General features: G+C 45.1%; 6 protein-coding genes across 11 annotated transcripts; 2 read left to right on the plus strand and 4 right to left on the minus strand.

Annotated features, from left to right (window-relative positions):
• Positions 1–11112: 11112 nt before the first annotated feature.
• On the minus strand, positions 11113–19604 carry AP1M1 (adaptor related protein complex 1 subunit mu 1). The gene is made up of 12 exons (XM_059831705.1): positions 19547–19604; positions 18760–18916; positions 18307–18374; positions 17597–17727; positions 17305–17452; positions 16779–16905; positions 16257–16399; positions 15324–15395; positions 14882–15040; positions 14090–14215; positions 13821–13896; positions 11113–13236 (listed from the first exon to the last, which is right to left on the minus strand). Exons 1-12 carry the CDS (start codon positions 19586–19588, stop codon positions 13214–13216), a joined length of 1272 nt encoding a protein of 423 aa, XP_059687688.1. The 5' UTR covers positions 19589–19604; the 3' UTR covers positions 11113–13213.
• Positions 19605–20478: 874 nt separating this feature from the next.
• On the minus strand, positions 20479–21330 carry FAM32A (family with sequence similarity 32 member A). The gene is made up of 4 exons (XM_059831881.1): positions 21254–21330; positions 21038–21176; positions 20845–20898; positions 20479–20665 (listed from the first exon to the last, which is right to left on the minus strand). The coding sequence occupies exons 1-4, from the start codon at positions 21328–21330 to the stop codon at positions 20597–20599; spliced, it is 339 nt and encodes a 112-aa protein (XP_059687864.1). The 3' UTR covers positions 20479–20596.
• A 1125-nt stretch (positions 21331–22455) lies between these two features.
• CIB3 (calcium and integrin binding family member 3) lies at positions 22456–26824 on the plus strand. 2 transcript variants are annotated; one of them, XM_009817641.2, is made up of 6 exons: positions 22456–22506; positions 22815–22849; positions 24553–24664; positions 25034–25181; positions 26097–26292; positions 26803–26824. In XM_009817641.2, the coding sequence occupies exons 1-6, from the start codon at positions 22456–22458 to the stop codon at positions 26822–26824; spliced, it is 564 nt and encodes a 187-aa protein (XP_009815943.1). The 2 variants fall into 2 exon arrangements, with proteins under 2 accessions (XP_009815943.1, XP_009815944.1); XM_009817642.2 differs by lacking the exons at positions 22815–22849; positions 24553–24664.
• Positions 26825–29256: 2432 nt separating this feature from the next.
• RAB8A (RAB8A, member RAS oncogene family) lies at positions 29257–36070 on the minus strand. Its single transcript, XM_059832027.1, has 8 exons — positions 35941–36070; positions 35304–35364; positions 35003–35063; positions 34518–34595; positions 33941–34030; positions 33199–33264; positions 32610–32660; positions 29257–31675 (listed from the first exon to the last, which is right to left on the minus strand). Exons 1-8 carry the CDS (start codon positions 36062–36064, stop codon positions 31583–31585), a joined length of 624 nt encoding a protein of 207 aa, XP_059688010.1. The 5' UTR covers positions 36065–36070; the 3' UTR covers positions 29257–31582.
• Positions 36071–36444: 374 nt separating this feature from the next.
• Positions 36445–46366, minus strand: TPM4 (tropomyosin 4). Of its 5 annotated transcripts, none has more exons than XM_059831785.1 (9): positions 46066–46366; positions 43436–43561; positions 40135–40268; positions 39733–39850; positions 39325–39395; positions 38995–39070; positions 38317–38379; positions 38167–38236; positions 36445–36950 (listed from the first exon to the last, which is right to left on the minus strand). In XM_059831785.1, the coding sequence occupies exons 1-9, from the start codon at positions 46177–46179 to the stop codon at positions 36868–36870; spliced, it is 855 nt and encodes a 284-aa protein (XP_059687768.1). In that variant the 5' UTR covers positions 46180–46366; the 3' UTR covers positions 36445–36867. The 5 variants fall into 5 exon arrangements, with proteins under 5 accessions (XP_059687768.1, XP_059687770.1, XP_059687771.1 ...); XM_059831784.1 differs by lacking the exon at positions 36445–36950 and adding an exon at positions 37445–37680 and having other exon boundaries at positions 46066–46363; XM_059831787.1 differs by lacking the exons at positions 43436–43561; positions 46066–46366 and adding an exon at positions 42344–42505.
• A 10253-nt stretch (positions 46367–56619) lies between these two features.
• TINCR (TINCR ubiquitin domain containing) lies at positions 56620–56883 on the plus strand. Its single transcript, XM_059831607.1, has one exon. It carries the CDS (start codon positions 56620–56622, stop codon positions 56881–56883), a length of 264 nt encoding a protein of 87 aa, XP_059687590.1.
• Positions 56884–68673: the final 11790 nt, after the last annotated feature.

Consider the following 68673-nt stretch of genomic DNA (forward strand, 5'->3'; position numbering starts at 1 on the left):
ACAACAGGAGAAGGGCTCTTGACTCTATAGACAGAGGCATCTGGGCAAAAAGAAGCTGTTTAGCCATAATGCATGTTTTTGGAATTAAACCTGCAGGAAAAAAACAGGAAAAAAAACCTGCAAACCCCCTTGTTGCATGTATAAATACATATCATGTATGTATAACTACAACAGAAAGCATCACTAGCTCAGCAACAAATGGCACAAAACAAGCATGCCCCAAGTAAACCTCCCAAGAAAGCCGGTCCAAGGCTCCAGCCTGAAAAAGGCGGAAGAACAAAGCGGAAGGCAACTGCTTGCGAGGTTACCCCACCGCTGTAAAGCTCATGAGCTGTCCTACTGTGAGTTCATCTGGGTGTTTTTGTTTGACTGGGGTTTTTGGCTTGTAAGCCAACCCCATCCCTCCTACGATGCTGTTAGATCAGCTGTGGTGTGGGGAGGGCTGCTGCGAGATGCGATGCCAACACTGTGCCTTTTCCATCTTGCCACTGCCTGTGCCTTTGGCCGTGTCGCAGTGCTTCCCAAGTAAATGGGCTTGTGGCAGCAGAGAAGCAGCTCCAGTTTTCATCCCAGATGTTTCTGCAAAGGGACGATCCTGCAAAGCGTGGCCATACGCCTTCAAGGAGTCAGTGGCACCGAGGTGGCAATGGGTTATCGGTGGCAGGAGGAAAACGGCAGCTTTGAGGGTGTAACGAGTCGATTCAGGGACATGGTGCAGGCTAAGCGCTGCCCTGTGCATTGGCTTTTCACTTGGCTGTTTGGCTTGGGTTTTGCCAAAAGCACAGCTGAGTTTTCAACTCCTCCACAATTTCGTATCAACTGAACAAGTCGTTAGAAACCACCGAAACTCAAACCTCTACGAAATCAATGGTCCCGTGAACCGTGAGCTGCTGCACAGCACCTGATGCAGGGGCTGAGCTGACACAGCGTAAATCGGAGTGACTATTAACAATGCTCCTTTTTTCCTTTGGAGCTGATTTGGAGGGTGCTGCTGTGGCCGGGGGAGATGCTCCTGGAGAAGGACATGACAGCCCCTGTCCCTGCAGTGCCTGGGTGCCAGGCAGCGAGACCCTGGTGTTGTCACCTCCGCCTGTTGGTTTTGTGAGAGCTGAGAGCTCAAACAGCCTTTCCTGCAGAAAAGCAATTCTTTAAACGTACTGTTTTCTTTGAAACTGCAGTCTGAGAACACACAAATCTCGTTGCATCTCACCAATGGCATTGCCTGTCTCCTTGAGCTCTCAGCCTTTGCTGTCACTGACACGTCTGTGCAAGGTGGGTATTGTACAGACGCTGGCCCTACGAAAGAGATTAAAACCCAGCTAGATTTAAAAGTGAGTGATAAGTGAGCTCTTTAGGGCAAGGGCTGCTTTTTTGCTTTGGCGCTTGTTCACTTTGAGACGCAGGGGAGGCTTTCCTGTGCTTGGGACTTCTCAATACCGCAGCACAAATCAGTGCCAATAAAATAATACAAATCAGGGCAGGTCAATACCAGGGCCGTTGAAGTAGCGGGTGATGTGATATCACCATATGCAATAGCGTCTCGCTGAGATTTGCAGTGCTCCGAGCAGACGTGACGGGCTCGCTGCAGGAAACGGCGGGTGAAATTCTCTGGGCCTTCTGGTGTGGGTCAGGTGGGGAATCGTTGTGCTCTCCCGGGGCTTCAGAATCTCCTTCTCCCTCCAAATTACTCTTGGCTTCTCCACTCGTGCAGCTGGTAAGGACGTGCTATGAGGCAACCCCTATAGGCACTTTGGATTTTGAAATGTGCTGCTCAGTGAAGCAAGTTAGTTGTTGTCATATCCCCCCCCCCAAAAAAAAAAAAGTCCAGGAATAATATCTTAGAGCCAAAGAGAAGTCTGCCAAGGAATGAATGCCCTTGGGTGGAGATTACTGATATTGTATTTGTTATATTAGGCAGGAGTGGTCAGCCCATTCTCTAAAATAAGCTACAGTAAACAAGCTGGGTAGCTGAGCCCTTCAAATGTTTCATTACTGATGAGTTTTAACGTTAAGAGCTTCTATCGTACGAATCTTGATCAAGGGAAAGATAAATGTGCTGTTTTTTAGCATTTCACTACAAACACGGTGTTTGTGCCAACTGACACAATGATTAAATATGATCCTCTCTTCTCAGAAATGAGGAGAACTGTAACCGCACCGAGCTCTCCGCCGCTGATACGAGATAAAAAGAGTCAAATCGTGTGTGGTTTCCTTCAGACCAAACTTGCGGCGTAGCATTTCGTGAATGATGTTGTCCAAAGTCAAAATAATCTGTTTTGCCCAAAGGTATTTTTACAGACGACTGTAAGAGTGCATTTTTCTACGGCATAATAGAGAAGGTTCATTTATCCTTTGCACCGTGCTCAGCGTTGGCTCTTTGTTAGTGCAAACAGAGGTTCAACGCCCCAGTATGGGAATGGGAATTAATAGGTGCCCAATTGCTTTCATTCTAACGATGGCTAAAAAGGCAATCCAGCGACATTTTCCCACCACCGCGCCCCAGCCCCTCTCCCTGCTCCTGGGTGCTTTTGGCTGAGCGGTGCCACCGAGAGCCCCAGACAGGGGCTCAGCTCAGCCTCACGCAGCATCGGGCCGGCTGCGACAGCAGCCCCATCGCTGACCTCTGCTGAAGCCACGGTGCTGGTTAACGCAGAAAATGAAAAGCAGCTGTTTGTTTCTTTTCAAGAAACAAGAAAGATCAGAAAAACAAGAAGATGGTCTCCTCCCCATGTGGGCCAAAGGCTCCTTCAGCCTTTTCACTTTCAGCCACACCGATAGCAATAATTCTCTGCCTTTCTCTAAGGAGCTTTTCCAATTTATTTCACCAATGCTCTGCAGGCCCGTGGGAATTAGCTACAACTGTCCTTCCCCTGTTGTAGACCAAGATAAAAGCAGTGACGGAGCCACCCAAAAAAAAAAAGAGAAAGAACTGCAGCCCCAGATACCTCGCCACCCTGAGGGTGTTACAAACTTTGTGCTTTGCAGCCTCTCAAAGCCCTGCAGAAGGTTTGGTTTGCTAAATCTAAGTAGGCTGCCTCACCCTTCTTGTGAGCAAAGTGCAGCCGTACTCGCGCTTCCTTCGTCGAAAGCACCGACACCACACTGGTAACTCCAGTTAACAGCAACTGCTTTTGCCAGGCTCCACCAAAACACAAACCTTTGCTCAGCACAGCTCGGTCGTACCCCCTTCTCCAAGCTCCAGCACGTTTATCCCAAGTCCTTTAAGCTCTGCTTTATAGGACACCGGCTCGGTGCAGTGCTGTGCTGTGCAGATAGCCTCTCCTGCAGCCTGGGCAGCTGTGGAGAGCAGCGCTCACACGACCAGGAATAAGATCTTGAAGGAAATTTGTTGTGGCTGACACCTGCTAATTTCTCCTGTGCCCTGAGATGGCCCCACATTTGTGATACAGTCTTGAAACCTTTCCTCTGCTTACAGAGCTTTTTAATGGCTCTGAACTGAAGGCTGTGGCTGATGGGATCCAGCATGGGGCATGATTTAATGTTGGACCATAAAAAGGCACGCTGAGAACCCCCCTTCAGAAATGCATTATGGATGCAGGGAAAAGCAGCTGTAACATTTATAGTCTCTCTCACTCTGTGGGTATGGGGAGAGGAGGTGGTCAGAAGCCAGGAGATATGAGGCCAGCATCCCCCACGCAAGCACGAAGCCAACAGCTTCTAACCCATATGGCAAAGGATAGGGTGTCCAATGTCCTGGCGGGGGAAAGGGGAAAATACCTGGTATTCGGTCCAAAAACGAAGCAGTATTTCCAGCAATGGGCTGTGGATGTGGATGGAGGGCAGGGAACAGAACATTTTTGGTACCAGCTGTCCAACAAGGCAGGATGGGACATACCATGCGCCGTCATGCCTTTCCACGCCGCTGGCTTCCCCTGTGCCCTCACAAGGCTGCCACTATCACCCGGGATTCGTGCAGGAAACGTGGGTGAGAAGTTCTCCGAGAGCAGACGTGCTCCTGCCGCGGGCTGCCCACGGAGGCACCCGGGCACCAGCCTCCCTCCCCGCGGCACGTTGACTCAGCGCGTGGTGCCCTGCTCTCAGCCGGGGACGTCCCATGGCACCTGCAGGAAATTTAAACTGAGTGTGGAGGTGTGTGGCTTGTTGCGAGGGCAGGAGCTTTGATGAGCTCAGCAGGGGAAAAAACCTCTAGGAAGGATTACTCTGAAGTTTTGGAGGTGAGGGACCACTACGGTCCTTTATAACATCACCTTTAATGTAATGCACTGCAGAGAGCCCACTCTCTGCCCGTGGACAAGAGCTGCAGCAGCAGCAGCAGCTCTGGAACTGCAGCTTTTTGAGAAGGTGCATCTTTTGGAGGAGATACACCCATCTTCACGCGAGGACCTCTGAGCTCTCCCCTGCATCAATTCTTCCAGCAGCAAATACATGCGCACAAACACACACACTCTGCTGGAAGCAAACATTTCTTTTCTAACTTGACTTTGCTTAGCTGTAACTTCCAGCTATTGCAGCTGCTGTTTCTTTTCTCTGCTGAATTCACTTTCCTATCCCAATAAAAAAAAATCTTGCGTTTGCTACAAAAAAAATTTCACTTCATTAATCTAAACCCCTCTGGCTATACCGTCACAAAATACAGCTTGGAAAAGAGAAAGCTGCTTCAGCACTGCTGCCTCGGCGAGCTTGGTTACTCAAACGCTTAAGTCAGGAAGACCAAAATGTTCCCTCCTTTCCCGCCACCTCCACCAGCATGTTGCAAAAGTGAGCAAGAGGGAGAAAAAAAGCTCTTGCAAAGCCCCATCTATGCACAGTGTCAGTCCCTCAGAAATAACTCCTGTTGTCATCAGCCCCTGATATTTTTGGTATTTGACACAATACACGGAGATAAGTTTGGGGACATAATTTTGCGCAGCAATCCAGAGCCATTCGAGCGCTGCAGCTCCCTGGCTCTCGCAGCACGGCTCCGGCTTTGCCCGGAGACCTCAGGACGTTTTGGGACAGCACTGCCTGGGCAGGCGCAGCATGGCCCGACATCGGCGAGGGCTGCTGCTCTGTGCCAAATGAAGCTTGTGTGACCAACCAAGCACTGCAACGAGCCTGCAGACTGCTGAGGGCTTTTCTTTTGTGTTAGGGAAGAAGAAAAAGAAAATCCTGACCTTCCTCATGGTAGAAGTCAGTTTTATCGATAATAAAATGATCCCTTCACCCATCTCTACCAAAGAATTTGCTATATAGAAGTAACGTTGATTTCTGAAGTCAAGGGATGTTTAAGAAAAATGGTAATAAGAGTGGAAGTTAGAAAAATCTGACTTTGGGAACGCTATAAAAGCAGCCACAGATTAGTGCAGTAACGGTTGTACAGCACTGTTTATTCTGAAGGATTAAAATGAACTCCCAGGTATTAGAATTTCTCATTATGCACTTTTTAGGACAAATTTTGGGCTACCATCATGCTGGGGTTTTGTTGTTGTCATTTTTCCTCCTCGGTAGTTACAGTTACTTTGGATCAAAACAGTGACGGCAGCTATGGAAAAAACCCCTCCAGCTTTATCAAATGGTCCGAATGAGGTTTGCTATAATCAGCGAGTGGTGTAATTCTGCACAGAATATTAATTGCATTATTGGCTCCCTTCCAGCTCAGCTCTTTACAGCTCCATTTAAGTGCTATTTGCTCTGATCTAATACTAGTTATAGATGTTACTGGACTTCTTTGCCATTAACTGCATGAGGCAGAAGGGCTGTTCCTTGCAACACATAGATCATTCAGCGCATGGAACGCTTCTTATTTCAGAGCCCAAATATAACATTTTATCATCTAGTGAATCTGAAATTTGCTTGGATAGAGCTCAAACCTGCACCATAGAAGTCTACGAGTCTTTAATGAAAGCTAAACAAGACCTGCATTGATATGATTTATGGGTTCGTTGTTTATATGCTAAAGGCTTCTTTACAAGACCTATATCACCATGTTAATTACTTTAAATATATCCATCTGCACTCAAATAATAAAAATATACGTATGAACTGTAATGAAATACCACCCTGACCCGCGCAGGGCAAGAAAAATCATTCATGCTGCAACTATAGCAACTACTAAAATAGCAAAGCACACTGATTTCTGACATGAACCTGTTCCTAATGTCCAAAAGACACTGTGTGCTGCGAGCTTTATATACCAGCTCCCAAAATATCCGAGTCCTGATAGGATGAGAAAATACTGTCATGTTCTTGCACCAGGCCAATTACAAAGCTGAAGTTCCTGTGCTGGTAAAGATGTTTCCTGTTGATAACGCAAAAGGACGACATAGCACTTAGCTGCTAATGTTATCTGGGACCCTTGTGACCTCTCGGAAACTTTAACAATTGTAGAGTTCACAACACGTAGAAGCGCTCTGTCTTGTGCTTTTGTTTTAATAAATAAGCAAGAAAGAAAATAAACATGCGTTCTGCAGCCATGCGCTCGCTATTGGTCAGGAGGTAATCAGAGGTGGCTGGAACGTAGATGAGAGCTCAGCTCTATTAGCAAAGGGTTCCTACTTCTGGTGTGGGGCAGTGCTCAACTGATAAGTCCTTTTCTAAACAAATACAGTGAAAAGGTGGACTTTTACACTGTAATATTTTCTTTTGTCAATTTTAAACATATTCCTTTTCAACTTTATAGACTGGTTATAAATCTGAAAGCAGATTTCATTTGTTTGTAAGGTTGGCATTTCTCAACAGACCTCATTCATATCCCCCCAAGCCTTTTCTCCAACTTTTTCACTGAAGTCTCTTCAAACTCTTCCTGTCTTTATAGCTTTGTCACATCTCCTTGGCCAGACTGCAGCAGTCACCGCTATGCCGCCTGGAATGCAGCACTCCAGGAGCTTTAAGGAAGAACTTCTTGAAAATATAAAACCACAGTTGGACTTGGGTATTATATTACTTCTTAACTGTCTATTTCTAAAGTAGAGTTGAGATCTCCTACCCGACACCCAACAGGTATTTGCCAGCCCACTCAAAAAGCCCTTATGGCAAAACCTCCTCCATCTTGATATGACAGGAAACCCAGTACCTCTGCTTGCCCCTGGCCTTCGTGGGATTCTCTAATTCCTCATTCCCCGCTGGTACAGGAGCCCACTTACACTCACCAGAAGATGGATAGGAACCAGCAGCCTCTACAAGCTCTGTAACTAAGGCTTGAAGCGGAAAAACCCAGAGTGAGATTTGTCCTCTCTCTGATTTGGAGCATGGGCTCAACACCTGGTTTCCCAACAGTGCAATCCAGAGCCTGCCGGTAGGGAATCACTCTGCGGAGCCTTCCTTGTGATCCAACAGGTACATCAAGGACTTGTAACGCGGTGGCTTGAAGGTTCCTAAATAACAGATTTATGGATTTAGCCTAGCCTGCCTGATTTCCCTAGATATTCTCCTATCCTTTAAAATCCGCGGTGCAACAACCATGCTGCTTCAGACGGTCTAAGAAAGTCTCAAATGAGGTATAGGGTGCTCCTTAAGAGGACAGAAAAGAGTTTTTCTTCATCGAAAAACATTTTTAAAGCCTTATAATTGAATATTTGGGCTTTAGTTCTGTGCTAAGGGTGAATCCTTTCAACACTGCTTAAAAAAACCCATTTGCTCTTCACCTATACCTGCCTAACTGGAAGAGCAGAGATAAAACGTGTCAGCGGTTTTCCTTGCTCAATTGTTATTCCTGCTGGAAAGAGGCAGAACTTCTTGCAATAGTTTCCTTTGAGCAGTGCTTATTCACAGCAAGTCACAGTGGGAGAGGGTGGGAGGCAGAGTTCATTCATTTTTGTAGCATAACATAGAGCAGATTGTGTTTGGATTTCACTAGATATTTGTTGTTTTACATTTCTTTGCTTTATATTGGAGAAGGGCCTGCAACAAAACTTTGATCCAAGGTACAAATCCACAGCCAAGATTTGAACTAAGCCCACAAAACTTTCTCCAGGACGGGCCGTAGCCCAGCACGCTGACTTTGGGAGCGTCTTGTTCTTCACGTTGCTGATCATTTGATTCAGGCCTGTTTCTGCTTATTTATTTGACCATCAGCCTGCAAATGAACTTGGAGGCTCCAGGTTCTAGTCCGTAATTTTTTTTGAGAATAACCCAGAGTAATTCCACCTACAGCACAATGAAGTTACATCAGAGCAACGCTGCAACTGCCAGGGCAGTCAAGACCAGAATAAGCACAGAGAGATGCTGGCAGCTTGAAGGGGGAAGGAGAGAGGTCATAAGGTTAAGCTGGGCATAATTTCTGATATTAAACTTAAAATTATCCAAATCCTCTGGTTCAACCCGTTTGCCAACAACCACAGAGCGGCAGAACACCCGAAGGGGGAAAAGTGGCTTTAATCTTTCCGTGCGATGCCATTGATTTTGCAGGGCTATTAACTATCTCAGCTTCAGATGGCAGTTTGGGCTAAGTTCCCAGGAACTTGGTGCAGAATGCATCCTAACAAAACAAGAATCCTTCATTTTCGGGAGAACACACACAGAACCGAGTTTAGCTACAACTCCTATCTTTAAAAAAACAACACGCTTTTCTGTTTAGGAACTGGTGCGCAAGGAACAGAGCCGGACGCGCTGCTGCCCAGAGCAATGGTCACGTCATGAAGAGCCCACAGCCGGAGCCGGCCGTGATCCGCACTCAGACCCTGCGCTGCCAAAGCCGGACATCACAGTTATAGCCCAGCTCGCCAGCCGCGGGAAGGGAGGAAACACAGAAGGACCCCAAGTCTTTAACTAATGCGCTAATGACAAAGCGAAATAACTACAAAAGGGAACCTCCTGCATCTGACTACAGCGAGAGATGTGACTAACTGTGCTTTCATAAACGCTGAGTCAAGACATCGTGCTGTAACTACCAGAGAAACAGGTTTTATCTGTGCATAGGGAGGGCATGACATGTAGAACACTCTGGATTGCACAAAATTCAGTGGAAAAAAGGGTTTACGATTGTGATTTCAGTACAACTTCTCCTGTACCATAAACGACATAGTTGTATAATTAATTACCAGAGCAATTAAGATTATTCATATTGTCCCTTAACTTTGCTCTCTCACGCTATTTTCTGCAAGGCCATCAACCCTTGCGGTGCCAGGGCTGCTGAAATTACAAACAGCAGTGGGTGTCAACCACAGAGGGGGGAAAAAAAAAAAAAGGCGCTGAACAAATTGCAACATACTGCATTTGGCACAAGATAAAGATAGAGGTGCCAAGGTTTAGCCCATTTCTCGTCACAGAATATCAAGTCAGAAATAAACAGGTGCAATCTCTTCACCCAAGACAAACCCACTACGGATAAAGTCTTATTGTCTCTATGTGTAACAATGTTTTATAGACAAAACCAGCTCAGATTAGAGTCAGGAAAAAAAAAAAAGCAGTCCAAACAGTATACAGGCATAAAAGGATGGCAGTAAAGTAGGAAGAGTAGACACACATGAAAGAAAACCCATGAAAGAATCTGCCCAGCTGGAAGACAGAGGTGGAATGAACCTTTTCTAAGGGACCCGGTTTATTTGATCGGGAGGTTGGTTCTGGCTTCTTTTATTGATACAAAACCAGTCTTCTCCAGAGGTAATCAAGTGGGAAAAAAAAAAAAAAGAGAAAAAAAATATCTCTCTCATACGTTTTACCAAACAGGAGCTTCCAGACCAGCAGCTGAGTCCGAGTTTTGTGACCCAGCAATGTCCGACACCGCCAGTACAACTCCCAGTAGCTGCTCCTGTGGGACTGCAGAGTGGCTCATCCCTTCCCTCTGCGCTGATGCCCTCTGCTCTGCTTCGCAGTATTGCATTATCAGCCACGTGAGAGTAACAGAAAGAAATAAGAACGTTAAACTAAATTGAGGACTAAGTCACTGAACTTCAAAAATCATACTGTGTAAGCCTAAAGAAAAAAATTTAGATTTTTTTTAATGAACTCAGAGGCACTGAAATAGCTGTACCTTCCAAGTCGAAATGCACATTTTGTACACTGTTTGAGTGTACGACTGACAATTAATGGGAAGCACGCAGCATGCTCAGAATGCCATCTACTGGCAGCAGGGCCATGCGAGGAGGGAAAAAATTATAAGACCCAGCAGTTTTTTGCAATCTTTCATTCTAAGCAAGCCAAGATATCAGATACACATACACACCGCTACAGGAAATAAAGCTACCTATTTACTCCAATGGGGGAGTGCCGCTGACGCACCTTGAGGACCAGCTATCTAATCAGTCAGCAATTAGATAACACGTAGATGAGGTTAGGGGTTTGCGTGCCTGGGGGGGGAAGAGGGGGGAATGCTTCCTGCTGTTGAGATATTCTGAGCCAGCCGTCCGTGTTAAGGATAGAGCAGGGGAAACACCTAAGCTTGCTGCAAAAAAATTAGCCTGCTTCCCAGCTCATTACAAAAACAAGACTGGGGAGAACATTTAAACATTGCTGGCTTAGTATTAGAAACAGAGATGCGTTTTCAGAGCTACCTAAGAAGTTTAGTCGTTTAATGTTCCAAATTCCAGGTAACACAGCTAGGAAACCATGTTGAACTGGAAACGCAGATGAGATACTTTACTACTTATTTGAATTATGCAAACTGTCTTTATAAAGTACTTGATATTAGGCACTTACCTGTAACACAGTGGCAGACCATCACATTTACATTTTTCCGCATTTGGTGGCTTCTGTTCTCTGCCTAGATAAGGAAGATTTAGCAGTTGCTCTAAGAATAAAACTTACTAAAAAAAAAGTGACTCCTTGAACTCCTTATTCTAGCTTGTGCCAGGTAACATCACATCTCTCTGCTTCTGCCTTTGTGCTGTGTACATACACAGGGACCATACATTTCGACAATGAATGGAGGAAGAGGTGGGGTTTTTTTGCTTTCTGAAATAGAGGGTGCTAAGGAGCACTAATTTTATGGTGCATGGGCAAATTTTGCAGAGAACAATAGAAAAGCCAAGATTTTGTCATTATTTGGTAAACAAATCAGGAATATGAATACTTTCAGCTTTCACGGAGTTCAGTTCCACTTATCCAGGGCTCATACTACAGCAGTCGAGGGTACTCTACGATTAGAGGCTACAACTTGCTGTAGATCAAACCGAATGAAGAGCAAATGAGGTGCAGCTGATTCAAAGACGACTTTTTGCCCTTTATTACTTCCTGGACAAGCACGGCTGATGCCCCATCATCAAAACAGAGTCAAACTGCAACAAAATATGAGAAAAACACTGTTCTGGTCCGCAAGATACAACCTTCAACAGGAAAACAAATGAAGCTATTAAGACTCACATTGTACAGGCAAATAATTAAAGCAAACACTTTGAAGAATAATCAGAAAGTGATTTGTCAACCAGTTACAGTTTTAATATAAAAAATGTTTAGTCCAGTCATGAGCTTAATTGCTCAAATGAAAATGAGTAATGGAACCAAAATCTTGAACAAGATGACTTAATTTGTTTCAACATCAAGCTTGTTGGGTGACAAATACAGTAACCTTACTCTAGAATATACATGTCCACACCTATTGTTGCCTAACCAGCTGCCTGGTTATTGCCTAGATACCTTCAGGTATCAGTCCTTTCCAAGGCAGATCCTCCTGTAACGTTACAGCAGCTGTGTCTCAGAGGAATTTACTTGGTATTTTGCTAACAGTACATACCGTATAGACAGGTATATCTCTATACATAGTCTACAGGGATTTAGTGGGGACAAGGACTGAAGTATCTTCTCAATCTTGTGGCAGAGTCAAGGACTGTCAACAGAGTGGTGTGGAGAACCTTGCGCATAGTGTATTACATCACGTTTGCGGACATATATATTTATATTTTGATGGTTTAAGTTTAGCATCTGTCAGGAGTACTAAATTCAAACCAAAACATTCTAAAAATTGTTTAAAGAAAATACTGATAACCGTCAAATTTTTCTGAAAAATCAAAATAACTATGTACACCCATGCCAATCTTAGCTTCTCAGAAAAAAAAAAAAAACGGCATGTAAAAAAAATAATACCTTTAAGTATAACATTCTGAACTGTTATCCATTCTGCCAGGAAGTTATAATAGTTGTTTACAAACAGAAAAGACTGAGAAAGCAAGCATCCCCTTTAGGGCAAATGAAGTTAAACAACTCTAGCAAACTACAGCAAAAAAGGGGAATGTTTGCCCTAAATTAACACAAAGGCAAGCTGGAAGAAAGATGGCAACTGTATCTTTATCGGCCTCTTCATGAACAACAATCAATTGTCAGGAAGAGGGTGGAGTACATTACTATTATCTGGAAAAATAGTAATAAAACCCCAATCTTCCTACCAAATTTCATCGCCTCCAAAATTGTTTTGGTCTTGTTTTTAATAATGAATCTAAGATCTTATGCCTACGTATTACAGTTTTGAACTTGTTTTATGAAAAGAAATTAAAAAAACCCAACAAACAAATACTAGTCAATTGGCATAGGGTTTCCATGTCCTAGGGGTATCACAGGGTTGAAAGTCTTCAGTCTGCATTTTGACTAAGCTGAACTAGCAATCGTCATGCTTCCGGAGGGCTGTTCCCACAGACATTTACTCCTGTGATCTCTTGTTCTCAGTTAACTTAGTCTTTAACAAACCCATATTGTTGTTCCCAAACTCTTCACTCGAAGTTGTTCTGTCAGATTAATTGGTTTGAAACCATGCAAAAAAAGCAAATAGTGTTTTTGGACTTCACATAGTTTTAACTCCTATTCCGTAAATTTTTATAAGTTAACAGAGCTTTGAATGAGTTAAGGCACCCATATGCCCAGAAAAAAATAAATACCTTGGGCTAAATACAACTAAGTGTTCAGCAGTCATTTAATTGCACAATTGTCTCCCTAATTTGTAGCATAACGCTGCCAATGTCTTTTGAGATCCTAAAATACTAGAAACTTTGCGAATGTAACGGACAAGGCATTGACAAGACATTCTCAAGGTTCATTCTGTATTCCTGGCTCCTCAAGGTAACTGCTATTCCTAATGTAATTAGCATTTAGCAGCAAGATCAGCATGTTCTAAGAATGAAATAAATATTCACACAATCAATACTAATGGTTCAAATGCTCAAACACATTATTGAAAACAGTAATTTTCCAATCTTTCTCCTGCCAATCCAAGATTGCAGAAACAAGACCCTTGGCAACAAACATTCACAGCTCTCAGTACCACAGAAGCTTCTGCAAACAAATTCTAGGCCTGAAGTTTTGTCGTCTGTGGTGCTTGCGAGGTGTTCTACTGTGTTCGAAGCTGGTAGTCTGTAAAGGGGAAAAAACCCAAAAACCCAGATTCAGTAAATTCTCTCACTAAAGGTAGTAAAGCAGATCAGCAAATTGGGATGAAGCAATATAAAATAAAAACAGATCTTTGTGCAGAATGGCCATGAAAATGGGCTCTAAAGCAATTAAGGTAATGGGAGGCAGTCATGCTTCCAAGCCAGGAAAAAAGTTAATTAGCAAAAACTACAAAAAGCAAAAAAACCCAACCCAAAACCACCACAACAAAAAAACCCCACTGCTTTTACTTGCAAGTGATCTAGTCTTTTAGTAGACAGTGTCTTATACATCTTAAAGCTGGCAGAATGATATCTCACCAAATCCCAGCTTAATTACAAAATCCTTGAACAGCATTACTGAACTATGCCACTGGGTCTTTCATTAAGACACCAAAAAAGGTGACCGGAAAAAGCAGCATACCTTAATCTAACGTGTATCTAAACCATATAGCTTAATACTGAAGAATACGAGCAAACTGGTTTTGTGTGTTTCAATTTGTAGGTGTACACTGGAGAAACAAAATATGCAAGTTGGAGATTAGTCTAAAGTCTATTCCTTCTATTTACCTCCATTCTGGGTAATATAACGAACCCACGGGAGAGCCTGATAGCCACTCTTCTCAATTATCTTCAGGTAGCGAACCTGGAAAGAAAGGTATGTTGATAAAGTCTCCCATGCCAGCCAAGCAGCATTTAGCAAAAAAGAATTTTTTTTTTTTGTCAAAAATATGTTTTATGGATAACATTGAGCGGGAATCATCAAGAAGATAAAAAAACCTCGTGTGTTAAGAGTCTCGCATGTTAACTTGCCAGTATTTATATTTTCAGTTACTAACCTGGATTCCTGAAGTGGTGAAATACGGAATCTCAAACTTTACACTAATGGGAGGTTTTCCTTCCTTATCTTCAGCTTCAACACTTGGAAGTCCAAAGTGAGCTCTCATCAGGTATTCTTTTCCACCCTACCCAAAAGGGACAGATTTTTTCTTGAAACAAAATATAAAAAACTTCCAACAATACAAGTCGTTTTCTTGACATCCAATTGCTGAACTCCACTAACCATTTCAGCTCTTCTCTAGGGCTTAAAAGTGAACACTTGTTTTTATTTTAAAAACACTTTTTTTTTTTTAAGATGCAGATCAAATTAAGACCAGCTTCATACTCAAAGAAAAGAGGAAATCAAAAAAAGTTAAGTTTTCTGATGCCACTGACTATTCTGATGAAACGGTGACAGGCAGCTGTACTACCACACCATTAGCATTTGAAAGAGCTCATGCTCATGGAACCACCCAAGAAGCACAGGCTGACAAACTAAAACAGCTGCTGCTAAATCTAAGCCAAGGGATTACACCATCCACGGACATAGCTCAAAAATCTGCTCTCTAACCTAGTTCTGAAAAATTATCCCAGTTAAAACCAAAAAAAATATAAACAACAGTATCTCAAACATCTATTAGCAAGTTCCAAGCCTTCAACCAAGGGAAAAGAGGAAGAGGCCACTACTACTTGCCTGATACTAGAATATATATTAGATATATTAGAATTTGCTTTAGGCAGATCCTGAACATTCATAAAATATTAACGTTAAGTAATTATTAGGCGATAAGACTAAAAATAACCACACTTACTGGAAAAGATTTAATGGACCAGACAATTTCACTGTTCTCTGGAACCCATTTGACACTTCCAACAGTGGTTTTAAACTTTGGCGAATCCGCATCGTTTGGAACTGGAATGTGAATCTCCACATTGTTGGCAGTTGATCTACGCTTAAATTGACTTTTTGCCTAAAGAAGAATAAAAATCAGAAAAGCAGGCCTCTAAATATTTCCAACATGCAAGTGAGTTCAGAGAGCTGCGAGACACACAATTCCCCTCCACCCCCATCTATGTACCGAGAAACAGAACTGTAACACAGAGATCGCAACTTACAAATGGAGTTTTCAAAAAGATGCAAGTCCCACAGAAGTACTAAGTACTTGCACGAAAATGCACATACTGCAGGTCAAGCTTTGAAAACAAACGAAAGAGAAGACTAAAATTAGTCACAATTATTTTAGAACTTCTGACCTTGATCATGTACTCGATGCGGCTGTGGGAATGTTTTTCAATCACAGACTCAATCCAGATCAGTGGTTTTACCTAAGGGGGAAGAAAAAAAACAACACTTAACAGCTGTAGGTTTTACTTTGACACAGTCATGAAAGTGTTGCTTCCCCTAAAGCTACACTCAACACGTGAACCCCACAGAAAACAGAAAGTCTGTGGTGTTCGAAATGACAAATAAGTTGTGTTTTTATTTAAAAAAACAACAACAATTATACAAGTAAGCAAACATTGATATACCAACAACCAAGTGTTACAAGAATTATAGGCCTAAAAAGGTACATCTCAGCTTAACCCCTAATAACAATCACTTGCATTCCAAAGTATTTTGTAATTTAACACACTAGGGACTAAACGATGACAAGCCCTAAAAACAACTCTAATTCATACTGCCCTTAAAATAAAAAGTTAATACTAAACTTTTCATTTGTTGCCTCCTGTTACAGTTGCATATTATAGACCTTCTCTATACTGAATTTTTCCTTTTCTGAAAGGAAAGCTATCCCTATCACTGCGGCTAGCATACTCTAATAAAATTAAATGACATAAATACTGTTGTTGTCAAGCACAACGAATCGCTACACTGACATCACGTAGGTAGCTTAAAAAAAAAAAAACAGTCATCACAGGGACAGTATTTCAGAAATAGTTTCAACAGTAGCTGAAAATATAGAGACATATTGCCAAGTTACTTCTAAACTCACTCTTACTTCCTCCAAAAAGAGTGAGCACAAAGCGTCGCTATTAACAGCTGACTTGAAGACTACTATGCTGCCCATACTTAAAGAAAAAAAGCAAAATAAAATTAAGAGAAAGCCATTAGCAAATTTTGCCTAGAATCCAGAACATTCTCATATAATAAAATTCTGTAGTCTAGATCCATACATCCAGACTTACGTGGGTATTCAGACGATACGACATGAGTTCAAACTCTCCATCAGGCGGAATGAAAGAAATTGTCCTGTCGTTTTCAAAGCGAGAGAGACGAACACACTGGTGAAACTTCACATCTTCCAGTTCTACTGATTTACTTTTGCCACCTAGCAGAAAATACACATTTCAAGGTGCTACACAAATCATGCCCGAAGCCTCATCACAGCCAGCTACACAGCAAAGCAGTTGTCTGCTGACATTCCTCCCCTTTAGCCAATACTTTCTTTAGCTTGCTGTAGGATTTTGGGACTACAGAAGTGCCAGTGAAAAAAGAGATGAGGAAGCCTAGATGGTTACCATGTATTACCATGGTATTCCATCTTCGCTTGGTACTGTCCACAAGACCTACTGTGGTTTTCTACACTGATAAAGGGAGTATTTCTATCACCTTAGAACAAATCTTTACAGCTGAACCTCAAGCATCCCAAAACCTAAGACTTCAGATAACATCTGTCATGATGACCGAGATGTCACCGAAATACTCACGGCCTGTATTATCAAAGAGAACTTTGTCGTTTAAACCAAGGCGCAGCTCTGGCATTCCTGAGAGAAAGACTCGCATTTTAATGGATCCAACTATCTCACTCCGTAACACGTTTCCGTTGGCACTGACCTAAACAAAAATGAAAAGAAAGGTAAGATTGCTCTGATGCGGTATGTCATGACATCAAACAATACTCCCACTCCATCCCCATGTCCCAAGTTTTCTTGGATGTCTTTCTCCCGAGAAATTAATCCAGTAGAGTAGAATTAGTTTAGGGAGGTGATGGGCACAGACAGAGGAGGAAAGGACATATCGGAAGTCAGCAATACAACCAAGTAAAGCAGCATTTGTCTACTGGATGTCCTTACAGGTATTCAGTCTTAATGACTGACATTGTTTTGAGCATCAGAGCACACCAGCCACAGTCAGTCTGATTTTTTATTGTACCCTTGCAGGTTTTCAGACAATAAGCCCTTTTCAACACTCCCTATTACAATTCTCATTGAAAGTTAAATAAAAGGTACCCACCAAAAGGTTAACAGACTCTATAACATCCAGGAACACTTCATTTTTCCTGTATTTTATCCCTTCTGACCTCCATGAAACAGCATTCGTAACAGTGGCAGGCGGACGTGGAGCTCCAGTTTCAAGTTTGTGACCTTCCTGAGTGATGTACCTTTACAGCCACATAATTGGCATGAAGAAATGAAAATGAACTTTTTTGATACTAGACCAAGCCAAAACATTTGTTTGCGTATGGAAGAACGCTCAAAACTTTCCAAGGAGTTTGTCACTGTAAGTGATGAAGAATGATACTTACTCTTGTAAAATTTTACTATCAGTGGTTTGTGGATAACCAAAATCCATAAGCTCATCTAACAACTCATAAATAATAACAAAATTATCCCTAATGCTCTCTTCTTCCAACTCCTTGAAATATTCAGAAAAAACCTGAAACAAAATGACAGGAGGGAGGGGAAGAAGGAGGACATTAACTGAGGAAGTACAGCACATTCAGAACGTATTCTCGCATCTAAAATAATAATTTTTAAAAAGCCCCAAACCAAACTCCGTAATTCACAAACAGCACTCTGTTCAGAAGATTAGCCTCAGGAAACCCACCTCAATTAAGAGAGAGCTAGAGAATCCTAGAAGCAACTCTAACTATTATGAAAAATATTTATTCTGGAGAAAATATTTTTCATGCCAGGTACAGATGAACCAAACATAGACTCTATATGATATGCCACTACTCATGCATCAAGTTCACAGTCCTCGTCTGTGTTCTCAGGTCTTGTGCAACTACTTACAGCATTGTGTCACATCCTTTGCCTACTCAGCTACAAAATATCAATCAATTCCATTATTAGTGGTTAGGAAGATAGTTCTACAAAATAATCAAATATAAGGTAAAAATGCTATTACCATAGAGTTCTTGAAAAATGTGAAAGCTCTACGCACTTCTATTTAGATCAGATTTAGACTCAACTGAAAAGAAGATGGAGGTTACTTTTCAAATGTCATACTCACCTGAACTACTTTATATAAAAATGAAAACACCAGTGATACACAAGCATTTTTCTTAGAAGTTGCAACAACTGATAAAGGATGTTCAGGAACATGCACTCAAAGTCACCATTCAAAAAAACATTTACTAAGTGCATTTTTAAAAGCCTTTAGGCAATCAGAGTTGGCCAAAAAGCCTAACAGCTAATTAATTAACAGTACCTCTGGTCTAATGAGATAGGAAGATAAAAATTCAGGAAATAATTTATTAGAGTAAAATTAATATAAACACTTTTCTGCATCCTGTGCTGCTGGTGCACGTTACACAATGTAAAGCATAAAACGGCTTTATTTAATAGAGCCTCCTTATGTCACCTCACCCACTCTCTAGCTTTGCATTTAGATGCAAACAACAAAAATAATACGGCAGCACTTGGCAGATCAGCATATGCGACCTATTTGCAGTATAAAGGATACGATACAGGTTGTTATGTTTAATCCACATAAACCGAACTCCTCCATGTGCTAGAATAGGAGAAAGTGTCCCCTCTTCTTCCTTTTCCATAAGGATTGGCATAAAATGCTCCACCTCGGACATGTCCACATCTCCACGGTAATTCCGACAGATGAGAACCTATAAAGAGAGCAACAAAATCCTTGTATTTTCTCCTCTTTCATGAGATGATGTTACCATGCAAGACCAAGGCACGAGATATCTGGAAGGCCTCTTTAAATAACTTCACTCCAGCCTCTAAGCATACTGTAAATGCAAATCGCAATGCCAAAATACTTTGCTGATTAGAATGCCAATCCTAACCTTTCATTGCAAAGTCGTCTATTAATATTTTCCAGAGTTACTCTTCACCTATCGCTGCACACGCCCCAAAGATGCTTTTAAGATGGGAAAACACTCAACTCCTCTGAGACAAACTACCTCTGGTTAGGGCAGAGATGAAGGGCCCCGGTGGGATGCCCCGGGCCCTGCGGCACCTCTGCTACCGGCAGCCGCCTCCCTCAGCATCTGTTACCGCCAAGAGGAGACGCAGGCCACGACTCCCCCGTCCCAGCTCGGACCTGCAGCGCCATGTACAGCCGGGGCGGGCAGCGAGGAGGGGCCGGGAGAGGGGAAAGCGGACCCCAAGGAGGCCGGGAGAGCCCCGCCATCCCGGGCCCCCTCACAGACCGGAGCGCGCCCGACCCCCCTCAGCAGCCCGGGGCGAGGGCGGCCCCTCCGCTTCGGCCCCGCAGAGCCCCCGGGCCTCACCTTCCCCTTCAGGTCCAGCACATAGACGGCGCTGGCCGACATCGCCGCGCCGCCGCCGCCTCCCGCCCGGGCCGCCGTGTCGCCCGGCCGCAGACACACCGACTTCCGCTTCCCGCACCGGCACTTCCGGCAGGAAGTCGCGAAACGAGGCCCGGCTGCTGGGGGAGGGATACGCGCGGTGCTCCGCCCCGCAGCGGAAGAACATCTTCAACCCGAGTGTTAAATAGTCCCGGGGCCTCTTTCCCCGCTGGGAAATGGTCCCGCAGCGCCGAAACAGCACCGGGAGCGGGGCTGGGCGCTAACGGCGCCGGGACGAGGGGCCACAGCCCACGGGGGAGCCCCAGGCAGACACCCAGCACCCAACCAGCGACGGCGGAGGGATGATGTGCGGGTTTAAGAACAATATTCGGGTTTAAAGCATGTCAGGATTTTAAACATGAAGATACATGTCATGTCTCAAAGGGAGTAAGAATTGTAAAGGCAGGCAAGGCGCTTCAAAAACTCCATACACAAACTGTTCTGTCAGTGCACTGCCCTGATTTTATAGGTAAGTCGGCACCAAAAAAAGGGTGAAAGCAGCATTTTAATAAGAAGTTACATCAAAGTTACAAGTTACAGCAGACCCCCTACCTCTGAAAGAACTCTAGATAGAAAGAAGTTACAAAACTCCTATAACTTACAACAGAAGCTTATGCTACGTGAGACACTCAGGCTTTTCACTTCCCAAAAGGAGAACTGTTAGTATCCAACAAATAAAGGAATGTTTTCCAGCTGGCTCACAGCGACTAACTTTGGCCTTAATCCCCTTTTAAGCGCTAAAAAAACCCCAGCCCTCTGCACCTATATAAACCAGAGCTCATCAGCCAAGAAGAGACTTGGTTGAGTATTTGGTTTTAAAGAACAAAACAATGAAATAAGACAGTACAAAGTCATAAACGTTCAGAAGATATATTAAACATTCAGTATGGGGAATACACAGATTGACATGGCAACCCAGTTCAGTATAAACAAAACACAACTCCTGATCCAAAGCCTTGAAAAGCAGTCCATTCACTTAGTCCAGCTGACTTTAGGAATGTCGTAATGCTCAGTCAGGGTATCCAAGTGCCTGTTGAAATCCTAGGGGAGAGAAAGAGAAAGAAAATGTTTAATATTTGGTGCTGACATCACCACCGTTGAACCACAAGACTCTCTGCCTCCCCGCTTCTCTGTTTCACAAAGGTGAAACAGTTCCTCCAGCCCAACAAGCCCGCGTCCTGATAAACACACACCAGCCTGAGTAAATAAATTTAGCTTACCTCCACTCTCTGCTTATGGGTTTTCGATGCTTTCTTCAGGATCCTCTCCATTTGCTGGAGGAAGACACAAGAGAGGCCGGTTACTTCCAGCACTCGTAGCCCCTCAGGGGCCGCATCTGAGGGGCCGATTGGGGTTTTTAAATCCCGCCCCGGAGCCCCCAGCCGGGGTCTGGCCCAGGCAGGGCAGCCCTACCCGCTTCTCCTGCATCTTCTCGTAGGCCACCTGCGCCGGGGTCCGCTTGTCCAGGCCGCGCTTCTTCTCCTCCTCCTGCTTCTTGCTGCTCACGATCTGCTCCAGGATCTGGGCCTTGTCCTTCGCCTTCTTCTTCTTCCTGCGGGCAGAGGGCGGTCAGCGCCCAGCCCCGGCTGCCCTCCCCGGAGTGCCCCCCGCGGTTCCCCGCCGCCTCACCGCTTGCCGGCCCCCAGGGCCGCGCCGCTGCCCTTCAGCCGCAGCGGTCCGCGCTGCACCGCCTCGTAGTCCGCCATGGCGCTTCCGCCGCGGCGCCCGCCGCACTGCGGCGCCCCCTGGCGGCAGCGGGCGGCGCGCGGCGCCGTCGCCGCGGCAACGGTGCGTCCTCTCCCTCTGTGAGGGAAAACCGCTACAGGCCGAAGCCGCCCTGAGGGGAAAGTCCGGAGATCCGGGCTGCGCCAGAAAGAAACAGCCCCAGCCCTCGCCGCACACCTTGTTCCACGCCGGGCAGAACAATTCTGAATAATTTTTGCTTATTTGAAGGCGCGCCGATGAGTGAGGCCGGTGTTCCCTCGCTGAGGGGAACAGATTTCCCAGCGGACGTGGGCCCACCCAGCCGGACGGTAGGAATGACCAAGAAATGAAGGTTCCTCAGCCTGCCCGTGACCAATAAATACGTCAGCCTGCCACATGCTGCAGTTGTGCAGTCAGTTCCTCCTCCTCCCCTCGTTTTTCACATTTCATACAGCCTGTAACATCACTTTTCTCTTCACATGTATGAACTACATACACGTATTTTCAGTGTAAAGGCCATCTACCTATCAGTATATATGTATCAGATCACACTAATAATTGTTAACTAGCGGTAATGTGTATTAGCAGATAATGCAGAATAAAGGGAGTGAGCGAACTTTATAGATACTACCTCCAGTACAAACTGCCATGAGCATTACTGTACACTGTGTATTACAGGGAAAAGTGAGAAGGATGAGGGGTTACCATCACTGTTACCAATTTCTAGCATTTGGTGTTAATTCTTAAAGAAGAAAGACATTACCAGCACGTTTCAGGTAATTTACCATACCTGAAGGAATGAACAAGTACGATCCATGCTCCCTCAAAGACACAAACAAGCAGCTATTAGTTGTTCGGCTAAATACTGTAACATGAGTCTTTGTCGTGCACACAGGAGACGGGTGAGTGATGCTGGATAAGAGCCTTAAGTAGCCAGACTAAAGATATGATGAAATGCTCCTATTAATGATACTTTACAGCCTGTGGAGTAGGGAAGCTGGTTACTTGATCCTCTGCTATACCCGAACCTCATTGTTGCAGCTTTTAATAACTGAATATCCAGACCTCCTATAAAGGTGCCTTTGAGGAAAGAATGATGGGACAAGAATCAGCATTCAGAGCTAGAAATGGGCAACAAGCAAACCATTTTCACTCCAGAGCAACTGGATGCATATCAGGTATAAAACAAACTAAACGGCTGTTTGGACAGAACATTGAATAATGGCGAGGGCTTTTTTAAAACAATCTCTTTTAAAAATTATTAAGTAGGAGTACTAAATTACAGCAAAGATTTTAGTAACATCGTTTGATTCCTACATCAAGAAGAAGGGTTGTAAAATACTCCTAATTATATCCAAAAAGACAGCTTTAATGCTTGGCCATATATATTACAATATTATTTCATTTAAGTTACTGTATGGGAAAAGGTTGGGCCAATGCATGCTAAAAACTGTCATTCCATGTTATATCTTTTCTTATTTCATAGGACTGCACATTCTTTACAAGGAAAGAAATTCTGAGGTGAGTCTTGTATATGCATTTTGTGGGTAAAAGACAAAGATTGCTGTAAAGACAGGTTACATATACGGTGAGGTATTTTAATAATAATTTTAAAATGGATTTACACAAATTCAAAGCAGCCCCTTTGGGCAATTTGAGCATTTTTGTTGCTTTTTTATGTACAAACCCTATGTTGTCTATCTTAAACTGAGCCAGAATTCTAAATTTTGTGTTAAGGTACCAGTCTCTCTATCAAAAATAAATGTAACAAGTTATATTTTAGTGCATACTTTGCCAGTGACATCCATGTTCCCCTCACCTTGTTTTATGACGAATGCTTCAAAGTATACTGTTATTCTTTGAGATACTTTGCCTGGTTTATTAAAACCTTGATGACTGTGTCAAATTTTAGTCACATTTTTTTTATGTCTTCATGTAAATAATTATACTCATAACTCTAAAGTGCATTTTTCCCAAAGCCTTCACGCACCTCATTGAATACTCCATTTAATCTCTGGCTGAAGGATCTGATAAAGACCAGTTCAGTATTCTGTTCATGGGTGGCTGAGAGTCTTCACTGAAAACCTCAACTTGTTCTCCTCTGGTAAAAAATACTTGCCCAGATAGTAACATAGATAATACTGAAATTGCATTTGCCTTTCCTAACCATGTGCGGTATTAACAGAAAGGGAAGTGTTCAGTTTCTACATCTCTCAAGATGTCATCACAAATGTTTTGCTAATTTCTCTGAAGGGCAGAGTACAAGTGCAGAGCATGTCCCTCTTTAGAATCTTGATATCTGTGTATGAATTCTATACAGGCCAAAATAGAACGGTTCTGTAATAACTGAAATCTAAATCTGTCTGCCTTTCCATGTAGTAAATAGAGGCCAGAACCATAACTGTGTCATGAATAAGACATTTATTATTGATATGGATCCCTTTTAAAATTCTGTCCTATTGTTTTGTTGATAACAGCCGTGAATGGGATCCTTACGCAAGAACTGAAGCGAATAGCATGCTGAAAAAGTGGTGAATACATTCAAATTACTATGCATATTTTCTGTCTCTTGAACCTGAGTTCTATGGAAAAACAGGAAGATATTTGGGGTAGATAAAAACCTGGTAGAGCTGGTCCCAGGTCTCTCTCTTCCTGCCCATGGCTTTAGGTATTCCAAGTTTTATTCTGACATTTAAACTGAATCTTTCATGCTCCAGCTGAAGCCCATTATTTTTGGTCACATTCATTGTGGACGTGGAAAACGGATCCCTTTTGCCTTGCCACAAGTTTTTGTGTGTTTGGAAACTGATTAGGTGGACCTTCAGGTTGAAGGTCTCGTGCCTTGTTGTCAAAAACACATGAATTGTAACTACACTACTTGCCTGAATACCACTGCTGGCAACGTAGAAGTAAATCTGAAACTTTGTAAAAGTCTGTTTTCAGGTACATGGTATCTAGCGGTTTGGCTGCCTGACCTGTGAAAGCATTTTCACCTAATTGTTCTGTAAGCATGAAGGCTTACAAAACCAGTTACACTACGTTGTTCTTTTTAATACTGTCTCTTCCACCAACAACTACAGAGCGTACTAACTATTGTTTAGTGACTGATATCATCCATCTGGTAAAGGATGCAAAGCATGAAGAATGATATGGAAAAGGCAAACACATTGTTCTCAGTGGTCTAAATAACTTGTTCCCTAAACAAACCTTTCTTTCTATTTCAGACTGTTTTACAGATACCGAGATCTAGCCCCACAGCTAGTTCCACTCGACTACACAGATAAACCAGACGTGACACTTCCCTATGAACTCATTGGCAGCATGCCAGAGCTGAAGGTACAGAGCAAGGAACACAACTAGAATCGAGTGACACATTTCAGTTTAATCTACCCTTTTTAAATAATTCATCCAGTACTAATTGCTGGGAGGCTGAAATACAAATAAATTTTGGCTATTGAAGTCGAAAGTCTTTCTGGAAGCTTCTAGTGATTTCCTGAAAACACCCTGAAATTGCACAAAGGTTAAAGAAGGCTGCAGCTGTGTCTACCTCTGATACAACATTAGACAAGAACATAATAGCAGAAAGGGGGGTATTTGCCAAAAAGGGGTTAGAACAAAAATAATCTTGCACCAATCTTGCTTATCTGCACTGAAATAAATGGTAGTAAAGATGACCTTCCCTTGCTCCTCTGTTCTGTTTCCCAGGACAATCCATTCCGCCAGCGGATAGCAGAGGTTTTCTCAGAGGATGGAGATGGCAATATGACTTTAGATGATTTTTTGGACATGTTTTCGGTGCTGAGCGAAATGGCTCCCAGAGACTTGAAAGCTTATTATGCTTTTAAAATTTATGGTGAGTGAGACATGCATAAAAAGTAAGCTTTGGGAAAATCCTGCAGCTTCATGTAGGGATGCAAAATATCCATTTTTCCACCATAATGATTTCTAGTTAGGTGTGTTTTTAATACAGCCTTTCTTTTCATTGCATTTGAATGCCTGTTCTCTCTCCTAGAAACTTCTGGTCATCTTTATCCTTTTGTCTCTTCTCTTCCTGATTTAGGATTAGGATTTACCACAAAATTTACAGCCTGAAATTATCTGTAGTTTTCAAGAGCTGATAAACATTTAAGAAATACTTCTGTCTGAAGGGCTGCTTGGAAAAGTGCAGCACAAGGGATTTGGCTGCCCATAAATCTGTAGGGGGGGTTTGGCAGGGGGAGGTGGGAGGCAGGGAAGCACGCTTCTAGCATTTTTCTCCAAGGACAAATTTAAAGGTTTTTTTTTTTTACGGTACCATTTTCAGTTACTTTCTTCATGATCAGCTAAAGCCAAACAATATATCAAACACATAAAATCTTTCTTTGCGATTTAAACTGTACGTGATTCAGCAAAGATGGTAAAAAAGTGAACTCTCACCAAAACTGAACAGCTCATTCTCTTCCTTTAACTTGTTACTATTTCTTGCATTTACTTTAGTAGTAGTGATTTACTAGAATGATTTAATTATGTCAAGGCTATGTTTAGCCATTAAACTATTTACAACTGTTACCTTTATGTAAGATAAGGAGAAATGATTCCAGGATTTTTGTTATTGAATTTTTAGACAAGCAAATACAGATAACTGCAAGACTTCATTTCTGATTCGAAAGTTCTACTTGTATAAATACATTACAGCCTGGGAACCAAACCCTTCCTATTAGGTCTTGGCAGTCAACCATGTAAAACGCTGAGTTTTGTCTCTTTGAATTCTTTTTGTTTCCTTTGACAGATTTTAACAATGACGATTACATATGCAAATCAGATCTAGAGAAAACTGTTAACAAATTAACCCGAAATGAACTTACCCCAGAAGAAGTTAGCCTTGTATGTGAAAAGGTGATTTACGAAGCTGATGCGGACAACGATGGCAAGCTGTCTTTGGAAGACTTTCAGCATATGATAATACGGGCTCCAGATTTCCTCAGGTAATATTTGCTTTTAATTTCCAACACAAAATTGCTCTCAGATTTTTGTCAGAAGTCTCGGAAGTGTCTGTTTTACATCTCCTCAGCCATTAAGATCATCACTCTTCCCTGGCATTTTCTAGTAGAGGTGCCCACCGCAAAAATGGGGAAAACAGATGCTTGAAAAAGCAGGGAGGCTTCTTGACTTGCTTTTTGAACCTCCCATGTACTTTTTGCATGACAAAAAGTCTTCGTAACTTAAAAAGTTAATAATAGCACTTAGGCTCCATTGATAAGTTAATATGAGATTAGCTCACTCAATGCGTAACATAGTCTTAATGTGGTTTCTGACGCATGTCTTGCACAAAGCAGCACTCCAAATCTTGTGTTTATTTAATGTACCTATTCTTTGCAAGTGCTTTGCAAAATAATGTTTGCAATTTATTGTACAGTCCTAGGATTAATTGTAGTGAATCCCTCTGAATAGAGAAGAGTGATACATAAGTGATCATTATTTCCTTTTTTTAATAGCACATTTCACATTCGAATCTGAATCTAGTGGAACATGAGGATGGAAGTGCTTCTTGAACCTTCAACAACTATTACTTCAGCTGAGATTACTGTCCATGAGAGAGCAAAATGAGAGGAGCAAAGAGGACAATTTCTGGTAACTGAAGCAGTCGGAGAACTTGGTCTCTTGTTTACCGCTTTAAAAGGAACCATTCATTAAACTCTTCATCAAGATCACCCTCTAATTTAACAAAATGTCTATTCCCCTCCCCCTGCAGCTAGAGCAAATCTGGCCTAGACAGTGAGACCGGAAGTCTTTTTTTAAAGTTCAGATACCACCAGGTAGTAAAGAAACTTGTATCAAACTATAGCTTCTAAAAAAATTCCTAAGAAAATGCCTTATTCGGTAAAAAAACCCCTTGAAAATGGTTTCAAAGACATTATGGTTAATCAAAATTGCATAAGCAACTCCTCTGATCAGCTTTAACAGTCTTAACAAATGGTCCAATGAATGAATTTGCTAAAGTATTCTCCCCGTGTGTCACAGAAGCCCATTACAGGTTCTGAGACAAATACAGCAAAGAACTCTCCATTTCAGAATTTATAATGAAAAGTCAACATACTTTAAAGGACAAAAGAGCCTACCCTGGGTTCCTGTCCCTCTTTTGTATTTTCAGAAACACCTCATTTTCCACATAAGAATCTATACGCACGAATGATGAACAAGACTGACAAACTAAGTTTGTAAAATTCTCTTTTCATAAGAAGTTTATTTACGCAGTGCTCAGGGTCCTGTACAACAGAGTAAAAACATACATACTGTAATAAACAACAGTTTTGTTTTTAATACAAACATGAAAATCAATGAGCAGTGTTTAAGAAAGCAGTTGTAATGTGGGAAGGGTGGCAGCCAAAAGTGGTCATTCTAAAAACACAATTTACAGTTATTTTTAAAAATATTGGGATGCATTAAGTTCCCTTCAAAACAAAATTTTAAGTCCCAACTCACGCTCACCATAGAGCATATGATTCCTGCAGAAAGGCTGGAGAGACCAGCCCGCTAAACTTGCGTTACCTACAGAAACAAAAACTCTGACGATCCATGAAAGAGATGGGCCAAAGAATAAGGCAGCCTGAAATAATCAGACTGCATGTTACCATTAACGTTCAATTGAACAGATCTTTATTTAATCTACAAATGAAGACAGAAGTCAGTCATCATTCTTTCCCAACCCCTACGAACTTCTAGTACAAAGGGAGACCATCCTCTACGTGGCTGTTTGCCCATTTCCTCTCCAGCATAAACCCCAGCCATTTCAATTCCAAGAGAACAGGAAATCACGGTAGCTTTTGAGCACAATCACCAGGCAAAGACACCGCCACCACAATAAAACCCTTAACAATCGTCAGTGAGATGATTAGCATCTCATAGGAAAGGAGAGACCAAATAATTTTCAGCAGCAGTAAAGAGACTTACAATAATCCATAGGATTTATAAATCTGAGGCTGAAAGTCTGATGCTGGCGTAAGGCTGTGATGTCACGGAACATTAGATGTGCCTATCAGCATAGGACCTGGACAGCTTAAGTGTTAAAATGGCAAAGCATTAAAACAGCAGTTCCACCATTTATTGCCAGATGAGCTACTGACAGGTCTACACCTGAACGGGTGAAGACTATCTGAAATATTGCAACCAGCCTCAAAGATAAGGTCAACCACAGAATTCTATGATACTCATTAAAGTAAGGGAATTTGAGAACATGCTCAAAAATGGGTTTGTTTCTCTACAAACCGAGTGTTAATCCATTACCTGAAATTTTAGTGGTATTTATACACTGAGAATGTGTAGTAAGCACATTGTTAGTTTTTCGGATCCACTTAAATTCCTCAGTTTTACAAATTTTTTATCTAATTTGAGATTTTTTTCCTCCTTAGCTGAGAAAGCTTACATATCAACGCATTATTGTATGTATTTATGCAGTACCTCTTTTGAGCATTGTTTTCCATAACATTCATACTTAAAAGACACTAATTTAATTATGTGATGGAAACTTCAACTATATATTGTAGATATCCAAGATTTGCTGTCTGTATTTAGCGACACATAGCTACGCATACATGTAACTGCAATGTCTTTAACCTGTTCCTGTCTTACATTTGCATTTCAGGTTTCATATTGCTTACAGTGTCTTAATTTCTGTGCAGAGTCTGTATACCCGAGAAGTACAGTGATGCCTGTAGTCACAGTAACTGTATGAAACTTCCTGAGATCAGGCAATATAGTTGTTCATCGAGCAAAACCAATCATTTTGTAAGAGGAAATCATGCTATAAATTAGGTGCATAAACATGTGCAACAACCAGCGTTAAGTTTGAACAAAAGGTATTCACATACAAAGAGTTAGCTTTGAATGCAAAAAGAGTAACTTGAGATTTAGAAAATGGGGAGTGAAAAACACAACTCCATCCTTCAAGTTTTAATCATTTGTAAATGAATATAGTTTTCTTTCTCATCTCAAGACGAGTTATTGATTTAGATACTGTCAGCAGGCAATACCCAGTATCGTGGTGGACAGCCCATGATATCAAGTTAGATTAACCCCTGATTTTTCCAGTCGCTTCGAACAATAAGCCTGGCTGCAACGTCTGGCTATACTCAAGTAGAAGGATGGATGGGAGACAATCCACATTTACTACTAAGCTGTTAAACAGATCTGTTTGGTACAGGAAAACAACCTTCGGACCATGCCCTCATCACCTCCCCAATTCTGCCTCAGTAATTTCTTGAAGTGTACACGAAGTCTTGTTTTAAAAGCAACCTTATCTCAAGGCAGAAGCATTGCTTGTCCGATCTAGAGCTCTGTAATAACTACACTTTGAAGCACATACTGACTAGAAGGCTCTTCAGTAGCTTAACGTGATTTTACCCTACAGATACATCTGCATGTAATCCACTGTGATGCACGTTCCCCAAGTCTTCATGCTAAAAAGCCACAAGTAAACAAAAAAACCCATCATAAGGTTCTGGTTAGAGGAAACTTTTACGTATGATTCTAATCATGAACAGAGCTCATTGTAATCTGCGAGTGATCAAAAAAAAAAAAAAGTTGGTCACATATAAAAAGCATTTTTATAAACCACTAACTTATACAGTAAGATTTCCTTTTTCCATTTTAGAAAAACAGGCAATATTCCTGTTGAGCCCAACTGCATGCTGCAGATTTATAAAGTTTGATGATGAATCTGATAGGTCTTTAACTACACTACCACTTCAGAGCGCTACTCTGAGGCCAGAATATAATACCACAAACTTGAAGAAAACAAAACTGGTGAGTAAATGCATTGACTTTAAAATCAGCTTTAATTTTACCCTTAAGTGCAGTTGTCAATGTAAACAGAGCACGGTCACAATTCCAGTGAGTTGCAGGACACAGCTGATATGTTCATTTGAATTAAATATACCGTAATTCCCATCGCTTGACTTCGAAGTAGATGGCTCTTACTGGCTCCTTTGGTCAGTCTACTTCAGAGTCAGGCTTACAGCCTCTGAGCTGAGAGCAGTCAGCCACCTAGGAGCTTTACTTGGCCGTCACATTTTATACATCGGAATGTAATAGACTGTGTTTATAGGAATAAATACATAGAATATTTCCACTGAGGACGAAACATCATTTGCATTGATGCACGCTATTAACAGCTTTGCTGCTGCTTGAAATCTGAAATGATCACTACGCAGCAGCAAGGCAAATCTCAGTTTAAAAAAGTTTGTTTCAGAAAGTGTTCGTATGTGCAACATTTATTTGCATATGTGAGCAAGTGTGCATGAGAACACACAACTGGAAGCAGTGCAATACATTTTCTTGTCGCAATTTAAAACTAGCTACTACGTCATGACAGATCTGGAGTCATTCTCAACCAGAGAAGGAAAAGCCGCCCACTGTAACGTTACAACTTTTGAGTAAGCGTCCCTACCCCAACCAGGGTCTGTTTCTCTAAGAACAGACGACAGATCGTTGGCACGGGACTCACTGTAGCTACCCTCTCCTGTTAAACGCGTCTAAATGTCTGCAGTACTTAATTAAGCACAGTCACGTCTAACACAGATAAAGTCACTCCTGATGGTAAGGGTCCATTATATTTACAGCACACTTTGGTTTTTTTAAAAAAATAGAGATTCCTTTGAGAAGGATTTTTTTTTTAAACTTCAATTGTACTTGTGGATTGTCTAGAATAACACAACTGAATAAGTAACAGGCAGATAAAGGATTTTCTCTGTAGTAGCAAAGAGGTGGAGATGCAGAAAGCTTCCTTCTACCTTCTGAAAAGGTATCAGCCTGTACTGCTTACTAAGCACTTCATTTGATGTTTTGATGCGACTGTTCTATATGCATCTATAGACATGGATATGCACATCTATCAGGTACGCATACCTGTACTTTATTGATATTGGCATTTCAGTTTCTAATCTCGATCATAACTTAATCTTTCTAATTTGGATACGTTATAGATATGAACAAAAAGATTGAAGCCTGTCAGCAAAGGTGTGTATCACAGGTCACGTTTGATCTGTACTCCCTCTGCTAGACAACAGGCATGCCCAGTGGCAATCTGACAAAAATAAACTTGTTCTGTCTCCAAAATTGAAGAGTCAGACAATTACTAAAATAAACAATTTCTTATTCAGATGGTCACAAAGTGACAAGGTATGTTGCGAATGCTAAGTCCACAGACAGAGGAAATCTCACTCAGAACAGGCACAGTCCAGTTCAGTTGAGCGGACGCTCAGGTTAAGGCCGTGTTCCTCACAGAAGAACACATCGGAAAAAGCTGCTTTTCTTTTGCTGGTCTGGTGTGATTTTGACTCCCTGGTTGCTGCCTTGCGGGCTATTGCCTTCCTGAAGACGCAAAGAATATTAAGTTACTTATTTATACTTAGCAGCTTCTGGCACCCGTACTTCATCTATTCCTTTTGTTGAATCAAGCCTGCCACGTACAAAACCCGTTACTAGAAACAACAGGAGTCTTCACTCCTTTCTCCGAGCCTTACATCAGCCACCCGAGAAGTCAGAGAATGCATCTGCTACTTTTGGCTTCGACTAACGCGCACTGAGCCTGTTCTTCTTCTTTCTATCAACAGCTGAGATTAAAAAAAAAAATATTACGGGACTTGTTCGGCTCTTGCTGAAACCCTTGGGAATCGTCAGCAAGACCCAAAGTATCAGCACGCCTCTGGTCACACGAGGGTAGAGCACTCAGTAAAAGTAGAAGGAATCTTCGTTAGCTTCATTTCGTAAGGAACAAGCTGACATCGATGTACGATCTTTTGTACAACAAATAACAACCCAATCATTTCTCGGGATGCTTTCACAGAAGTTATCAAAAAAATTAATTCTTTAGCTATTTTTAAACATACTCCTTTGAAGACTACCCTGAAATACCTATGTGTATATGTATGTATGAAGACATACAGGGGCCTCCTGTATGTCTCATTTATACAATTCCAGATTTCAGGCTGCAAGAGCAAGAAATACCATTACGCTGCTCTACCACTCACTTGACTTGCAATAAAACAAATAAAAGATAGTTTTATTTAGAAAACCTCAACAATAGCAGCTAATTCCTGAAATGCAGAGACACCTGTTTACAAGCCAAGGTCAGAGCGTAGCTTAACAAAACTAAAAATATATTTCTGTAACCTCCAGTGCATCCCCCATGAAAGAGACCACAAAATATTTCTTAGACGCTGTGAAGCAGTACTCGCTATTTGGCTTTTGGTTGGGTTTTTTGTCCCTATTTAAACACAGCGTGGACCAAGTGAAGGTTACTCACCAACTTCTTGTCCATTTTTGCTTTGATATCTCTTGCAAGAGTGAAAAATGCCTGTGACAAGTAAACCAGTTAAGCATTAGGCGGTAAATCAAATATATTCTAACAGTTTTGTTTAGCAATAAGCTGCCTTCCCGAGCTTCTTCATATACTGAACTCCTGAAGAACGTCAAGTTTTCAGGTTTTCCCCCCCCTCCAGATTTTAATGCTCCTTTTCTAACTCCGCCACCTCCTTTCCGAGCCTGCAAACCACAGTGGCGGGGCACAGCCAGGGTCTGCAGAGTGGCGAAACGTCGCCCTTTATCAATCTCATTACTGAATGCAAAGACATAGGGCGAGTTTTTCAGCGTGCTGCTCTAACGCGGGTTGCTCTAACACCCTTGTGTTACGCTCTGAGCGCCAAGTTCAGTTTAAGTAAATTAGCATAACCTTGGTTAGACGATGCCTTCATGGAATGTGCAGATACGCACTTAACAACCCATCCGCAGTATCTAACCACGGAGTTTTGCGCCCAGCCAGGATGAGCGAGTGTTCTTATGGCTTGTTTGCACAAATAAGAAGATAAACGTAAGAGAAAGGTTGCAGTACTTACGTTCTCTATGTTTATATTTGCTTTTGCGCTGGTCTCCATAAATTTAATTCCAAAGCTTGCAGCAAGCTGAACAAAAGCAGGTTGGAGGTTAGTTGGGTAATTGCAGGAACAGCTCTAACTAACCGGCCAGGCAGGACCTGCCCCCCGGCGAGACTCGCGGCATCCTGGGGACTTACTCAAGCAGAACAATTTGCAGAAATCAGGAACAAAATCTCATTCCTGTTAGCGTCTACTCTTACTGGGCTTTGTTCCGCTGTGTTACACTCTGCACACATTTTAATCCGCTCCTTTGCCTTTTAATATATTTTTTTTTCTTGCATAGGTATCTTGTCAGTCGTGTAACATCTGCAGCGCGCAGATGTACCTTCTCTACCTTGACTAAGTAACGTCTAACGCCAGAAAAGACAATCCTCTCTGCCTTGTCTCAGCGGCTTTTGGCCAAAAAGAGACACTTCCTAAACATCAAACTCTAGCATGCCTTTTCTTCCTTTTTCTAAGAAAAAAATCCAGCTCGCTGCTCGGCACCTAACCCATCTCGACCAGATAATTGACAGGAATTCTTAACACAGACTCATCTTTTCAGCAGAACGGGGAAATTGATTGCAGCTACAGCTTGGAAAAGGTTCTGTAGTTCTGCTTAGAAACACCACCGAGGCGCCAAAGCAGCATGCGGACAGTAACAAACGCAACTTCTATACTTGGAAAAGTCTAAGTTGAAATACATTAAAGCTCCGGGACTCACCTTCTCCCCTTGCTCTCTAGAAACTTGCCTTTTGTCATTTGCATCACATTTGTTCCCAAGGATCATTTTTTCAACATCCGGAGAGGCGTGCTGGGATAGAAACAGACCACAGAAAGGACTTCAGCTGGGGTGTTTCTAGACAAATATTGTCAAATAGAAGAGGCAGGCAGCAAGTGCTTGACATGGAGACGCTGCTGCGAAGCGTCTTTGCAGGTTTACAAGCTCCCCCAAGCCCCCCACCCCAGCCGCTCGCAGCGGGCACCGGCAGCCCAGCGCACATCCCGCACAGCGAGGGCTCTCAGCTCACTCGTCGTGGCCGGAGAGCATCAGCGTTGCGGTGCCCTCCTCACGGGAGGGGCTGCGGCCCCACAGTGGGCTCGCGCGGGCCAGCACAACGAATTACTGCCAACCGCGATGCTCCAGAAGGCGTTACTGATCTTCATTCTTATTTATTTTCCAGGCACCTTTCAGCACATGCGTTCAAAAGAAACTTAACGCTTCTGAAGTGATTAGTTTCAACTACTTTTGGAGAAAGAAACAGCATCTTTAACATTCAGTAAGTGAACAAGGACATTACCTCTTCAATATTCCTGACCCAGTTCCGAATATTTTCAAAAGATTTTTCATTGGTGATGTCATAGACTAACATAATGCCCTAAAAATTAAGAAGGAGATAGATTGTTTCAGCTAGCATCAGTTTAAGCAAGAGTTAAAGACTTGTCCACAGCAGAAAGGAGCAACTTAACACAGACTATTTTTAAAACCGTTGGCTCACAGCTCTACGTAACGTTTAATCGCAGTTTGCGCCTTGCCAGATAAGGTGTGCGGGACGCGTGTTTACAGAGCGAGGCAGGGAGGAAAGCTGCCTCCAGGCACTCCCGCGGTGCCCCAGCGCAGCCCCAGCACGGCCTGCAAGAGGAGCAGGACTGTAAATATTCAGCTGGGCAGAGGTTACGCCTGGGAAGCCAGACAGTCGCGTGCGTTCCGCACCAAACCCAGCTGACGTGACCGCGAAAGCCGAACCGTCTGCTTTAGGTTTAGCGCGACCCGCGTGGCTCCTACCATTGCTCCCCTGTAGTAGGCGGTTGTGATGGTTCGAAATCGCTCCTGCCCGGCGGTGTCCCTGGAACAGACAGAACACGGGGGCTCAGGCAAACCACCTACGCCACCACGCTCCAGTCAAAGCCACCCAAGGTTTTAATTAAACATCGTTGAAGCAGTCTCTAGACGCACTAAAGCTATCTTTTAGCTTCTAAGATATCGCTAACTGCTGAAGAGCACACCTGGAGTAAACACTTAACGGTAACACCCCCACCCCACACAGACACCCCGTTATCAAACATGAACTTCAGAAAAGTCTTACCATATCTGCAGTTTAATTCTCTTGCCATCTAGCTCTATAGTTCTGATTTTAAAATCAATACCTGAAAAGGGAAGCAACTAAGTTACTCCTCGTTTCTGCCGAAGACCAAGTGAACGCTTTTCGTTTCACGGCTCAGATCCTCCCGTTCTCCGGAGGAGCCCCGGCAGAGCATCCTCCCCGCCAGCCAAGGAAGAGCCGCCGAGCTCCCGGACGCAGCTCACGCTCGGCAGCGAAGCCGAGAGCGACCCGCGCCACCGGCTGAGCCTCTGCCCCCCTCCCCGCCGGGACGCGGCGAGGAAATCAACAGCCGCCCTTCAGAAGCCAGGGCGGCCGGGGCCGGGCCAGGGCGGCACCGCCGGGCTGCACACCCGCCGCTAAGCCGACCCCGAGCCTCGGCAGCCGCCGCAGTCACCCGCGGTGGCAGCGAACCCGCCCCCTCCGCTCCCGCGGCCCGAGCCGGGAGACGCGTCGGCCGCAACCAAACTCCTCCGGGCGGAACGGGCCGCTTCCAGGCCCGGAGCCGGAGCCGGAGCCGGAGCCGGAGCCGGAGCCGGAGCCGCCAGGCGGGACCAGCGGCCGGCGGGGCCCGGGCCCGCCCGGTCACCTCGGCTCGGCCCTCCCTCTCTCCCTCCCTCACCGATGGTGGAGATGAAGGTGGCGTTGAAGGCGTCCTCGGAGAAGCGGAAGAGCGCGCACGTCTTCCCCACGCCCGAGTCGCCGATGAGCAGCAGCTTGAAGAGATAGTCGTACGTCTTCGCCATGTTCGCGGGCACCGCCCCTCCGGCCGCGCCCGCCCCCCGCGCCGCCTCACGGGTCGCGCCCGCCGCCCATCACCGCCCGTCGCGCGCTTATTGGCTGAGCCCAGCGTGCCTCACCGCGGAGCCCGGCAGGAAGCGCACGGAGCCGGCGCTCCATTGGCGGGCGCCTTTCGCCCCGTGCGCAAGCCGCGGCGCGATTGGCAGTTCGCCCCGGGGCGCGTGCCCGGCCCAGCGTCACTTCCTGCTGCGGGCGGAAGGCGCGTGCGGCGCTGCCACGGCGAGGCGAGGCCGGGCCGTTAGAGAGCGACGTCACGTCTTTAACGGCCCGCTGGTCCGTGACGTCACCCGAACAGCACCGCTGCGCAAAGACCGGGAGACTTCGGTACTGTGAGAAATCGTTTAATATGAAACGTCAGTAACAGGCGCACCGCGGCGGGCGGCGCTCCTGCGCGGGTACAGCTTCTGCCGGGGCTCATCTAAAACCGACCAACCAACCGCGAGGAAAAGCTACAGCCGCGCGATCGATAACCTGCGGACACGAAAACCGAGGGGGGTCACGCGGCCCCGGGCGCGGCTCGCGCTCTCCCGCGCGCTGCAGGAGCGTCGGCAGCCGCCGCCTGCGGGAGGAGTGGGCCGGAGGGGTGAGAGGTGTGAGACTGCCCTCGAGCCGCGCCCAGAGCCTTACGCAGGCGGGCGCTGTTCATAACTTAATCGTTTTTCCCAGGATACAGAGAGAGAGAGGAACGATACGGTAAATGCAGGCAGAGGTTTGGGTTTCTGTTGGCCGCCGAGAGCTCTCCGCAGTCTCATATACAGTTCAGTTCGTTTAGCGTCTGGTCCAGTGTCTGGTGCAACCCCAAGTTCTCTTCTTTTGCTTGAGCAAGTTTTTCTGGGGAGAAATGAGGGAAAAACAAGACTTAAACCACATTATTTTACAGCCTCGGCTCTTTAAATAAAAGCCATGATTACTTACCTTCATGTTCAGGACAACACTGTAACTGCATCCGCAAAAGGGGGCCAATTTTTTTTGGTAATTGCTCTGGTTTAGCACAGTTTTTGGACACATTCTACGTGTAATGCGACAGACTTGTGTTTTGCTTTAACACGTGCTTTACAGGACACGTCCCTCAGCGTTTTCATTGCCCCGAGAGGTTTTAACCAGGCAGGCAGAGCACCACGAGTGCATGCCGAATGCACTCAAAGCTTCTTGCTGCCATGCGCATCCCTGGGAACGCTAAACTCGGGCGTTTGCCAGCGCACCGGGTCGTACCGGGGCTGACTGCATCTGCCTGCCCCTGGTGTGAGGAGCTGAACTTACTTTCCCTGTCATTACGGGTGTATTTTAGGGGAATTACAAGGAAATAAACCCCCAAAGCTGAAAGGTAGAGGTATCTCGTTTTTATTGAGTTCAGTTCTTCCAGAGGAGGTTGAAGGATTGCTTGTGGAAGTTGCACAGAAGTGAGAGGTATGGCAGGCAAGAAAAGCGTAAGAAACGCAGCGAGCCAGAGTGGCCCCGTGCCCCCGTGCGGGTGCGGGTCACAAAGAGGTCATGTCATTGAGGGCATGGTCAAGCTCCTCACTGATCGCTTTGTACTTCAGCTTCTGAGCATACAGCTCGTCTGCCGGGCACGAGGGCAGGAGGCACGTTGCGGCAAGAAATGTGGAAAAACAGTCCAGAGGAAGAGGCGCACAGCAGGAGACAGTCAGGAGGCAGCAGCCAGAGCAGTTGGGGAGGAAAACAAAAGAAGAAAAGAGATGTGGAATTGAGTATCGGTACGAAAGCAGAAAATCCCCACAGCTGCCAGGTGAGCAGCTTCGTCTGTTTCCTTTTTTTTAATCTCTCAAAATAATTTTCCAGTAATCAGGTTAGGAGGGGTTGTGATCTTGTGATTAACAGAAGGAGCCTGTGAGCCCACGTATCTGCGAGTTGGCGAAAACTGGGTTCTCGTTACCAGCGTTTTGAAAGAGAACCTCTTTGGCTGATCGACCAAGCCGCCTGACGAGCACTTCTGTCCTTTCCCAATAAAATTCAACACCCACTCCCAGGATTTTGTTTTCTGATTTGAAACTGACCACTTTTAAATTAAATTTGAGTAATTTCATACCTTCCAGGTCATCAATAGACTTTTCCAGTTTGGCAACTGTTCTCTCCGCAAATTCAGCACGAGTTTCAGCCTAAAAAAAATTAAATAGAGTATTTGGATGCTGTTAAAAAAAGTGACGCCAAAGTACAGTTTGGGGATGAACAAACGTACTTCTTTAAGCTTGTCAGAGAGAATCTTGATTTCTTCTTCATATTTATCTTCTTTTTCCGAGTACTGTGAAAACAATAAACACTCTTTAAGGGAAGTTGTAGCAACAATAATAAACGTTTATGAAACGGTGACCTGTTTATAACCACTCTTCCTTTTACAACAGCTGCAAACACCCTTTCCGTGCTCTTCCCCTCTTCACCAAGACATTTCAGCTCGGGTTCATAAACCATCGTTTTAGGCGTGGGGATGTCCTTCGTGCGTCGTCACACCTTAGCGGGCTTACCTTCTTCTGCGGCACAGAACCAGCTGAAGGTGCAAGAGGACAGGAAGCCTTCCGTACCGATTTAGGCTAGCCAGAAACAACCATTTAACGGAATTGAGAGTTTTAACCATTCATTACTGAGGACAAAAACGGCAGAAAGAGCAAGATCAGAAAACAGAGAGCCGTCAGCAGCGTGCTGGGGTGGAAAATGGAGATTTAGGGCCTGGCGTGAAGCAGCGTTGCAGATAATTATCGACTTGGGTTTGGGCAGAACCGATTTGGCGTTATCAGCAGTCTCTGTGAAACAGGCAGCCAGTTAAACTCTTCTGCTTCCTTTGCATTTCTGGATTATTTCTAAGGATTTTATTGACAAGTTTTGGCTTTGCCCCATCCCTTAGTTTATGGAAAGAACCAACCTTTTCAGATTGAGCTTCCAAAGACTTCAGGTTGTTAGTGACATTCTTTAACTCCTCTTCAAGGTCACTACATTTACTACAGGAAAGAAAAAAGTATAAATTACTACTGTCCCTGGTATGACTTAATTTAATTTTCAAAAAGTTTAAAAATACAAGGGATGAAGTAATTATAATTATCAAGTCTGAAAGGAGAAAATTGCATATATAGGGTACAAAAAGCTTTTCTACATACACTGCAGGCCTGCCTACCAGGAGCAGGTTTTTCTAATGAAATGGAGCTTTGACCTTTTCTGTATTCTCAACTGCTTCCATGTATCTGGAGTTACTCACACTTCGGACACCTCTGCGCGCTCTTCAGCTCTTTCCAGTTCACCCTCCAAAATAACCAGTTTACGGGCAACCTGTAAAGAGAAAATAGCTGTATCAAGCCAGCCTGTAATTGTTCGTGTTTCTCTCAAAGCACCATGCTCGTGCTTTCCTCCTGAATGCTGGCATTAGGTTAAAGCATACACGCACGGGCATGAGAGCCTTTTCCCCCCAATAAATTAGCTTTTGCAGTGCTCTTAGCATTAAATCTCTAAGGTGCTGCTAAAGTCACTATTAGAATTACTCCTTTTTGGGAATGTTCCAAGTCAAACCATCACACAGCAAAGAGCGTACAAAGAATGACTAAACCGAAGAGTAACAAAGCTTTTGGCGGTTCTCCCCTATGTTTAATCGTTTCCTCATCCCTTTCACCTCTTCGTATTTGCGGTCGGCTTCTTCAGCAATATGCTTAGCCTCCTTCAGCTGCATTTCCTGAATTTCCATTTTCTCTTCATCTTTCATCGCTCTGTTCTCAATAACCTTCATTCCTCTGCAGAAGTCAAAGCAAGTGTGTTTAATGTAGAAGCATTTTAGCACTTCTATCTCAAAGGTCCTAAAGTGGAGTTCAGTATTTGTAACCAAAAAGTGGCCCATTATGACCACACTGTCGTGTTTTTCAAGGCTAACAGAATTACTCATTGAAGGTTACAAAAAAGTTCTGGGTCTCTGCCCTGCAATGCACATTGGCACATGCAGATACTAAATTTATACAGGAATATTTTATTCCTATATATTCAATTTTTTACAAAAAAAAGAAAGAAAGAGGAAACGTACCTCTCGCTCTCATCCGCCGCTTTCTCAGCCTCCTCCAGTTTCTGCAGGGCTGTGGCCAGCCGTTCCTGGGCACGATCCAGCTCCTCTTCCACGAGCTGGATACGTCTGTTCAGCGCTGCCACCTCACCTTCAGCCTGTGTGAAACACAACCACGCAGGAGGGAGGTTATGTACAAGCCAGCGGCGGGCTGACAAATGTTCTCAACTACTCAGTTTTGCTTAAAACTGCAAAGGCGTGTCCTTGGTGTACACTGGGAAGCTCTAGGAACCTTTCTGTCTCTGCATTTTGTTTGTTTAAACTATGGCATCTCAGGAATTTCAAGGTAAGGAGTATGTGCTTCGCCTTTCTTTTTTAATGGTACTTATCATTCCTGACATACAAGGAGGGATTTGACACCGATTGCCAACGGACAACTATTTTCAGATCACTTCACGGGGCTGGATCTACCCATAGAATTGTAAAGTTAAAAACCTAACTGTTTCTGTAATGGCTTGTTCCCAAAACTTCGGATTTGATTCCTCTGTTCTTGGTTTTATCACAGATTGCAGCAATGTCCTGTTATAGTGCACTGCTGAAGTTAGAGCCATTCTGTGATCCATCACGGGCTTCTTGGCCTGCAAATGCTATATAATCTTTACGTGGTCAGCTGGGCAGATACAGTTGGCCTCAGCATGGGAGAGTCAGCCGTCTTTGTAACATAAATAGGGCAAAATTAGATAAGTTCTTAAAATAAGCTCACTTTCCTTTTTCATTGCTTCCTGTGGTACTTAAGGAATTAGGCAGAAAGCATTTCTTAATGATAAGGTCTGTTTATATATTATTGAATAAACTGCACAGTAATTGGAAACACTATTAATGTTTAAAAAAAAGACTAGATAATAAATGGAGAGGTGGCTGGGAGAAATGCTTGCATACAGACAACATGAAGAAATTGGCGTCCATAAATATATTGTGATTATTAAGCTATGGCTCCTGTAATTGCTTGTAATTTGAAGGAAAATAAACCCCTGCTTTAATAACTGCCAGATTTGTGCACTTAATTGTCCCCAAATCTGAGCATGATTGCTATGTATAAGATTTAACTTTTTATTTTGATTTTTTTAAAAAACTCTTTTACGGGCTCTAGATCCTGGAAGGGCAATTGGTTTATGCTTTATGTTAAACACTTTGAAAAAATACTTGTTTTGCTGCAGCTTCTGCAATTTGGTTACTGACTGCTCCTCCTAGGCTGGAGGAAGTGGTTTCCATTCATAGCTGTACCACCTTGGAACGGATTGCCGTGACTGATCCACATGGAAGCTGACCCAGAATTCCTCTAGTCATGAATTATCCAGCATTTAATTTGTTTTCTACTCAGTGCTATGTGTTTAACTTTCTCGATTTACACACAAGGCATCGATCATGTAGAAAACTGGCATCTGTTCTGCGGCAGTCTGCAACTCCTTCCGCTAGACGGGACACTTTTAAGTCATATTTTAATTAAGCAAGATTCCAAAGCTATGGAGACGGGGCCACTGGGAAGCTGGAGCTGGTCTGGCTCCACCTCTCCCAGAAGCAGCCCGCAGTCCTTATACGGTAAAACTAACTCGCTGACATGTGATAAAATAGCAGGAAGATGCCGGGAAGGCTGATCACACACAAATCTAAGTGAAACCAGCTGTCCAGCCCCGGGAGAGCCGCACACTAGTGGAGAGTTCTCATTTCTCTGTGAAAACCAGGAGGAAAAGTTATTTTCCATCAGTTCGGACATTTCCCAGCTGTGCTGCAGCCAGCGGTGCGGCGCCGAGAGGCGGGAACTCCCCGCTCGTTGTCATGCAGCGTTTTTTCCTAATTAAGCAGCCCTTTCCTACTAAACTCGTAACCGCTCCCCGATGCCGATCGGTGCTCGCAACGCCTTTTCCGAAGGGAAGGGCCCCAAAGCGCGATAAGCAGCGGGCGCCCGGGACGAGCCGCCGCGCCCCGCGCCCCCGGCGGACGGTGCGGGCGGGGCGCTGCGGCAGCGCCAGCGGCTTCCGCAGGGAGTCTGCGGAGCGGGGCAGCGAGGGGGACAGCTGAGGAGCGAAGGCAGCCGGCGGCCGAGCCGTCCTCCCGGAGCAGGGGGGAGCCAGGCGCGCCCCAGCGAGAGAGAGCCAGAGACAGGAAGGAAGGAGCAGGGCAGCCCGGGAGAGAGCGACCGAGAGAGGCGAGCAGGCAGCCCGGGCGGTCTCACTTTCTCCCGCAGGTCCCGTTCCAGGTCCAGCTCCCGCTGGAGGACCTGGGCGCGATCCTCCGCCTCATCCGCCTGTTGCTGCAGGCACTGGATCTTCCTCTTCACCGCTTCCAGGGAGCTCGGCGCGGCCATGGGCGCGGCGCTGGCGGCGGGCAGGGCGCGGAGGTGCTGCACGTGGCGGCGCGCGGCCCCGCGCCTTTCAATGGGCCGATGACGTCACGCGGCTGGAGGTGGAGGTGGGGGGTGGTGACGTAGCACAGAGGAGTCGGCGCACGCAGCGCCGGGACAGTCGCGCCGCGGGGCCGCCCCGCCCGTTTCCCCCCTCCGTCCCGCGGGGGTCCCCGCTGCAGCCCCGCGGGCAGGCCCGGGCAGAGAGCGCCCGCCGAGCCCCGGCCCGCTCCGCGCTGCCCCGGGCGCCGCATCGCTCGGTGATGCAAAACCGGCTCCGGGCCTCCTGGGCTCCCCGGGTCACCCCGCCATCCCAAGGACCCCAGAGGTGGGGTTCAACAAGCTGCTGCCAGGTCCTGCACTCCGGTTTGTTACTGCCGTGTTTGGGCCCATGCAGACAAGAGAGAAGCTAAAACTACCCATTCTGACAACAAAATGAACGGGGTGCGTGGCTGGGGAGCTGGGACTGGTTTTTAAGCTATGTGGCTGAAGCCAAACTGCATCGTTACCCCACAGCAGATCCCTGCTTCTGTCCCAGCTTCCCAGAAAGATCACCGTTTTGTTTACTTTGATTAAAGGGAATTCCACCCCTCCCAAAGAATTCCTGCCCACCAACACTTCCCGCCATTTCGGAACCCCCTGATGGGTGCAGTGTACGGATTCCCCTGTGGGTACCCGTTAGGCCCTGCGTGGCGCTGGCTCCCAGGGGCAGCCACGTGTGCTGTGCGCCCGGTGCACAACAGCCGCAGCCCGAGCTCGCGCTGGCAGAGCGGATGGGCGGCCTACGCACCCGAAACATAACACCGCCTTTCCTATCCCTATCAAAGTACTGCAATGCAAAAATCCTTATCGTCGGTGTACTACACACGTACCGCAAAACAGACAGAGCATAGTTACAGGCAAATATCAGCTGTAGGTACGTACATCAGTGGCCTTCTTTTCAGCCTGCTCTAGTTTCTCCTGGGCATCTTTGAGAGCCTCCGAGTACTTATCCAGCTCATCTTCAGTTCCTTTCAACTTTTTCTGCAGAGCTACCAGCTCATCCTCTACCTTTCAAGAGAGGGGAAAAAAAAAAAAGTGAGCATTTTGATGTATTATCAGTTACAGATTAATGTAGTTAAAACCTCTCTTTACTACTAGTTTTAACCTAACTGAACATACAAAGAGTCACAAAAGACCAGATCAAAGTTCTGCTGCAGCAAGTAGTCTGAGAATGACTGGTAGCAGTTGCCAGGGAAAGATCATTAAAAACATCATCCTTAGAACAACATTCCCTGCCACCGCACACACAAGATCTGGTTTAATACATAATTTGGTATAAGCCCTTTTTCACCTCATTTCTATTTTGGAGTCCACAACACCCTGCAGCAGTGAATTCTACAGCATAATTATAAATGTTTTAACATTATGTCCTTGTTTTTGTTGTAACACTATTACCTGATGATGTATTAGGAAACTGTTCAATTCCTGTACAGCTAGAAAAAATGAGTGGCGGTTCTGCAATCATTTTTTCAAACCAAACGTGATACTCTGGAAGCAGGAGGGAACAGGTCTGGCCCAGGACAGACCCTGCTGTAAGCAGGAGGTGGGACTCAATGACCTAGGGAGGAGGTCCCTTCCAGCCTCAATTGTTCTCTGACTAACTGTGGGCCAACAAGGTATGCTCCGTCCTACCATGAGGTTCAGACTCTCTCCTCCATACCATATAAATCCATATTGTACACGGGAGTGGTACTATTTATAACCTGCTGGGAGACTGTTTAATGACAAACTGTCTCATGCTCCCTGAAGAATTTACATTATCAGGAGGCTTGCTGCTGATAAGGGTGCGCCTGCAAACCCATCTGTTCTGTCGCTTCATTTGCAATACAAAACAGTTCAGTCTGTAGAGAAACTGATTTAAGCATTTAGCTCCGCCTTTCCATAAATTTAGTCTATCAAAATAGTTCACTCAATATAGTTTGTGTTTTAGTGCACTGACTTTCTTCATTCTAGCTTCAAAGATAGCTTTAACAACATTTTTGGTAGCATGCTATTCTTGAACGTTGTTATGTTGCTATACTTTTACTCAGAGTAACCAGATAGCGTGAGAGAACTCAACATGCTTGCTTGGATGCTTTCACAGAAGGACAGTAAGCAGGATGAAGGAGGTGATGCTTACTTTGGGTATGACATTATAATCACCACTTGAGTACTGTGCCCACGTTAAAAAAATAAAGGCTGAAAAATCTGAGACAATTCAGGGAAGAGGAGTAAGATCAAAGATTTACTTCTCTCTTTCAGCTTTTTATTGTGGATTACCCTCATAGAGGTACTTGAAAGTTCCATAAGCATGTCATTTATCACTCCATAGGAAATCACTTTTGATAACTAAAGGTAAAGGAAGGCTAAGCATTCAATCACCATTAACTGGTCTGAATAACAATCTGCTGTGGCTGTTGCTGAGCACAGAAAGATTAGCTGGGGAAACTGTGGCCCAACAGAGCAGCATCTGACCAACACCTCTGAAGCTAGGAAAGAAACAGGGACTATGTAGGTGTACACGGGGCAAGGTCTGCAGCTTGTAAAAGCTTACTGTAAGGGCACAGAAGAGACAGGTAGTTTTCCTTATGTTGGGGGTGGAGGGGGGAGACAGCAGCAGCTGAGCCTTTTGGAAACTTCTTTTCCTGTTGCTTTAGCTAAGTGGATGATCAGTTGAAAGTTTAGTTATATCATCCAGAGTCTCAAACTGAACTTGAACGTAAGAAATATTTGGTCAAATGAATGGTAATAATGTATTATAGCAGTCTGGAAGATGCAGTAGAAGCAGCCACATTTAGAGAATGTAGAAGGAAAAGACATGGTAATTCTACAAGAAGTGCTGTAAGAAACTTGAACGTAGTCAACTTACATTTCAAGATCGTTCTGAAAATACTATAGCTCAAATATGAGGTAGATACCCAGAATAAAGAACATTGAAAAGCAAAAGAGTATGAAAATGTTACCGGTATAATGCAGTTAAAAGAAGAGCTTTCAAATTAAGATATTTCTGATTATTCTTAACAAAACAAAAATACAACATTATCTACTGTTGAGTCACAGCTGGTACCATTCTGTATACCAAGGACTAGTCAAGTGAACTTTATTAATACACTTCAAGGAGAGGCTCAATTAATGTTGAGACACAGCTGACTCTTCAGGAGGTATTAACACTAGTCCTACAGGTGTTCAAGGTATACAGCTTTGATCTGGAGTATGTAAGGCTTTTTCCATGGAATCACAAGCACAAGAAAATGAAGGCAATTATGTAAGATTCAAGAAAACTTAAACAAAGTACTCTTAATAATCTGTGGATAGTGCTAATTTTGCGAAGACTCAAGATGGCTGAAAAAAGAATACCTAGCCCTGATTCTATGAGTGTAACATCACAAAAAAGCAAAAGACTTCAAAAGAAGATTAACAGAAAACCCGTCTTTGAATTATTTTGCTTCTGAATCAGAAAGTTGCAACATAGCATTTTGATACACTTATTTCCATAGCGCAAACACACAATCAGTGATTTTATTTCTACTTACCTGTTTGCATTTGTCCTCGGCTGCCTTCTTATCCGTTTCAGCCTGCTCTGCTCTGTCAATGGCATTCTCCTTGTCTAACTTCAACATCTGCATCTTTTTCTTGATAGCTTCCATTTTTGCTAAGGGATAGGTTGTATCTGTCGCACAACTGAAAGAATTCCGAAGGGTAAAGTTTAAGATTTTTAACAGCTTGGGCAGAGAAAGAAGTTGTACCCGGCCAAGTCACAGGGAAAATGAGCTCAAGTGGTTGTAGGGAGCTTTAAACCCAGAGACCCCTGGACAAAACCCAGATCTATTGGCCTCTTCTCTGATCTTTCATACACAGCCTTTCTAAGGAATGAGCTGGAACAGACTCACTAGAGGAATCTTCACCACTCCATCATCTCCTTATTTGGGTCCTGTTTTCTTAAAGAGAAAACTGTTTCCATTTTTAAGCTTCTGACAGAAGCAAAAGTGTTGACATATGAACACATGCTTGAAAGCAAGCTTATTAGCACCCCTCCGTGTTTGCAGAGCAATTAAACAGCCCAATAGATCTATGGGAATGGCCTGGCTTCTTATAATAACGGCATAAGACTAACGAAGGAAAGGGAAGGATCTTTTTGGATTACTCCAAAATAAATCAATGCATAAAATAAAATTTACACTAAGAGGTAGCTAAATTTATGTTATAAAAACATGCAGGATATGTTATGAGACAGCAGGGTTTTTTTTCTGTGAAAATAAGCACTGGTGTTAAGGAACTAGCTATAATCTGTAATAGTATAATATGTAACAGAGGGCAGATTTAGATCCCAAGTTCAGGCTCAAAGGCATTCACTGAGTTTGAGTGCCTGTCTTTGAAATTTACTCACTAAATACTTCGGGAACTGAACAATGCACCTGAAGTTGCAGTCTTATGAGCACTGTAAATTATTTTTTCTGCTGTATGAAGCAGTCACCTTCTGTCAGGCAAGCCAAGTAGGCTCTGGGAAGAATACCACGAGCAGCCCCACTGAGGACACCAACAAGAGCATCCAGCGGCACCGGGATGGGCCCTATTTCCTTTCCCAGCCCTATTAAACACTTCCCCATGCCCCAAGTGCCCTCTCTCATCCCTTCACATACTCTAGCTCAGCTTCACAGCCCAGCTTCACACCTACTTTGTCCTGACTGCAGCAAGGGTGTACTTACTCCACTTCCCAGAGGAGACTGAAAGCACTTGTTGACTTTGCTATGCCGGGGGACCTGCATGCCCTCATATTCCCCCACTTCTTTCCCAAATTCAGGTCCCATTAACCACCCCATGATCTTTTCCCTCCTGATTCTGCCCCCGCTCTGCTCTCCACAGGCCCATGCCTCCTCCCAGGCCACACACAGCCCAAACTCTCTGCATACCCTCACAAACCCTGTCAGGCCTTCCCTCAGAAGTGCTCACAGCATCCCCAGCCATGAGGGGTACCAGAAAACTCAGCACAAGACCCAGGAACATCCCCATCCTCCGGGGTGAGCTGGCATGGCACTGAAAGGCCTTCAGGGGAGATGTCTGAGGAAAAATTGCCCCTTACTTATCTAAGCTCAATGACAGAATAGACACAAAGCCAATACCAGCACAATGCCCGTGAGGAGGGCCAGAGCCCCCCAAACCATCCCCAAAGCACCACTAGGCCAGTCAGAGCACTTGCTAGGCTACCTTTTGCAATAGATTTATTGCTGCTTTGATTCAAAATAAAACCAATGGTCACACTGCTACCTAAATCAAGACCGCAACCCCCGGCGGCCCCACCCGCTGCCTGATAAAGAGGGCTCGGGCCCTCCCATCCCAAGATGGCTGCCAGGCAGCGCCCCAAGGCGCTGTGTTCTGGCGGCGCCAAGATGGCGGCGCGCCCGAGGACTACACTTCCCAGAGGACTACACTTCCCAGAGGGCTGTGCGCCATAGTCCCGCCGGCGGGCTCCGTGCCGCTCCCGCCTCAGCGCCCTCAGCCCCGGCCCGGGCAGGCCCCGCACCTCCTCTATCTCCATCCCTCATTAACGTTAGTTAAATAACTCCAGGTTCAGCAGCTTGGCGGTTTTTTCCCCCCATATATAAAATAATGCTCTGAATTTTTAACAGCTGTAAGTTGAGTGCTGGGAAACCGGTGCTGGGTCTTGCTGATTCGGTGTGCACCTGTACTTCTTGGCACGCCTCACAGAACAAACTGTGCTTTTCCACCCAGAAATTCGCACATTTGCCTCCCCTTCTCTGTCCTGCAGGTACTGCTGCAACCAAGTGGCCTCCCGGGCATGTTTTGTCCCTATCCCAATGGTTTGAACAGTGAAAGATAAAAACACACAGGTTCTGAGCCTGGGAACAGGTTTAAGGAGTTGAGGTGAGGCACTAAATTAACAGTGCTGCTGAACCTGCAGAAATGGCATTAAAAACTAATAAACCGTATTGATTACCATCACAGCTTGCATTTCCCCTTGCGCTCCTCGGACGCGAGTTTGCTGGCTCAGCCCTGGCAGAGGGCAGCGGGCTGCTGCAGGGACGTGGGCTGACGGTGAAACCCCGGTTGTCGATTTAGGGTCAGTGCCGGCGATCACAGATCAGCAATAAAGTACCCGAGGAGGCACACGGGGTCCTGGCAGCCACCACCACGCTGCAGTTGCCTCTTTGGCCAGCCGGTACAGCTTGCTTGCTTTTCCCCACTAGCTTTCTTCGGGGCAACGTACACCTTTAATAACTTTCTTCTGCTGGCTGCGACCCGGGGGTCCAGCTCACACACTGCTCCTGTGAGTTCAAACCAGCTGGCCGTGTTTTACGGCTCCTTTGTGGCTTCCCTCCCTCGATCACGCTGCATGGGCATACCTGTTTCACTCTGCCACCCCACCACGAGGGGTGGATGTGCCACAGGCCCTGTTTGCAGCTCTTTTTCAGAAGGAGCAGGTTTTGGGGTGCAGCTTTGGAGACACACCAGGTGGAGGAGAAAACGGAGTTGGGAAGGACTGCAGTAGCCCAGTCTGACCTGGCACGTGGGAACTTGTGCGATGGAGGCAGATGCAAGACCATGCACGCCTCTCCCCGGGACTACAGCTGCATGTAGCCTGAGGTGCGGGTTTCAAGCTGTTTCTATGGCTGCTTTTGCAGCCTCTTCATAATTTCTGATTATTGAGATGAGCAGAGGTGGCTTTCCAGCCAGCTCACCAGCCCCTCTCCTGCCGCAGGCTTGGGCAGGCTCAGAATCGGGGCTGGGGAAGTGAACACTGAACTAGACTCTTCTGCCTTTGTATTTCTACTGCAGGAAGATAATTTTTCTAATCAACTCCGTAGCATGACTCAGAGCCACATTTAGAAAGGAACACCAAGGAACATGTCACCCTGTGTAGTCCTTCAACCAGGTACATTCCTTTCTTCCCCTCCCTGCTTCATGAACTGGAGAGAAGTAACTGAAAAATTCACTCTGGTCTCTCAGTAATGATAATCCTGTCACTCCCACCGCCTCTGGCTTTCATTAGCTTGGAAAACAGTGAGCAACCAAGAAAGAAAGAAAGAAAGAAGAGCCCTCCAAATCACTTCTTCTTTTTTCAGGCAGGTGGGAGGGTGCTATAAGGAGTTCCTTTGTTTTTCCTTTTCTTTCAGAGGGATTGTTTGGGCCTAGCAAGGTTTGGCAAGGTTGGGTGTGTAAATACGAGAGGATACCAGAAGGAAATGAAGTTGGAATGTTTGAGAGTGTGCTCATTTCTTTGGCAGCATGCTGCATGGGAAGCGTGTCGCAGCAGGCATTTTAACAGACTCAGGGGGCGGGTTGGACCTGTGGCCTGAAGTCTGGCATGTCTCAAAGTTTTCTATTCTCTCAATCCCTACTCCTTTTTTATTGCCCAGACGTTATCTGGGACCCACACCATGTCCCATTTCACTATCTGGGAAAAGCAGACACTTTATATCCCCATTTTCTCCCCCAGCTCCTGCTCCGTTCTAAACTCCTGGTCATAAAAGATCACTTTCCTCTCTTTCACATTGACCAAGTTCCAACTCCTCCTCGTATGCAAAGCTGCATGTGTCAAGGCTAGAAACATTTCAAAGCAGAAGAAAGAAGCTGTTGACAATCCCTTTACCAAATTTCCTTCAGTTTCTTAATGTAAGTATCTCCCAATAGTCTACTCTCTCTTGTAAATTTTCTGTTCTAGAAACTGTATAATATGGTGTATCATTAGCAGTGCACTGTAGCAAAGGTGGCACTAGAATGAACATCAAACTTGTCTCTTTCTGGCGTTTCCTTTTAAGTGACAAAATCCGTAAACCCTCACATCTCACTGAATTTCTTTTCTTTGTGGGTTCTCCCTTCAGGGCTGTCTCCCAGCATGATGGGTATGGCAGGGCAGTACCAATCTGTAATACCTTCTTTCTGATACTTTCTCATGAAGTTTCCATTACTCACCATGGATGCAGAGAAGGTACAGGTCTAGGTGTGACCAAAATGGTAGATCTACTCTTCCTGTGCCTAGATCTAAGGGGAATTTACCTCTTTTCTTAAATAATCCTGGTTATCTGCATTTCCCAGCAGGGTCTTGAACACCTGAGATGCTGAATTTGACACTGTTTTGAACAGGATGGCAGAATTCACTCAGCACCTGAAACATCCACCTGCTTGGGAAGCCTGTCTCACTGCCAATATCTGGTACATCAGAAGAAAGCAAATCCCATCCTAAATGCACATTAACATTCCTGGCTAATACAGAATGGAGTGGAGAGGATGCCGGAAGAGGAGGAATCAGCAGCCTCTATCCCAAGACTTCAGCCACCCTTCCTTTCTCTGGGTTGGCTGTATTGCCTTCACTGGTGAGACCCATTCTGTCACAGAGAAGGATTTGCCTTTGGTCTAAAGGACAGTCATTCGTATGGACTATTCCCTCTTCAGTTACTTTGCTATTATAGCCCATTTCTGGGCCACAGTGAAAGCTTTAAGCTCTTCCTTGCCATTAGATGGCAATGTAGATCCACAAATCCTCTTTCTTCCTTGAGCCCCTGGAAAACCATCTTGTTGCTGGTGGAATGGCTGGTAGAGGCTCAAATGTTCTATTTCCGCCTACCTCACCTTTTAAGACTGAGGTATCCTGAATTTGTTTTGCCTGCAAACGAATGGAGCTGTCTGCCTGGGATGCCAGCTCCTCTGGAGTCCTCAGTGGCATGAGCACTCTCTCTCTCTCTCCCCCCCCCCCCCAATCTAGGGCCCTCCTTTGTGCACAGAAGTTTATTTTTTCACTCTTCCAGGAATTAATTAATTTGTCTCTTGTTTTGCTGTTTCTGCAAGACATTTTGCTGTCTTGCTTGTTTCTCAGCTTACTGCCAAACCTGGTAGGTGAGTGAGTCATGGGCTGCCGCAGGCCAAACCCTGGAGGATACAGACTTCTTCCTAGGGTCATGAATCTCCCATCTGGGAAGTTATAAAGAACTGCAGTGAGAAATAACTCCCACCGCAAAATGCTTTCCCCCATATCCATTTTTCAGCTTTTCCATTGTCTGCACTTGACTGGTTCATTTAACATGTGCGTTACTGGGTTTTTTTCCTTCACATTTCCCTTTCCACCAGAAAATGTCACCAAATCACATCCAACTTTTGCTCAGAAAACTTGCAGGTTCATTGTGTTCCGAAACCAGGCAAGTTTGCTCCTTCAAAGCTACACAGCTTTTCTTCCGGAGTCTGTTTTAAGTTCAATCCCATGCCAAGCAGAGTCCACCAGCTCCCAGTAACACAATATTGATGCTGGGCAGCTAACCAGAGAAGTTCTAGGGTCTTTTGGAGCCTGATTCTGATACCAACCCAGACAGGTCCTGCTGCAGTAACATCAACAGAAATGAAACTGGGATCAACCCCCCTTTTTGAGACATCTTTTTTTAAAAAAATCTGTTATGCTGCCAGAGCAGATGGAGAGCTCCTGACTGTTGTCTGGAACAGGGCAGGATGACAGGTACATTTTCCCCTGTGCCAGGCAAGGATGAGAGATTGTGGCTGAGAATTCAGTGGAACAGAGAGACCATTTGGCCTGGGAGCACAGGACCCTATAGCTTGACAGGCAGATGACACGACAGAGTCAATGCAGAGATTGTCACTTTCCCTCATCACTCACACCTCACATATATGTTAACATAAGCACCTTCCAGCTTTCCTGGATTTTAAATGGTCTAAACAATGAGGATTTTGCCCTAATCTCCAAGAGAAGTGCTCCTCCATCATAGAAAGGCTCTCTTTATTCCTGGTGCACAAGAAGTTAATAGTATTCCTAAGCACTCCTGCAGATGTGAGCAGTATGCTGTAGATAAGTTATATCAGGAGAAAGCATTATCGTTTGGGCTTACATATTTTGTGCTTATCTGTTGGACTCTAAAAAGCTGTTGTATTTAATTACCCATTTTTCAAAGCATTTATTAATAATTTATTAGCTCTTTGCTCATTTGCTGTAGATGTTAACGACATAAAGTGAGCCCAGTCACTTTATAACCAAGCACATCTCAGGAGGAGGAAAGCACTGGGTGATAGAAAAGGCCTTACTCATCTTACTTATCTGTAAAGCACTTGGCACATGGTGGTGCGGCTCTAGCTGGGGCCTCTGGGTACTTCAGGAATATAAATACTAGCGCCTTAAGCTGCCCCATCACCTGAGATATCTGGGGCACTGAATGAATTAGGTGGCAGGGTGCATATTGGACTAGAGATTTCTAACCTTAAGTTGTCACTGTCAAACCTCGTCCTGCATGGCCATTCACCGCCTGTGAGCGAACCTTTCCCAGCCCGGTACTCCCCAGCACCCAGTGTGGGGCTCAGAGCTCACAACGCTGCAGCCTTCCCCCTGCACCATCAGTTCACAGAGCAGGAGGACAATCATGGGGTAGAGAACGTGCCCGCCAGCAGAATTGTGTACTTAGGGGGGTCTAACATAAAGCCTCTCTTTGGTACCCGGTGCTGTAGAGTTGCAGGAATAGCACGGTCAAACAGACAAAGGGCAGTCATGTCTCACGCTTCATCCCTTACTGTCTATCTGCTCCCAAACACAAACTCACCGCAAACAAACATCAGAGTTCAGCATTACTGACCACAAGTCCTGGGATCAGACAGCTTCAGGAAACAGCAAACTATCTTCTTTGCCTGCAAGGCCAGCACTGTGAGAGGGGTTTCCCCAAAGACTTATAGGCTTTGCCAGAGGAATTGGGGTCAAATTTTCCCCAGATATTGCAATTTCCCTATGATTGCTACCAGGAAATAAAGAAACCGTTATTTCCTTGTACAGCAAGATCCCACTTCTCCTCTGTTGTCCTCTGCAAGGACAGCAGCACAGCAAGCAGCAAAACACAGCCGTCTCCAAAAAATAATAAAAAAAAAAAGCCTGAGAAATGACTGTCTCTATTCTGGCATTATAAGAAGACATTATAAGGCCCAGGATCACCTCAGCCTGCTTGAGGCATCTTAATGAAGCACCTAATTTAGGCAGGTGTTTCTCTTTTGCTCTAGTCAATGGAGTAAGGAAGCTTTGAGAACAGGAGAAGAGGAGACAATGTTTTAGAAATTCTGTTGCTTTATTTCTTCCCCTACCTGGGTTTTAAATTGCTTTTTGGGCTTTCCTAATGAATGTTTCTCTGAATGTTTGCATGTCTTCTGTTTGCCCTCAATATGGGGAAAAGCTTAAGTCAATAAGTTTTTATTTGATTTGTAAATAATGCCAGAGTGACACATTATCACAGATTCTCAGAACTCTGACTCCATATCTTATCCTCTAGATATGACATGCCAGAGACATCACCCAAATAGGCTGCAAGGCGCAGGGTAGGGGATGGAGATTAAAATAACTTTGAGGAAAGACCATTTAGAACTTTATCCTGTACCTCTGTTTAGCCCACAAACCGTCAGGAGTTGGTGAAATAATTGCTTTGGACAGATAATAAAACATCCTCCAGCAAAACTAAGGTACTTAATATACTGCCCAAGTCAATTTCCCTTATTTCGGCTGTCCTCTTGCTTTTAATAATGGTTTAATGAAAAATTCAAAATTAATTGGAACTGGCATTAGACATTCACGTGTTTCAGTGAGGGTTTCACTGCTTCAATATTTCATAAGCTGACTTCACTGCTATGCTTCTCCTTATCCTGGCTTTCACAGGCTAGAATATTATCTCTTTTCATAAAATGAAGGGTCCCAATATGGGTGGATGGGGGTACATGAGAAAAGTTTGCAACCACATCATAGGCAAAGAAATAAAAATAATAGCTGTGTGTTTTCTTTCTGCCACCATCCCCCCCTTCTATGTAATGATACACATCTGAGCCTTGACTGGAAAGAACTGTCCTAAAAATAAACAGGAGCCGTCTGAAAGGTGTCTGAGGGAGGTATTTGGCAGCTGTCAGGCTGTCACGTATGCTAGAAGAATGGAGCTGATGGACTCGCTGACACCAGACGGGCTCTGCTGAAATGAGAATGCCTTATGTTTCCCTTGGCACTCACTGGGCAAATTCTGTTGGCCGGAGCCATCAGACCTCAGTGTGTCTGGGGCCTGATCCAGTTCTGGCTGCCGTCAATGAGAGTCTGCCCTTGGATGGCAGTGGGAGTTGGATCAGACCTTTGCTTTACCCCTGAGACTCTGGCTTTACACCAGGGATGAATTTTGGCTCCCCAGGTGAACGTCACCCCAATGGAGAAAGGTACACCAGGCCCCAGCCTTAAAAGTTTCTGTAGGTCTCTGAAAATGAGACCTCTCATTGAGATGCCTAGATATGGGGACCAGAGCCTAACCTTTGACATTTTTTGTTCTAACAGCTTTGCACCACTCTGTGCCTCAGTTTCTCCTTCTCTAATAGGGGTGGTGTTGTCCTGTCTTCAAGAAGATTATTGACATATCTGTAGATCCAGGCATCTTTAAATGCTTCCAGACCATGACTGTGCTGAAAGCTGTTCCTATTTCCCACAAGGTGCTTAATGGACATGTGTCACACCATGCAGCAGTCATGAGATGAGCAAACAGAAACACGAAGGCATGACATGACTCATCTCAAGCCTTTGCAGCAACTCAGTGGCACAGTGAGGACCCAAGAATCCCAGTCCCCACCTAAACAATCATACCTTTACAGTGACTGATCTGGAAAGATGATCTTGCTAGCAGAAGTTTCAATTCTTCTCAAGTGCACAAGGAAATCTCCATTGCATGTAGTGTAACTGAAGATATTTTCTGCTGTTCTTGGCAGAGACATAATGTGCTGGGGAGGGAAAAAGAAGGGAGGTGTGAACACAGGGTAGAAACCTCCTTGTTTCTCAACAGGAGAGGGGACACCTCTCTTGTTCTCAATGGGAGCTGACTGCTGCCATATCTGAAAATCTGACAGTTTGTTTTGTTATCTAATGGGCAAGAGCAGCCCCTTTTTAGTGAAGAGCAGACTCTGAAGTCAACTATCTTGCAGTACTTTGGTCTGAAAATGCTGGTCTGCGTTGAGAAGAATGGACAAGGGAATTAATTCCTGTAATATGGGCTACAGGAAATTACCTACAAGATAAGAAGGTGACTTGATCTTTTTGAGAAAAAGAAAAAAAAAATGACTTCCTTATCTTGATGATGTTTGCTCTAAAGTATCATCTTGTGAATACCAGAGTCTGCCTTGCAGGATCATTCAATTACAGCCAGCTCCCATGGCTGGCATTGCTCCCTTCCTTTTGGAGGTATCATTGTATTTACCAAAGTATTGCTTGTTCCTCTTGGTATTCTGAGGCCTCTGTTGCTGTCTGTTTGCGTAGTGTGCCTGCAGCCCCGTGATGCTGTCCCTACTCATGTGCTACAGCAGGATACGACCAGGCCTTCAATTAGAGAGGGATCTGAAAGGAAGAGGAAATCAAGATGATGAACCAGTGAGGAGCACGTGTGAGTCAATATTAGATATCAAATCGTAAGATGAACAATGAATGAGTCCTACCCCCTTTTGGAGGGTCCCAGCCTGTTTGTCTACAATAACTGTACAGATCTCCTAGGGGAAAACTGCACTGCACTAATGAGGGTTGTTCACAACAGTCAGGCTCTGTGTCTCCTTCAGGGCACTCTGGCTCTCCCCCATGAGGAATTTTTCACTGTGCAGAGTACTTTTCTCTTCTTCATTAAAATGGCCTTGTTAAATAGCTGTGAGGTTCCTCAACACCTACTTTGTTGAACTGATCTACCCCACAGCTGGCAGCTTTTTAGAGCAGGAGACATGAGGCTACTAAACCCATTCATTTCTCACATGCACCCACGTTTCTAATGGCTATGGAGATCCAGCTTTAAAGTCCTCTGAGAGCCATTGGAATGAAGAGCACTTTGTGAAGATGTTATAATTATTATAGGATTTAGGGGTGTGTGGAAATGATTCATGGAGACGTTTCCCAGCCAGCAGGCTCTTGGAGCCAGGTGAGCTCTTCCTTGGAATGTGAAGCATGCAGCGCGGCAACTGGGAGGAACAGGTTTGGCAGGACATTTTAAGTTGTTCACGGCAGACAGCCTCTTCAGAGCCACATCCCTGCTTTACCAACCTCCCAGCTGGATGTTCCTCTCTGCCACACTGGCCCTGGTGAGCTGGAGAGGATGGACACGCTGCGAAGGAGCCTTTCTCGCTGGAAGAGGTACCACATTAAGGTGCACCTGGCTGACGAGGACCTGATGATGCCCCTGACAGTCAAGCCTAGAGACACGGTGATGGACCTGCGGGCTCACTTAGTACGGGAGGGCGTCACTTCCTGGAAGAAGACATTTTATTACAACTCCAGGCAGCTTGAGGAGCATGAGACTCTCAAAGAAGCTAATATCCAGAATGGCTCTGTCCTGCTTCTTGTCAGCAATAAAAGGTAGGCAAGGAGCTCGTCTGCAGCGGGGGCAGTGCAAAGGAAGGGGAATACTCTGTGTATCTTAGCCCTTTGGGACACTTTCCTGTTGGGGTTTGCAGAAAGCAGATCAGGAACTCAAACCCTGCAATTTCTAGCAGGCAGATTGGGATTCAAGGCTCTTCAGCTCCAGATGTGCTGTGGTGTGAAATAAGGGGGTAAGAGGAGGAGGAAATCTGGTTGATGCTGCCTGTCCTGTCTCTGATCAGGTCTCACTTTCCCAACTAAGTGGCCAAGCACAGAGGGAGAGACAAGATGTGCAAAAGGGCAAGGGAGATTGTGCGATGTGGGGGAGCGCTCTGGGAGCCTCTCGCTTGTCCTCATTCTTTTTAGTCGATACTTTCTGCAAGTATTTGGGGGTGGCACAGTCCTGCTTTGACAGGAAAGAGCTGTGAGCTGCCAGCTTACAGCAAAGCACAATGAGCGCTGGACAGAGACGGCAAGAGGCTGCAGCTTCCCAAAATGTGGCCAGATCATGGCAGTTATGTATAGCGAGACTAGAGACTTCCAGGATAGCCAGTGGAAAGGAGATCAGTCAGGGCAAGTCTTAAGTTCTGGTGGGAATGAAAGCTGAGATAATGGGACCCATGGGCCCACAGCATAGTTTAGATTCAGTGGGGAGAATTTATGCCCACCTGTGCTGTCTTTCCTAATACCTGGTTGTTGCTGCCAGCATGATTAATTCTGTGAAGTATATTGGGGATACTGGCTAGAAGAGGTGCACAGCAGAGCACGGGTGTACTGTGTCCAATTCAGCTTTCTGAATCCTGAGCCCTCCGAGTTGTGTGTCTATGCTGATCAGAGTTCCCGCTGCAGAAAACCTGTACTAAAGACTTCAGTTCCCGATTATATGCCATATACTGGAATGGTCCTATTTTCCAGTCCAGAGGCAACTTGAAATCTCACACAAAGAAGATTTAATAAAGCATTTCCTTTTAGAGCTCAGCCAGACACAAGAGATTTCACATCGCTCAGCTAACTGCAAACCCCAAGTCACCCACAGTCCCTTTCTCCAACATCTCATTTCAGCTCTCTGATTAACTTGGCTCAGCTCCTTATTTTCACCTTGTTTTTAATGGCAGGAGCATTTCTATTTGTTGTTGTTTCCAGTCTTTATTTTCCTAAATTGTACAGCCTGAATTTTTGAGAGTGAAAAAGGATTCTGAGGGAGTCAGTGGATGGAGTGCACATATTGACGCTCTTTTGACAGATGCCCGATTTCCATAACGTGCTATGCACCTTCCCACATGCTGCAAAAGCAGGGCGTAACTGCGGCAATGCAAAAATCACCAGGAGATCCTGTCCCCAGTGTGCTGAGTTCAGGGTGCCCACTTGAAGTCACTAGCCATTTTTGAAAATTTAGAGCCTTCTGCTGAAAGTTCCAGCTCAATTTTTGTGAGTACATGAAAAAGGGAGTGGGATTTCTAATATTTTTCTCCCTGAATTTCATCAAAACCTTCCTGGCTCCTGAACAACCACCTTTGTCCAATCTCTTACTCCTTTTCCCAGGGCTGGGTGCATCATGGGGGGTGGACAGTCTCTTCCTGAAGTCATGTCTCTCCTTGGGTTCTTGGACATGAACTCCTTGGGTTCTTGGACATGAAGGATTATTGGGTTGTGACAACCTCAGCCACTCCCAAAGTATTTTGTGTGGCAGGAGTGATAAATGCCCTGGTATTGGGGATACATTTCTCTAAAGGCCTATGGGGGTGACTGAGCTCTCATTGTAGCATGGTCCTCCTAGATGTTTCTGAGACATGCTTGTGTGTGGCTTGGCAGTCACCACCCTGCTGGGTACATAGTCCTGGGCTGAGCGCAGCCTCTGTGACTCAGCTCCTTGCCAGATCCTCAGCATACAGAGGGCTGGTTTTTAGAGAGCTCTCTCTATCACTTAAACTGGGAGTTAGGAAATACAGAGAGGGAGAAGGTAGGTGCTGCATTGCAATTGAGATTACAGCAACATTTTGAGCCTATTATTTGGCCAGATCTTTAGGTATTATAAATCCATGTTGCTTCAGTAGTGTCTGTGGAGACATGCTGGTCTGTATCAGCTGGGTAGCAGTGTGGAACCTTGGGGAATACGAGGACAGTAGCCTACACACTGTTGGGACTGTCTACGAGGCACGGGAGCAAAGAGGAGTAGAGAACGTGGTGCTGGGTTTGGCCAGCAGCCCTAAGGCCAGCAGCCCTGAGGATTTAAGAGTTGGTTTTAGTACTTCACTGACTCAGTGAAGTACAGACCCTCTCCATCAAAGGTCAGCATCTGCTTCTTAAGTTCTCCCTGAAAATCTTGGTGTCTCCTACTTACTCTTTCGTACTGAGATGCCAGCCGAGCAGAGCTATATTAATTCCAAAAGTGGAGCTGCTCTGATTGCCGAGGTCTGCAGCTCAGTGTCGTGCCTATAAATATTAATGGTCACTCTGTATTCTATGTGTTCCTACAAGGGGCTCACAGGACAGTTTACTTTGAACCAGAGAAAACATGAAAATGACCCTATTTTTCATTCCCCCCCCCTTAATGCCTTTGTAGATAATTGGCATTTAGCAAAGGCCAACTCAGCATTTCCACTTCTTGCTCATGTTTTCTGGGGTTTATAACTTAGTCATAAAAATTCACTTAAGGTTGCAGCTTGGCAGGAAAGGGATCAGCATACCAGCTAATGCTGAAAATTTATCTGGACCTTAGTGTTCAAAAGTTCGAGCAAGCCATTTTGGAGTTCAGTCAACATGACCTCTTGCCCTGGGAAAACACACAGACAGCCCAGAACTGGGAATGTCACATCCACTGAGGATGCAATTCCCCCTTGTGCAGAGCTTGTTAATCACATTACTGCTGCACTGATTGAGATTGGAATCCTGTTAAAGTAGAAGCTGAGCAAAGAACACGCTGAAAAACAGTTTCTGCCCTAGAGAGCTACATATTACAATAACATGGTTTGCAAGTGGGTAAAATGAGCAAAGCAAGACTTGAAATGTGAATTAACAAGCAGAGAAAGAAACCCCCCAGCTCCGTGGCCCTGGGCCAGCCTGTGGTGTTCAAGCCATCGGTGCCCAACGCAAGGAGACCACCAGCGAGTCTCGACATGAAAAGAGCAGCCATCCAGCACAGATGCAACAGCATCCACAAGGACATGCAGCAGGCTGCCCCAAATGCCCGAGGCGTGATCAGTCCTGGCACTGTGGACCACGCCACGGCAGAACCTGTTTGGCTCGCTCCGGAGGCAGCGCAGGGCCCCAGAGCCAGGTTGCTGCTCAGCTGGTCTGGTGGTGATGTGGGAGTTCCTGAAACTGGCATGACTCTTCCCCAGTTTTGTCTGCCGCAGTGAGCCGTCCGGATGCTCTTTGCCGGCTGCATGCTGTGGAGCACCAACCAAGAAGGCCTCCCACGGTGTAGTCAGCAGCAGTGCTGGATAGCGGGTGTATGGCATTAGCTGCTCCCTGTTGATAATTTGTTGACTGCATTTTAATGCTAGATGTTAGGTGGCAAGGATATTGTCTTGAACTGGTGAATCCACCACTTAACCCATGAGCTATTTCAAATAGAGGATAGAAATGGGTGATCCAGAGCGATTCCTAGATGTGCTGTGTGCCTTTCACTGACTGTTCCTAAGGATGCACAGCTCCAGCTGGCTCTGGACATGGTATAAGCACAAGCACATTGACAGAGCCTTCACACTTGGTTTCAGGCTCCTTTCTTGTGCGGTCATCTCTAGTAGTCAGTCAGACAAATGCTGTCCTAATAAATTAGCCAGTACCATGACTGCTCTCTGTTACAATGTTCGAGTATTGCACTGTAGTTTTGGCCCAGTCCAGATGCATTTCAGGAGCTAGCATGGGCCAGGGACTGTTCCTTATGGGCTGTCTAGATGTGACCATGCAGATTTGGAGGGTAAGAATTTAGTATGAAAACATTGGCCATTCTGTGCCAGCTGTCCTCTCAATGCAGAAGAAGGTCCCAGGCACATTGAATTTACTGGCATAGACTCAGCCACAGCACATGGGATCCCCTCAGTCTTTTAGAAGCTGAGGTTCACTGAGGCCAAACAGCTATTGTCATATATGGCTTGCCTGGAGAATGGAGTTCAGTAAGTCATTAGTGAATAGGTTAAATAAAGTAGATGCCGGCACTGAGTTTAGCAGAAGTCTATTATCTGGAATCTCTTGGTGTTGATTTTCTGGCCTGGAGCCACCTGAAAACATCTATCTCGGGGCATTAGCTCAGTTACCATAACAACTCATCTAGGAACAACTCCTGACAGCTCGAAGAGCAGACCAAGGTCCCACGTGGTATATAAGCCACTCTTAGGTCAAGATAAGCATGTCCAGGATTCTCCCTCTTCTGCAATCCAGCCTTAGGGTCCCTGGTGAGTGCCAGTGCTTCTACAATATGCTTGGGACCCTGCTTTATGATTCAGAGGCTGTTCAGCCTAGAGGTCTATCCACTCAAGGAGCTACCTCCTGGCAGAATAACAAAACCATCCATCTTTGGGGAAGCCGGCTAATTTTCTTATTGGCATTCAGTTTACAGTCTCTGATTTTTGGCCTCATAAATGAAAACTATGACTGAGCCACTTCCATAAGGCCCAGTTTAGCTGATGCTAAGAAACTACTGCCTGCATTTGACTCCCGTGATGACATAAGGATTGATGTTTGCCGTGGACACTCGGCAGTGGCTCACTCCAGGCTTGTATTACTCCACCATCCTGTCACCCCTTCTCACTCATTGGAATTGCCTGAGCAGCAGTCACTAAGCACAGCAGATGATGTTGGATCTTTAGAAAGAGATCCCAGAAAAATAATGGGATCTACACAGGTTGAGCCTGCATAGAAAGCCAATGTTACAGCCCAGACATGAATTAAGTCCCTTACACTAGGTTTCAGTGTGATTTTGTGATGCCTGCTCCTTGCACTAACCTTCCAGCTCCTGGGGTTGCTCAGCAATTACTCCCCATCACGGAGGGGAGACTTTTCGCTCCCATCCAACTACTACAGACTTGCCCTGTTAAGCTTAGGCCTAACAGCAGGCTCCAAGGCATCTCACAGTAGGATAACGATCCTTTAAATAGCACTGGGAGTCTCTCTTCTCAGGGAGAACTAATTAAGTTCTTCAGCACATGCTTAGACATATGTTGACCTGGTATGGCCTTAACAGGCCTGCTTCCATCTACTGGATAAATAACACTGGCTTAAAAAATATCCTCCTAGAGATGCGTTACTTAGGCAACAGCCAGGTGGGGGACTGCCTTCATCTCTGTGGCTGAAGGTAGTATTTATGTGTATTACTCATGGGGCAAGCTCTCTGCTGGTGTAAACTCCTTGAAATCAGTTAAGTGATTTTTGAGTTCTGAAAGCACCAGTGCAGTTACCTCTGCTGACCTCTTGCAGCATACAGGCCAGAAAGTTACACCTGTATTTAGCTCAGTTACTTACTCTTCAGCCCAAGAAGCTCATTTAAGAAAAGCACAGGGTTGCATCAGCAGATCTGAATTCATCTCCTGTGCAGTTGCATGGGATTGCAATAGATGAAACTGAGCTGATGTGTCCCATGGGGTGTCTGTCTTGGCTCTAGGCAAAGAATTAATGAATGGAACGTATGTTCTAAACCAGGTTCTTCCCTGGTGTGATATGGCAGAGCTCCCTGGACTTCTCTGTAGTTGTGCTGATTTATACCAGGTGAGGATTTTGCCCAGTTGGGACAAATATCCTCTCCTGTGTCCTGGTGTTTTATGGGGCAGATGTGCTACAGGGTGGGCTCACAGCAACTTATTGGCTATTACAATTCCCTGAAATTTCAAGTGAGGAAGCAAGTGCTGGAATATGAATCCTGTTCTGGGTTTTGCAGAAAACCCAAGCAGCGATTGATAGCAGCCTAAGTAGTCTTGTAGTGTCCTTTGCTAGGACCCAACAAAAAACCCCACCCTGTAAACTTTGAACTTCTGTAAGTCCTGATGAAATGTTTGCAGCACAGGCTCAGTTTCTTGTCTGCATAATTGCAAAGAGCAATTCACAGGAGTCAAAAGACTCAGCCCTGCGCTTACTGGCTTGTCTGGGTGGGGTGGCTGCCTGGTAGAGCTGCTGCCTACGGGCCATGAGTATCTTGGTTGCAGTCCAAGGCATAATAATGAGCTTTCTAAGCAAATACTAGCCCTGAAGAGGTACCCCTAGAAACTTGCAAGAGCTTCAGCATCTGTTCTGGAGACCCCAGGGAGTAGCCCTAGATGATTTCTAAGGGTCATCAGAAGAGTAACTAAGAAAGTAATCCTACTTTTGCTAAGCTTAAGTCTTCTATGCAGGGTCTGTACCCCTGTCAGAAAATGTTTATGGAGCCATAACCCCAGAAACCCACAGTTTAGCGCTAATACACGTGGGTGAGCGTGACTAGAGCAATTCAAGTTCTGTCATACTGTAAACATCCTCAAAGTGCTCCTAAAGCTACAGGCTGCCCTACTCTGAGATGAAAAATGGATTTCCAGGAGGATGCACTAAAGAGGGACAGCCTTGCCTATGGGAAAAAGGCTTCCAGACAGTTGCAGATTATCTGGAGGGTGAAGGCATCTTTTGCGGAAGGGTAAACAGGTCTGAAACCCTGCAAGTGGCTTATCCTCACCTGTACAATGTGGCTGAAAAAACCAAAACAGTCAGAGGATCAGGTTTATATTCTCCCCATGCCAGGGTCAGTGCCTCCTTGGTCAAATGACATTTTTGATTGCGTGTCTACAGTGCTCCAAGTATTTGCCTCTTTCTTATTCAGATAATGCCAAAGAGCACAGCCAAAGCCATGAGAGACGGGGAGTGTGACAAGGGCTGAAGGGAAGCAGATGGAAGAGAGCTTGGCTGTGGAAAGGCAGCCCGGCCACCAGCATTTGGTAAGCGCCTCCCCGCACGCCAGCTCAAGGACTGTTCAGAAAGCAGCTCCGAGTGTTTTCAGCACAGTACCCATGAATAATTAACCCAAACAAAACAACAAATAACGTTTCCTCATCAGCGTGCCATGTGGTCTCAGCTGCCAAAGGAGAAGCGTGGGTAAGACTGACTCAGCTCCTGAGGGCAGTGAATCAGAGCAAAATACCCATGAAAGGGTGACTTCTGCCTGGGTGATGAAGCGAGAAGGAGCCGAGGTGGACTTTGCTTAGGGCCCTAGATGGGGACACTGGACATCTGAAACTCCTTCCGACTCTCTCACAGGATTCCTCAGTAAGTTGCTAATCTTGGCCTTTGTTTTCCTACGTGTAAGCCTGAGATAATTTATTCTTCCCTTTCTCCCACTGTTTGTCCGTCCAGCTGTAAGTGACTCAGGTTAGGGACTGTATGGGCTCCTGAGCAGTTCCTATACAGCGGGGCCTTGATTTCTAGGTTGAAGGCTCTATAGAGCAAATAACCAGTAAGCACACTATAGACAGTCCTGGAGCTTGCCAGCCTTTGATATATTCAAAGGACGGAGACTGGTAGGTCGCTGTTACGGCACCTACTTCACCTGACATTAGGGACCCATTTTTGCACCAAAACTGCCTTATTTTTGAGCCAGAGTTTAGAAGGCAATGAGCCTCCTTGTGTTGTTCTTCCATCCGTGTGCCAGTCTCCCTGCTCCAATAACTTCTGAACCATCTGACCTGATTCAACCCAGTTTGATGGAAAGAGAGAGGTCTCACAGACCCAAGATTCCTGCAATTTTCATGTAAAAACAGCAGCTGGATAGAAGAGAGACATTTAAGTTAATATCCTACTGAAGGAAAGGTAATTACACCTCTTGCTCCCTATCTATTTTGAGATGCAGCAGCCAGGTGACCAGCTGGCATTTAGATACTGGCTGGTCAGTCAGTACCTGCCTAGCTTCAAACCAGCTACTGCACTTGCTGCCCCTTGCCTGCAAAGCAAGAAGCTGTTGGAAGAGCTGAGGGCTTTGCTGGGGAGGTCTGGAGGGGCTAAGGGTGCCCTGGGGATATTACAGACAGCTGGGAGCACCACGTAAGGAAGAAATATAAAGCAGTTATAATACACAAATCAGAAGGAGGACGGGTTTCACCAGTTCCCCTGCTCACAGAACAACTTGATTTTTAGGTTCAAACTTATTTTCAGGACAAAATGGATGTTTGTTTAACCTCTACAGCACTTTCCCCAGAAAATTTCAATGACTGGCAACTGTCTTACCAAACCCCCCAAACCTGCATTTTCTGTTTTTCAGCTGAAGAACATGCCTTTCTGGACTTTTTTGGCAAGAAGAAAACATTCGATTCTTTTTCCAACAAAAGCATTTGAAGAAATGCTGTGGAAAATGGAGTTTCTCATTTTCCTTTTTTTTTTTCCTTCCTAGGAACAAAAATATTTCCCCAAGTGCTTCCTTGGACTTTGCACAGAAAGAGATTCTAAGACAGACAAAGATGTGAACATAGTCACAGCTGACGATCATTCAGTCCAAGCGACTGAGATGGACAAAGAGTGGGATGGGACTAAGTGTGGGAAGAAGGAATGTGACTTTTCCAAGGTCAACCAACAAGCTAGGCGCACAGTGGAGAGCATGCTGGCACTGTCGGGTCAGCATTTCTGCCACTTGACCATGCGGCGCCTCTGCGCGTCTGTCTGTCCTGAAATAATGAGTTTCTTGGAGCAGAGCCAGTACTTTCCTGAGTGCTTGGAAAGTGCCCTGTGCAGCCCTAGGTGCAGTCATAAATAATGGTTTAAATTATAATAATAATATTAAAGTGGAGGTGTGCCACTGAAGGTGGGACACACTCAGCAATACAGTCCTAAATCAATGTCCCTTTTCTACTAAAAGGTACAGTTTGCCTCACAAAGCCTGGGAGACCAGTATTTACTTCTCTGGACCTGATAATCACAGTCTTTTGCTCTGCAAAAGGCAAACTGACCTGAGTTGAATTAGGTCCAGTATCTACTCTAACACCTCATGCCTGTAGCTGGCAGCTCTGGTAGCTCTGGAAGGCTTTTTGCAGCTCAGGGGGATATCTGAAAAGAGTAAATTAACTGTGGTGGTGTGGGGAGCTGCCTGGACTAATGTTTTTTTCAGAGATAGGCTTTGACTGACACCTCAAATCTGCCTGACAATCTTTTATTCTAAGTGCAGTTGCTGCCCTTCTTCGGAGCAGGAAGAGCTGGTTTGGTTGCTGTCCTTCAAATGATGGATCTTATCACATGGGAAGAAGAAGAAAAAAAAAGCACACCACCTGGAAATAGCCACAGGTACAGCATAAAAAGAGGTAAAACTAACTGGATCTATTTGAGGTATTTCTGGTTTTTCCCTCTATGCCATAATCCAATGAAAGACATACGAGAAAAGAGGCTATACTCTGAGGAACAAGAGCTGACTGCTTTCTTTCTTTCTTTGACTGTTCATTATGTTGTTGTTTTCCTTCAAGAGATTTTTAATGCTTTGCAGATAGGACTGTGCCACCCTCCAGTGACGAGAGGACTGGGAAGTCAGTGGGACAACCCTTTTACTCACTTGTTCTACACTGCCTCTTCTACTGCCTGTCCTCCCCACCCTACCTCTTCCGCCTTAGTTTCAGGCACCCTTAATGCTTGCCAAATACTGGGATCACAGCATTCAGCTGCTCACAGAAGAGGTGACAGCCACTTTTTACAATGTCATTTAGACATTTGGGGTTTACCTGAGTCTGGCCAAGAAGAAGGCTGGGTCTCCAAACAGGCAGAGGCGTGCTTCAAATCCTCTTCTGGACACCCACTTAGGTGGCAAAATAGGTCTCTTGTTTGAGATGTCCTGTCTCTCCCCACTTGTCTAGGTCCATCAAAAAACATCCAGGCGCTTTAGACTGCAGAGTATAGCACTGTTGTTGTATGTTCAAATACCAGGAAAGATGCTGATAGTAAGAACTGCTCTGAAATGGATGTTTTCCTTATTCCATGTGAACACAGGTGTGGACAACACCAAGGACCAAAGCTGAAAGGTGTGCAAGCTCCCGTCTGTGTGCCAGCCTGGGCGTATTGCACGATGGAGATGTTTGCAACTTTGCATGCCGTGCCATGGATAGGATTTCTTCTTGTCAGGAGTGTTTATCTTTGGGATCCTACTATTGATGGGGCATCACAGACAGGATTACCAAAAGCACTGCTGTTTGCTGCGGCATTCACCCCCACGTTGGAGCCGCAGCCAGGCCTTCCCAGCCAGCTCCTTCTCCCGAGCTTCACGAGCAGAAGACAAGCCCAGGCAGGCCATCTCCACCAACTGCTGTGCTTCAGCAAGGCAGCTCAGGCTGAGGCATGTTTCAGCAGCTCTTCTGTGTTTCTCCTGTACCTGAGTCGTGGATGCATCAAGTGCTTCAGTTTACAGGGCCATCAGCCTGGCAGCTTTCCTCAGCACTAAATTTACTTTTTAAAGTTACATCAGTGTTGTACCCAGAGGGAACAGAGGAACAGATGCAGCCTGTGAAGTCTGGCTTTAATTCACCTGCCTCATTTAATTTCCTGCCCTGCCTTCTAATCAATGAGTCTGCACTAGCAGCCCTGGGAATACAGAGGTTTTTTCATATACAGGAGAATTCAACGCAGTAGCTGTGCTGGCTGAGCTCTCAGGGTCTCGAGCAGGCCATGTCACATCTCCTTTGAGGTTGCTTCATTATGGATTTCCCTCCCCCAGAAGCACTTGCACAAACTCTCCAATCCATGGCAGCTGCCCCACATTTCCTTGCAGGGGCCCGTTGGCACAGGGCAGCTATGCCACGTTAGCCTCTCTTAGTCAGGCCGGCTGTGCATCATTCCCTCCTGGAAGTGCTCTCCTTCTGGGTGTTCCTGGTTTTCAGCCCCACGGCTTTCTCTTCAGGGCAAGATGCTGCTTTCTGGGGCTCTGTCCCCATGGTGGCTCTGCCATGCTACCTCAGACAGGCTGCTGAGGCCAAATGTGCCTCATTACCTCCCAGGAGCTCCCAGTAATATCGTGGGACCAGTGGTGCTTCGCAGGGGCTCCTTTCTCGAGGCAGCTGTGCCAATGCTCCCTCGCAGGGCCATCAGGCCATCGTGCCATACTGGCCCAGCGGTGTGACACTTTCCAGGTGTCTCTTCATTGAGGACAGTAGCACCATGTCACCTCGAAGGTGCTTTCAGGACTACATTGCCTCAGACACTCAGGGCTATCAGAAAGCCCTGATGAAAGGGTTTTGTGGCACTTTTGCTTTGGTTAAGCAAACTCCCACTGTCCTGTTTCTTTTGGAGCTCATGTTAATTCCAGGCAATGATGCCCAGTTGCTTAATCAGCCGGTGTCAAAACCCTGGGAGACAGGAAGGCTGTCTTTGCCTGGTAGCACCTATTTTGTGATGTTGCTGGTTTACCTCACGTATTATAATCTGTATCAGATTGCTCTTTGCCTGCTAAAATGGACAATTAGGATCCAGTTGTAATGCAAATTGCACGGTGGAATAAAAACCGTGGGGAACAAAATCACAAATAAGTGTTTATGTCAGCCTTTGTTACCGCGTGATGGGTCCCGCTCAGTTACTGCTCACTGTGAAGCATCAGACAGAAGAGAACCTGGTGTGCCTTTGTGTTTTATAGGCACGAGCTGCGGAGCTGCTCTGTGTAAGACTGCCTTTAGGCACTCGCGGGCCCCGATAACGTGTATGTGTGCAAACCTAACAGACAGATTGCCGCCTACACTGGAAATTTGATGATTGCCTTGTTTTTTCAAGGCTCTGTTTTATATACTGCAGGCCAAACCCATGGGTAATTTCCAGTCTCTCTGCACAGGGCTGAGATGACGTGGTGAGAGAAGCGTAGAGATGCTGAAATTTC

The sequence above is a fragment of the Gavia stellata genome, chromosome 32 (genome assembly GCF_030936135.1).
Source record: "Gavia stellata isolate bGavSte3 chromosome 32, bGavSte3.hap2, whole genome shotgun sequence".
NCBI lineage: Eukaryota > Metazoa > Chordata > Aves > Gaviiformes > Gaviidae > Gavia > Gavia stellata.

What these genes read in the sequence shown, in the direction of transcription:
- AP1M1 (XM_059831705.1), bottom strand. Translation starts at nt 19,588, where the DNA reads ATGTCGGCCAGCGCCGTCTATGTGCTGGACCTGAAGGGGAAG. An exon ending in GATAGTAAAATTTTACAAGA is followed by an intron (nt 17,453 to 17,596) that starts GTAAGTATCATT and finishes GTGGCTGTAAAG; the next exon opens with GTACATCACTCAGGAAGGTC. An exon ending in TTATATTACCCAGAATGGAG is followed by an intron (nt 13,237 to 13,820) that starts GTAAATAGAAGG and finishes TCCCCTTTACAG; the next exon opens with ACTACCAGCTTCGAACACAG.
- FAM32A (XM_059831881.1), bottom strand. Translation starts at nt 21,330, where the DNA reads ATGGCGGACTACGAGGCGGTGCAGCGCGGACCGCTGCGGCTGAAGGGC. An exon ending in AGAAGATGCAGGAGAAGCGG is followed by an intron (nt 20,899 to 21,037) that starts GTAGGGCTGCCC and finishes GTCTTCCTCCAG; the next exon opens with CAAATGGAGAGGATCCTGAA. An exon ending in CCCATAAGCAGAGAGTGGAG is followed by an intron (nt 20,666 to 20,844) that starts GTAAGCTAAATT and finishes TCTCTCCCCTAG; the next exon opens with GATTTCAACAGGCACTTGGA.
- CIB3 (XM_009817641.2), top strand. Translation starts at nt 22,456, where the DNA reads ATGGGCAACAAGCAAACCATTTTCACTCCAGAGCAACTGGATGCATAT. An exon ending in ACAAGGAAAGAAATTCTGAG is followed by an intron (nt 22,850 to 24,552) that starts GTGAGTCTTGTA and finishes TTTCTATTTCAG; the next exon opens with ACTGTTTTACAGATACCGAG. An exon ending in CGGGCTCCAGATTTCCTCAG is followed by an intron (nt 26,293 to 26,802) that starts GTAATATTTGCT and finishes TTTTTTTAATAG; the next exon opens with CACATTTCACATTCGAATCT.
- RAB8A (XM_059832027.1), bottom strand. Translation starts at nt 36,064, where the DNA reads ATGGCGAAGACGTACGACTATCTCTTCAAGCTGCTGCTCATCGGCGAC. An exon ending in CACCTTCATCTCCACCATCG is followed by an intron (nt 35,365 to 35,940) that starts GTGAGGGAGGGA and finishes TTCCCTTTTCAG; the next exon opens with GTATTGATTTTAAAATCAGA. An exon ending in CAAAAATGGACAAGAAGTTG is followed by an intron (nt 31,676 to 32,609) that starts GTGAGTAACCTT and finishes TTGCGTCTTCAG; the next exon opens with GAAGGCAATAGCCCGCAAGG.
- TPM4 (XM_059831785.1), bottom strand. Translation starts at nt 46,179, where the DNA reads ATGGAAGCTATCAAGAAAAAGATGCAGATGTTGAAGTTAGACAAGGAG. An exon ending in CCGAGGACAAATGCAAACAG is followed by an intron (nt 43,562 to 46,065) that starts GTAAGTAGAAAT and finishes CTCTCTTGAAAG; the next exon opens with GTAGAGGATGAGCTGGTAGC. An exon ending in CCGACCGCAAATACGAAGAG is followed by an intron (nt 39,396 to 39,732) that starts GTGAAAGGGATG and finishes TTCTCTTTACAG; the next exon opens with GTTGCCCGTAAACTGGTTAT.
- TINCR (XM_059831607.1), top strand. Translation starts at nt 56,620, where the DNA reads ATGGACACGCTGCGAAGGAGCCTTTCTCGCTGGAAGAGGTACCACATT.